The sequence below is a fragment of the Myxine glutinosa genome, chromosome 10 (assembly GCF_964187855.1).
Source record: "Myxine glutinosa chromosome 10, kmMyxGlut1.1, whole genome shotgun sequence".
Classification (NCBI taxonomy): domain Eukaryota; kingdom Metazoa; phylum Chordata; class Myxini; order Myxiniformes; family Myxinidae; genus Myxine; species Myxine glutinosa.
The window spans coordinates 48,505,360-48,577,448 of NC_136270.1; positions in this window are offsets into that span (position 1 = coordinate 48,505,360).

Below are 72,089 nucleotides of genomic sequence, written 5' to 3' on the forward strand. Positions count from 1 at the left end.
GTAAAACCACAATTCGCAAATGTCTTCGTGTTGCAAAACCAACTTCCACACTTGTGCTGGCATTGAAAACCACTTTCCGCACAAGTGCTAATGTTGAAATCCACTTTTCACAATTGGATTAATGTTGCAAAAACCACATTCCGCGTTCGTGCTCGTGTTGAAAACCACTTATTGCACTTGTGTTGGTGTTGCAAAACCACTTTTGTAGTTGTGTTAGTGTTGCAAAACCACTTTTCGCACTTGTTTTAGTGTTGCAAAACCACTTTTTGCACTTGTGTTAGTGTTGCAAAACCACTTTTCGCACTTGTGTTAGTGTTGCAAAACCATTTTCCACACTTGTGCTGGTGTTGGAAACCACTTTCCACACTTGAGCTATTGTTGCAGAACCACTTTTCGCACTGGTGCTGGCATTGAAAACCACTTTTTGCACTTGTGTTAGTGTTGCAAAACCACTGTCCACACTTGTGCTGGCATTGAAAACCACTTTTCACACATGTGCTGGCATTGCAAAAACCACTTTCCACACTCGTACTGGCATTGAAAACCACTTATTGCACTTGTTTTGGTGTTGCAAAACCACTTTCGTAGTTGTGTTAGTGTTGCAAAACCACTTTCATAGTTGTATTAGAGTTGCAAAACCACTTTTCGCACTTGTGTTAGTGTTGCAAAACCACTTTTCACACTTGTGTTAGTGTTGCAAAACCACTTTTCGCACATGTGTTAGTGTTGCAAAACCATTTTCCGCACTTGTGCTGGTGTTGAAAACCACTTTCCGCACTTGAGCTGGTGTTGCAGAACCACGTTTCGCACTTGAGCTGGCATTTAAAACCACTTTTCACACATGTGCTGGCATTGAAAACCACTATTTTGCACTTGTGTGAGTGTTGCAAAAACAACTTTCCGTGCTCGTCCTGGCATTGAAAACCATTTATCGCACTTGTGTTAGTGTTGAAAACCACAATCGCATTTGTCTTAGTGTTGCAAAACCAACTTCCACACTTGTGCTGGCATTGAAAACCACTTTCCGCACACGTGCTAATGTTGAAAACCACTTTTCGCAATTGGGTTAGTTTTGCAAAAACCACATTCCGCGCTCGTGCTCGTGTTGAAAACCACTTAACGCACGTGTGTTATTGTTGCAAAAACCACTTTCCACACTCTTACTGGCATTGAAACCCACTTATTGCACTTGTGTTGGTGTTGCAAAACCACTTTCATAGTTGTGTTAGTGTTGCAAAACCACTTTTCGCACTTGTGTTAGTGTTGCAAAACCATTTTCCGCACTTGTGTGGTGTTGAAAACCACTTTCCACACTTGAGTACTGTTGCAGAACTACTTTCCGCACTTGTGCTGGCATTGAAAACCACTTTCTGCACTTGAGCTATTGTTGCAGAACCACTTTTCGCACTGGTGCTGGCATTGAAAACCACTATTTTGCACTTGTGTTAGTGTTGCAAAACCACTGTCCACACTTGTGCTGGCATTGAAAACCACTTTTCACACGTGCTCATATTGCAAAACAACTTTGGGCATTTGTGCTGGCGTTGAAAACCACTCTTTACATTTCTGCTAGTGTTGAAAAGCACTTTTCGCGCTCCTGTTAGTGTTCAAAACCACTTTTTGCACTTGTGTGAGTGTTGCAAAAACCTCTTTCCGTGCTCGTACTGGCGTTGAAAACCATTTATCGCACTTGTGTTAGTGTTGTAAAACCACAATTCGCAAATGTCTTAGTGTTGCAAAACCAACTTCCACACTTGTGCTGGCATTGAAAACCACTTTCCGCACAAGTGCTAATGTTGAAATCCACTTTTCACAATTGGATTATTGTTGAAAAAACCACATTCCGCGTTCGTTCTCGTGTTGAAAACCACTTATCGCACTTGTGTTAGTGTTGCAAAACCACTTTTCGCACTCGTGTTATTGTTGCAAAAACCACTTTCCACACTCGTACTGGCATTGAAAACCACTTATTGCACTTGTGTTGGTGTTGCAAAACCACTTTTGTAGTTGTGTTAGTGTTGCAAAACCACTTTTCGCACTTGTTTTAGTGTTGCAAAACCACTTTTTGCACTTGTGTTAGTGTTGCAAAACGACTTTTCGCACTTGTGTTAGTGTTGCAAAACCATTTTCCACACTTGTGCTGGTGTTGGAAACCACTTTCCATACTTGAGCTATTGTTGCAGAACCACTTTTTGCACTGGTGCTGGCATTGAAAACCACTTTTTGCACTTGTGTTAGTGTTGCAAAACCACTGTCCACACTTGTGCTGGCATTGAAAACCACTTTTCACACATGTGCTGGCATTGCAAAAAACACTTTCCACACTCGTACTGGCATTGAAAACCACTTATTGCACTTGTTTTGGTGTTGCAAAACCACTTTCGTAGTTGTGTTAGTGTTGCAAAACCACTTTCATAGTTGTATTAGAGTTGCAAAACCACTTTTCGCACTTGTGTTAGTGTTGCAAAACCATTTTCCGCACTTGTGCTGGTGTTGAAAACCACTTTCCGCACTTGAGCTGGTGTTGCAGAACCACGTTTCGCACTTGTGCTGGCATTTAAAACCACTTTTCACACATGTGCTGGCATTGCAAAACCACTTTCCGCACTTGTGCTGGCGTTGAAAACAACTTTTTGCACTTCTGCTCGTGTTGAAAACCACTTTCCGCACTTCTGTTAGTGTTCAAAACCTCTTTCCGCACTTTCGTTAGTGTTGAAAACCACTTTTTGCAATTGTGTTCGTGTTGAAAACCACTTATCACACTTGTGGTAGTGTTGCAAAATCACTTTTCGCACTTGCGCTAGTGGTGAAAACCACAATTCGCATTTGTCTTGGTGTTGCAAAACCAACTTCCACACTTGTGCTGGCATTGAAAACCACTTTCCGCACATGTGCTAATGTTGAAAACCACTTTTCGCAATTGGGTTAGTTTTGCAAAAACCACATTCCGCGCTCGTGCTCGTGTTGAAAACCACTTAAAGCACGTGTGTTATTGTTGCAAAACCACTTTTCGCACTCGTGTTATTGTTGCAAAAACCACTTTCCACACTCTTACTGGCATTGAAACCCACTTATTGCACTTGTGTTGGTGTTGCAAAACCACTTTCATAGTTGTGTTAGTGTTGCAAAACCACTTTTCGCACTTGTGTTAGTGTTGCAAAACCATTTTCCGCACTTGTGTGGTGTTGAAAACCACTTTCCACACTTGAGCTACTGTTGCAGAACCACTTTTCGCACTTGTGCTGGCAATGAAAACCACTTTTTGCCCTTGTATTAGTGTTGCAAAACCACTGTCCACACTTGTGCTGGCATTGAAAACCACTTTTCACACATGTGCTCATATTGCAAAACAACTTTGGGCACTTGTGCTGGCGTTGAAAACCACTTTCTGCACTTGAGCTATTGTTGCAGAACCACTTTTCGCACTTGTGCTGGCAATGAAAACCACTTTTTGCCCTTGTATTAGTGTTGCAAAACCACTGTCCACACTTGTGCTGGCATTGAAAACCACTTTTCACACATGTGCTCAGATTGCAAAACAACTTTGGGCACTTGTGCTGGCGTTGAAAACCACTTTTTCCACTTCTGCTGGTGTTGAAAACCACTTTTCGCGCTCCTGTTAGTGTTCAAAACCGCTTTTTGCACTTGTGTTAGTGTTGCAAAAACCACTTTCCGCGCTCGCACTGGCGTTGAAAACCATTTATCGCACTTGTGTTAGTGTTGCAAAACCACTTTCACACTTGGGTTAGTGTTGCAAAACCACTTTCGCACTTGTGTTCGTGTTGCAAAACCAATTTCCACACGTGTGCTGGCATTGAAAACCACTTTCCGCACTTGTGCTAGTGTTGAAAACCACTTTCCACACTTGTGTTAGTGTGTCAAACCACTTTCCGCACTCGTGCTACTGTTGTAAACCACTTTTCGCACTTGTATTAGTGTTGCAAAACCACTTTTCGCATTTGAGCTGGTGCTGCAGAACCACGTTTTGCACTTGTGCTGGCATTTAAAACCACTTTCCACACGTGTGCTGGCGTTGAAAACCACTTTCCGCACTTGTGCTAGTGTTGAAAACCACTTTTCGCAAATAGGTAGTGTTGCAAAACCACTTATCGCACTTGTGCTCATGTTGAAAACCACTTTCCACACTTGTGTTAGTGTGTCAAACCACTTTCTGCACTCGTGCTACTGTTGTAAACCACTTTTCGCACTTGTATTAGTGTTGCAAAACCACTTTTCGCACATGAGCTGGTGCTGCAGAACCACGTTTTGCACTTGTGCTGGCATTTAAAACCACTTTCCGCACTTGTGCTGGCGTTGAAAACAACTTTTTGCACATCTGATCATGTTGAAAACCACTTTTCGCGCTCCTGTTAGTGTTCAAAACCACTTTTCGCACTTTGGTTAGTGTTGAAAACCACTTTTTGCAATTGTGTTCGTGTTTAAAACCACTTTTCACACTTGTGTTAGTGTTGCAAAACCACTTTTCTCACTTGGGCTAGTGTTGAAAACCACAATTCGCATTTGTCTTGGTGTTAGCAAAACCAATTTCCACACTTGTGCTGGCATTGAAAACCAATTTCCGCACAGGTGCTTATGTTGAATACCACTTTTCGCAATTGGGTTAGTGTTGCAAAAACCACATTCCGCGCTCGTGCTCGTGTTGAAAACCACTTTTCGCACTCGTGTTATTGTTGCAAAAACCACTTTTCACACTCGTGTTATTGTTGCAAAAACCACTTTCCACACTCGTACTGGCATTGAAAACTACTTATTGCACTTGTGTTAGTGTTGCAAAACAACTTTCATAGTTGTGGTAGTGTTGCAAAACCACTTTCATAGTTGTGTTAGTGTTGCAAAACCACTTTTCGCACTTGTGTTAGTGTTGCAAAACGACTTTTCGCGCTCGCGCTCGTGTTGAAAACCACTTTTCACACTCGTGTTATTGTTGCAAAAACCACTTTCCACACTCGTACTGGCATTGAAAACTACTTATTGCACTTGTGTTAGTGTTGGAAAACAACATTCATAGTTGTGGTAGTGTTGCAAAACCACTTTCAAAGTTGTGTTAGTGTTGCAAAACCACTTTCCACACTTGAGCTGGTGTTGCAGAACTACTTTCCGCACTTGTGCCGGCATTGAAAACCACTTTCTGCACTTGAGCTATTGTTGCAGAACCACTTTTCGCACTGGTGCTGGCATTGAAAACCACTATTTTGCACTTGTGTGAGTGTTGCAAAAACAACTTTCCGTGCTCGTCCTGGCATTGAAAACCATTTATCGCACTTGTGTTAGTGTTGAAAACCACAATCGCATTTGTCTTAGTGTTGCAAAACCAACTTCCACACTTGTGCTGGCATTGAAAACCACTTTCCGCACACGTGCTAATGTTGAAAACCACTTTTCGCAATTGGGTTAGTTTTGCAAAAACCACATTCCGCGCTCGTGCTCGTGTTGAAAACCACTTAACGCACGTGTGTTATTGTTGCAAAAACCACTTTCCACACTCTTACTGGCATTGAAACCCACTTATTGCACTTGTGTTGGTGTTGCAAAACCACTTTCATAGTTGTGTTAGTGTTGCAAAACCACTTTTCGCACTTGTGTTAGTGTTGCAAAACCATTTTCCGCACTTGTGTGGTGTTGAAAACCACTTTCCACACTTGAGTACTGTTGCAGAACTACTTTCCGCACTTGTGCTGGCAATGAAAACCACTTTCTGCACTTGAGCTATTGTTGCAGAACCACTTTTCGCACCTATGCTGGCAATGAAAACCACTTTTTGCCCTTGTATTAGTGTTGCAAAACCACTGTCCACACTTGTGCTGGCATTGAAAACCACTTTTCACACATGTGCTCATATTGCAAAACAACTTTGGGCACTTGTGCTGGCGTTGAAAACCACTTTTTCCACTTCTGCTGGTGTTGAAAACCACTTTTCGCGCTCCTGTTAGTGTTCAAAACCGCTTTTTGCACTTGTGTTAGTGTTGCAAAAACCACTTTCCGCGCTCGCACTGGCGTTGAAAACCATTTATCGCACTTGTGTTAGTGTTGCAAAACCACTTTCACACTTAGGTTAGTGTTGCAAAACCACTTTCGCACTTGTGTTCGTGTTGCAAAACCAATTTCCACACGTGTGCTGGCATTGAAAACCACTTTCCGCACTTGTGCTAGTGTTGAAAACCACTTTCCACACTTGTGTTAGTGTGTCAAACCACTTTCCGCACTCGTGCTACTGTTGTAAACCACTTTTCGCACTTGTATTAGTGTTGCAAAACCACTTTTCGCACTTGAGCTGGTGCTGCAGAACCACGTTTTGCACTTGTGCTGGCATTTAAAACCACTTTCGCACTTGTGCTGGCGTTGAAAACAATTTTTTGCACATCTGATCATGTTGAAAACCACTTTTCGCGCTCCTGTTAGTGTTCAAAACCACTTTTCGCACTTTGGTTAGTGTTGAAAACCACTTTTTGCAATTGTGTTCGTGTTTAAAACCACTTTTCACACTTGTGTTAGTGTTGCAAAACCACTTTTCTCACTTGGGCTAGTGTTGAAAACCACAATTCGCATTTGTCTTGGTGTTAGCAAAACCAATTTCCACAATTGTGCTGGCATTGAAAACCACTTTCCGCACAGGTGCTTATGTTGAATACTACTTTTCGCAATTGGGTTAGTGTTGCAAAAACCACATTCCGCGCTCGTGCTCGTGTTGAAAACCACTTTTCACACTCGTGTTATTGTTGCAAAAACCACTTTTCACACTCGTGTTATTGTTGCAACAACCACTTTCCACACTCGTACTGGCATTGAAAACTACTTAGTGCACTTGTGTTAGTGTTGCAAAACAACTTTCATAGTTGTGGTAGTGTTGCAAAACCACTTTCATAGTTGTGTTAGTGTTGCAAAACCACTTTTCGCACTTGTGTTAGTGTTGCAAAACGACTTTTCGCGCTCGTGCTCGTGTTGAAAACCACTTTTCACACTCGTGTTATTGTTGCAAAAACCACTTTCCACACTCGTACTGGCATTGAAAACCACTTATTGCACTTGTGTTAGTGTTGCAAAACCACTTTCATAGTTGTGTTAGTGTTGCAAAACCACTTTCATAGTTGTGTTAGTGTTGCAAAACCACTTTTCGCACTTGTGTTAGTGTTGCAAAACCACTTTTCGCACTTGTGTTAGTGTTGCAAAACCAATTTTCGCACTCGTGTTATTGTTGCAAAAACCACTTTCCACACTCGTGCTGGCATTGAAAACCACTTATTGCACTTGTGTTAGTGTTGCAAAACCACTTTCATAGTTGTGTTACTGTTGCAAAACCACTTTTCGCACTTGTGTTAGTGTTGAAAAACCACTTTTCGCACTTGTGTTAGTGTTGCAAAACCACTTTCCGCACTTGTGCTGGTGTTGAAAACCACTTTCCACACTTGATCTGGTGTTGCAGAACTACTTTCCGCACTTGTGCCGGCATTGAAAACCACTTTCTGCACTTGAGCTATTGTTGCAGAACCACTTTTCGCGCTGGTGCTGGCATTGAAAACCACTATTTTGCTCTTGTGTTAGTGTTGCAAAACCACTGTCCACACTTGTGCTGGCATTGAAAACCACTTTTCACACGTGCTCATATTGCAAAACAACTTTGGGCATTTGTGCTGGCGTTGAAAACCACTCTTTACATTTCTGCTAGTGTTGAAAAGCACTTTTCGCGCTCCTGTTAGTGTTCAAAACCACTTTTTGCACTTGTGTGAGTGTTGCAAAAACCTCTTTCTGTGCTCGTACTGGCGTTGAAAACCATTTATCGCACTTGTGTTAGTGTTGTAAAACCACAATTCGCAAATGTCTTAGTGTTGCAAAACCAACTTCCACACTTGTGCTGGCATTGAAAACCACTTTCCGCACAAGTGCTAATGTTGAAATCCACTTTTCACAATTGGATTAGTGTTGCAAAAACCACATTCCGCGTTCGTGCTCGTGTTGAAAACCACTTATCGCACTTGTGTTAGTGTTGCAAAACCACTTTTCGCACTCGTGTTATTGTTGCAAAAACCACTTTCCACACTCGTACTGGCATTGAAAACCACTTATTGCACTTGCGTTGGTGTTGCAAAACCACTTTTGTAGTTGTGTTAGTGTTGCAAAACCACTTTTCGCACTTGTTTTAGTGTTGCAAAACCACTTTTTGCACTTGTGTTAGTGTTGCAAAACCACTTTTCGCACTTGTGTTAGTGTTGCAAAACCATTTTCCACACTTGTGCTGGTGTAGGAAACCACTTTCCACACTTGAGCTATTGTTGCAGAACCACTTTTCGCACTGGTGCTGGCATTGAAAACCACTTTTTGCACTTGTGTTAGTGTTGCAAAACCACTGTCAACACTTGTGCTGGCATTGAAAACCACTTTTCACACATGTGCTGGCATTGCAAAAACCACTTTCCACACTCGTACTGGCATTGAAAACCACTTATTGCACTTGTTTTGGTGTTGCAAAACCACTTTCGTAGTTGTGTTAGTGTTGCAAAACCACTTTCATAGTTGTATTAGAGTTGCAAAACCACTTTTCGCACTTGTGTTAGTGTTGCAAAACCACTTTTCACACTTGTGTTAGTGTTGCAAAACCACTTTTCGCACATGTGTTAGTGTTGCAAAACCATTTTCCGCACTTGTGCTGGTGTTGAAAACCACTTTCCGCACTTGAGCTGGTGTTGCAGAACCACGTTTCGCACTTGTGCTGGCAATGAAAACCACTTTTTGCCCTTGTATTAGTGTTGCAAAACCACTGTCCACACTTGTGCTGGCATTGAAAACCACTTTTCACACATGTGCTCATATTGCAAAACAACTTTGGGCACTTGTGCTGGCGTTGAAAACCACTTTTTCCACTTCTGCTGGTGTTGAAAACCACTTTTCGCGCTCCTGTTAGTGTTCAAAACCGCTTTTTGCACTTGTGTTAGTGTTGCAAAAACCACTTTCCGCGCTCGCACTGGCGTTGAAAACCATTTATCGCACTTGTGTTAGTGTTGCAAAACCACTTTCACACTTAGGTTAGTGTTGCAAAACCACTTTCGCACTTGTGTTCGTGTTGCAAAACCAATTTCCACACGTGTGCTGGCATTGAAAACCACTTTCCGCACTTGTGCTAGTGTTGAAAACCACTTTCCACACTTGTGTTAGTGTGTCAAACCACTTTCCGCACTCGTGCTACTGTTGTAAACCACTTTTCGCACTTGTATTAGTGTTGCAAAACCACTTTTCGCACTTGAGCTGGTGCTGCAGAACCACGTTTTGCACTTGTGCTGGCATTTAAAACCACTTTCGCACTTGTGCTGGCGTTGAAAACAATTTTTTGCACATCTGATCATGTTGAAAACCACTTTTCGCGCTCCTGTTAGTGTTCAAAACCACTTTTCGCACTTTGGTTAGTGTTGAAAACCACTTTTTGCAATTGTGTTCGTGTTTAAAACCACTTTTCACACTTGTGTTAGTGTTGCAAAACCACTTTTCTCACTTGGGCTAGTGTTGAAAACCACAATTCGCATTTGTCTTGGTGTTAGCAAAACCAATTTCCACAATTGTGCTGGCATTGAAAACCACTTTCCGCACAGGTGCTTATGTTGAATACTACTTTTCGCAATTGGGTTAGTGTTGCAAAAACCACATTCCGCGCTCGTGCTCGTGTTGAAAACCACTTTTCACACTCGTGTTATTGTTGCAAAAACCACTTTTCACACTCGTGTTATTGTTGCAACAACCACTTTCCACACTCGTACTGGCATTGAAAACTACTTAGTGCACTTGTGTTAGTGTTGCAAAACAACTTTCATAGTTGTGGTAGTGTTGCAAAACCACTTTCATAGTTGTGTTAGTGTTGCAAAACCACTTTTCGCACTTGTGTTAGTGTTGCAAAACGACTTTTCGCGCTCGTGCTCGTGTTGAAAACCACTTTTCACACTCGTGTTATTGTTGCAAAAACCACTTTCCACACTCGTACTGGCATTGAAAACCACTTATTGCACTTGTGTTAGTGTTGCAAAACCACTTTCATAGTTGTGTTAGTGTTGCAAAACCACTTTCATAGTTGTGTTAGTGTTGCAAAACCACTTTTCGCACTTGTGTTAGTGTTGCAAAACCACTTTTCGCACTTGTGTTAGTGTTGCAAAACCAATTTTCGCACTCGTGTTATTGTTGCAAAAACCACTTTCCACACTCGTGCTGGCATTGAAAACCACTTATTGCACTTGTGTTAGTGTTGCAAAACCACTTTCATAGTTGTGTTACTGTTGCAAAACCACTTTTCGCACTTGTGTTAGTGTTGAAAAACCACTTTTCGCACTTGTGTTAGTGTTGCAAAACCACTTTCCGCACTTGTGCTGGTGTTGAAAACCACTTTCCACACTTGATCTGGTGTTGCAGAACTACTTTCCGCACTTGTGCCGGCATTGAAAACCACTTTCTGCACTTGAGCTATTGTTGCAGAACCACTTTTCGCGCTGGTGCTGGCATTGAAAACCACTATTTTGCTCTTGTGTTAGTGTTGCAAAACCACTTTTCGCACTCGTGTTATTGTTGCAAAAACCACTTTCCACACTCGTACTGGCATTGAAAACCACTTATTGCACTTGCGTTGGTGTTGCAAAACCACTTTTGTAGTTGTGTTAGTGTTGCAAAACCACTTTTCGCACTTGTTTTAGTGTTGCAAAACCACTTTTTGCACTTGTGTTAGTGTTGCAAAACCACTTTTCGCACTTGTGTTAGTGTTGCAAAACCATTTTCCACACTTGTGCTGGTGTAGGAAACCACTTTCCACACTTGAGCTATTGTTGCAGAACCACTTTTCGCACTGGTGCTGGCATTGAAAACCACTTTTTGCACTTGTGTTAGTGTTGCAAAACCACTGTCAACACTTGTGCTGGCATTGAAAACCACTTTTCACACATGTGCTGGCATTGCAAAAACCACTTTCCACACTCGTACTGGCATTGAAAACCACTTATTGCACTTGTTTTGGTGTTGCAAAACCACTTTCGTAGTTGTGTTAGTGTTGCAAAACCACTTTCATAGTTGTATTAGAGTTGCAAAACCACTTTTCGCACTTGTGTTAGTGTTGCAAAACCACTTTTCACACTTGTGTTAGTGTTGCAAAACCACTTTTCGCACATGTGTTAGTGTTGCAAAACCATTTTCCGCACTTGTGCTGGTGTTGAAAACCACTTTCCGCACTTGAGCTGGTGTTGCAGAACCACGTTTCGCACTTGTGCTGGCAATGAAAACCACTTTTTGCCCTTGTATTAGTGTTGCAAAACCACTGTCCACACTTGTGCTGGCATTGAAAACCACTTTTCACACATGTGCTCATATTGCAAAACAACTTTGGGCACTTGTGCTGGCGTTGAAAACCACTTTTTCCACTTCTGCTGGTGTTGAAAACCACTTTTCGCGCTCCTGTTAGTGTTCAAAACCGCTTTTTGCACTTGTGTTAGTGTTGCAAAAACCACTTTCCGCGCTCGCACTGGCGTTGAAAACCATTTATCGCACTTGTGTTAGTGTTGCAAAACCACTTTCACACTTAGGTTAGTGTTGCAAAACCACTTTCGCACTTGTGTTCGTGTTGCAAAACCAATTTCCACACGTGTGCTGGCATTGAAAACCACTTTCCGCACTTGTGCTAGTGTTGAAAACCACTTTCCACACTTGTGTTAGTGTGTCAAACCACTTTCCGCACTCGTGCTACTGTTGTAAACCACTTTTCGCACTTGTATTAGTGTTGCAAAACCACTTTTCGCACTTGAGCTGGTGCTGCAGAACCACGTTTTGCACTTGTGCTGGCATTTAAAACCACTTTCGCACTTGTGCTGGCGTTGAAAACAATTTTTTGCACATCTGATCATGTTGAAAACCACTTTTCGCGCTCCTGTTAGTGTTCAAAACCACTTTTCGCACTTTGGTTAGTGTTGAAAACCACTTTTTGCAATTGTGTTCGTGTTTAAAACCACTTTTCACACTTGTGTTAGTGTTGCAAAACCACTTTTCTCACTTGGGCTAGTGTTGAAAACCACAATTCGCATTTGTCTTGGTGTTAGCAAAACCAATTTCCACAATTGTGCTGGCATTGAAAACCACTTTCCGCACAGGTGCTTATGTTGAATACTACTTTTCGCAATTGGGTTAGTGTTGCAAAAACCACATTCCGCGCTCGTGCTCGTGTTGAAAACCACTTTTCACACTCGTGTTATTGTTGCAAAAACCACTTTTCACACTCGTGTTATTGTTGCAACAACCACTTTCCACACTCGTACTGGCATTGAAAACTACTTAGTGCACTTGTGTTAGTGTTGCAAAACAACTTTCATAGTTGTGGTAGTGTTGCAAAACCACTTTCATAGTTGTGTTAGTGTTGCAAAACCACTTTTCGCACTTGTGTTAGTGTTGCAAAACGACTTTTCGCGCTCGTGCTCGTGTTGAAAACCACTTTTCACACTCGTGTTATTGTTGCAAAAACCACTTTCCACACTCGTACTGGCATTGAAAACCACTTATTGCACTTGTGTTAGTGTTGCAAAACCACTTTCATAGTTGTGTTAGTGTTGCAAAACCACTTTCATAGTTGTGTTAGTGTTGCAAAACCACTTTTCGCACTTGTGTTAGTGTTGCAAAACCACTTTTCGCACTTGTGTTAGTGTTGCAAAACCAATTTTCGCACTCGTGTTATTGTTGCAAAAACCACTTTCCACACTCGTGCTGGCATTGAAAACCACTTATTGCACTTGTGTTAGTGTTGCAAAACCACTTTCATAGTTGTGTTACTGTTGCAAAACCACTTTTCGCACTTGTGTTAGTGTTGAAAAACCACTTTTCGCACTTGTGTTAGTGTTGCAAAACCACTTTCCGCACTTGTGCTGGTGTTGAAAACCACTTTCCACACTTGATCTGGTGTTGCAGAACTACTTTCCGCACTTGTGCCGGCATTGAAAACCACTTTCTGCACTTGAGCTATTGTTGCAGAACCACTTTTCGCGCTGGTGCTGGCATTGAAAACCACTATTTTGCTCTTGTGTTAGTGTTGCAAAACCACTGTCCACACTTGTGCTGGCATTGAAAACCACTTTTCACACGTGCTCATATTGCAAAACAACTTTGGGCATTTGTGCTGGCGTTGAAAACCACTCTTTACATTTCTGCTAGTGTTGAAAAGCACTTTTCGCGCTCCTGTTAGTGTTCAAAACCACTTTTTGCACTTGTGTGAGTGTTGCAAAAACCTCTTTCCGTGCTCGTACTGGCGTTGAAAACCATTTATCGCACTTGTGTTAGTGTTGTAAAACCACAATTCGCAAATGTCTTAGTGTTGCAAAACCAACTTCCACACTTGTGCTGGCATTGAAAACCACTTTCCGCACAAGTGCTAATGTTGAAATCCACTTTTCACAATTGGATTAGTGTTGCAAAAACCACATTCCGCGTTCGTGCTCGTGTTGAAAACCACTTATCGCACTTGTGTTAGTGTTGCAAAACCACTTTTCGCACTCGTGTTATTGTTGCAAAAACCACTTTCCACACTCGTACTGGCATTGAAAACCACTTATTGCACTTGCGTTGGTGTTGCAAAACCACTTTTGTAGTTGTGTTAGTGTTGCAAAACCACTTTTCGCACTTGTTTTAGTGTTGCAAAACCACTTTTTGCACTTGTGTTAGTGTTGCAAAACCACTTTTCGCACTTGTGTTAGTGTTGCAAAACCATTTTCCACACTTGTGCTGGTGTAGGAAACCACTTTCCACACTTGAGCTATTGTTGCAGAACCACTTTTCGCACCGGTGCTGGCATTGAAAACCACTTTTTGCACTTGTGTTAGTGTTGCAAAACCACTGTCAACACTTGTGCTGGCATTGAAAACCACTTTTCACACATGTGCTGGCATTGCAAAAACCACTTTCCACACTCGTACTGGCATTGAAAACCACTTATTGCACTTGTTTTGGTGTTGCAAAACCACTTTCGTAGTTGTGTTAGTGTTGCAAAACCACTTTCATAGTTGTATTAGAGTTGCAAAACCACTTTTCGCACTTGTGTTAGTGTTGCAAAACCACTTTTCACACTTGTGTTAGTGTTGCAAAACCACTTTTCGCACATGTGTTAGTGTTGCAAAACCATTTTCCGCACTTGTGCTGGTGTTGAAAACCACTTTCCGCACTTGAGCTGGTGTTGCAGAACCACGTTTCGCACTTGTGCTGGCATTTAAAACCACTTTTCACACATGTGCTGGCATTGCAAAACCACTTTCCGCACTTGTGCTGGCGTTGAAAACAACTTTTTGCACTTCTGCTCGTGTTGAAAACCACTTTCCGCACTCCTGTTAGTGTTCAAAACCTCTTTTCGCACTTTCGTTAGTGTTGAAAACCACTTTTTGCAATTGTGTTCGTGTTGAAAACCACTTATCACACTTGTGGTAGTGTTGCAAAATCACTTTTCGCACTTGCGCTAGTGTTGAAAACCACAATTCGCATTTGTCTTGGTGTTGCAAAACCAACTTCCACACTTGTGCTGGCATTGAAAACCACTTTCCGCACACGTGCTAATGTTGAAAACCACTTTTCGCAATTGGGTTAGTTTTGCAAAAACCACAATCCGCGCTCGTGCTCGTGTTGAAAACCACTTAACGCACGTGTGTTATTGTTGCAAAACCACTTTTCGCACTCGTGTTATTGTTGCAAAAACCACTTTGCACACTCTTACTGGCATTGAAACCCACTTATTGCACTTGTGTTGGTGTTGCAAAACCACTTTCATAGTTGTGTTAGTGTTGCAAAACCACTTTTCGCACTTGTGTTAGTGTTGCAAAACCATTTTCCGCACTTGTGTGGTGTTGAAAACCACTTTCCACACTTGAGCTACTGTTGCAGAACTACTTTCCGCACTTGTGCTGGCATTGAAAACCACTTTCTGCACTTGAGCTATTGTTGCAGAACCACTTTTCGCACTTGTGCTGGCAATGAAAACCACTTTTTGCCCTTGTATTAGTGTTGCAAAACCACTGTCCACACTTGTGCAGGCATTGGAAACCACTTTTCACACATGTGCTCATATTGCAAAACAACTTTGGGCACTTGTGCTGGCGTTGAAAACCACTTTTTCCACTTCTGCTGGTGTTGAAAACCACTTTTCGCGCTCCTGTTAGTGTTCAAAACCGCTTTTTGCACTTGTGTTAGTGTTGCAAAAACCACTTTCCGCGCTCGCACTGGCGTTGAAAACCATTTTTCGCACTTGGGTTAGTGTTGCAAAACCACTTTCGCACTTGTGTTAGTGTTGCAAAACCACTTTCATAGTTGTGTTAGTGTTGCAAAACCACTTTTCGCACTTGTGTTAGTGTTGCAAAACCACTTTCCGCACTTGTGCTGGTGTTGAAAACCACTTTCCACACTTGAGCTGGTGTTGCAGAACTACTTTCCGCACTTGTGCCGGCATTGAAAACCACTTTCTGCACTTGAGCTATTGTTGCAGAACCACTTTTCGCACTGGTGCTGGCATTGAAAACCACTATTTTGCACTTGTGTTAGTGTTGCAAAACCACTGTCCACACTTGTGCTGGCATTGAAAACCACTTTTCACACGTGCTCATATTGCAAAACAACTTTGGGCATTTGTGCTGGCGTTGAAAACCACTCTTTACATTTCTGCTAGTGTTGAAAAGCACTTTTCGCGCTCCTGTTGGTGTTCAAAACCACTTTTTGCACTTGTGTGAGTGTTGCAAAAACCTCTTTCTGTGCTCGTACTGGCGTTGAAAACCATTTATCGCACTTGTGTTAGTGTTGTAAAACCACAATTCGCAAATGTCTTCGTGTTGCAAAACCAACTTCCACACTTGTGCTGGCATTGAAAACCACTTTCCGCACAAGTGCTAATGTTGAAATCCACTTTTCACAATTGGATTAATGTTGCAAAAACCACATTCCGCGTTCGTGCTCGTGTTGAAAACCACTTATTGCACTTGTGTTGGTGTTGCAAAACCACTTTTGTAGTTGTGTTAGTGTTGCAAAACCACTTTTCGCACTTGTTTTAGTGTTGCAAAACCACTTTTTGCACTTGTGTTAGTGTTGCAAAACCACTTTTCGCACTTGTGTTAGTGTTGCAAAACCATTTTCCACACTTGTGCTGGTGTTGGAAACCACTTTCCACACTTGAGCTATTGTTGCAGAACCACTTTTCGCACTGGTGCTGGCATTGAAAACCACTTTTTGCACTTGTGTTAGTGTTGCAAAACCACTGTCCACACTTGTGCTGGCATTGAAAACCACTTTTCACACATGTGCTGGCATTGCAAAAACCACTTTCCACACACGTACTGGCATTGAAAACCACTTATTGCACTTGTTTTGGTGTTGCAAAACCACTTTCGTAGTTGTGTTAGTGTTGCAAAACCACTTTCATAGTTGTATTAGAGTTGCAAAACCACTTTTCGCACTTGTGTTAGTGTTGCAAAACCACTTTTCACACTTGTGTTAGTGTTGCAAAACCACTTTTCGCACATGTGTTAGTGTTGCAAAACCATTTTCCGCACTTGTGCTGGTGTTGAAAACCACTTTCCGCACTTGAGCTGGTGTTGCAGAACCACGTTTCGCACTTGAGCTGGCATTTAAAACCACTTTTCACACATGTGCTGGCATTGCAAAACCACTTTCCGCACTTGTGCTGGCGTTGAAAACAACTTTTTGCACTTCTGCTCGTGTTGAAAACCACTTTCCGCACTCCTGTTAGTGTTCAAAACCTCTTTTCGCACTTTCGTTAGTGTTGAAAACCACTTTTTGCAATTGTGTTCGTGTTGAAAACCACTTATCACACTTGTGGTAGTGTTGCAAAATCACTTTTCGCACTTGTGCTAGTGTTGAAAACCACTTTCATAGTTGTGTTAGTGTTGCAAAACCACTTTTCGCACTTGTGTTAGTGTTGCAAAACCACTTTTTGCACTTGTGTTAGTGTTGCAAAACCACTTTTTGCAATTGGGTTAGTTTTGCAAAAACCACATTCCGCTCTCGTGCTCGTGTTGAAAACCACTTACCGCACGTGTGTTATTGTTGCAAAACCACTTTTCGCACTCGTGTTATTGTTGCAAAAACCACTTTCCACACTCTTACTGGCATTGAAACCCACTTATTGCACTTGTGTTGGTGTTGCAAAACCACTTTCATAGTTGTGTTAGTGTTGCAAAACCACTTTTCGCACTTGTGTTAGTGTTGCAAAACCATTTTCCGCACTTGTGTGGTGTTGAAAACCACTTTCCACACTTGAGCTACTGTTGCAGAACTACTTTCCGCACTTGTGCTGGCATTGAAAACCACTTTCTGCACTTGTATTAGTGTTGCAAAACCACTGTCCACACTTGTCCTGGCATTGAAAACCACTTTTCACACATGTGCTCATATTGCAAAACAACTTTGGGCACTTGTGCTGGCGTTGAAAACCACTTTTTCCACTTCTGCTGGTGTTGAAAACCACTTTTCGCGCTCCTGTTAGTGTTCAAAACCGCTTTTTGCACTTGTGTTAGTGTTGCAAAAACCACTTTCCGTGCTCGCACTGGCGTTGAAAACCATTTATCGCACTTGTGTTAGTGTTGCAAAACCACTTTCACACTTGGGTTAGTGTTGCAAAACCACTTTCGCACTTGTGTTCGTGTTGCAAAACCAATTTCCACACGTGTGCTGGCATTGAAAACCACTTTCCGCACTTGTGCTAGTGTTGAAAACCACTTTCCACACTTGTGTTAGTGTGTCAAACCACTTTCCGCACTCGTGCTACTGTTGTAAACCACTTTTCGCACTTGTATTAGTGTTGCAAAACCACTTTTCGCACTTGAGCTGGTGCTGCAGAACCACGTTTTGCACTTGTGCTGGCATTTAAAACCACTTTCCACACGTGTGCTGGCGTTGAAAACCACTTTCCGCACTTGTGCTAGTGTTGAAAACCACTTTTCACAAATAGGTAGTGTTGCAAAACCACTTATCGCACTTGTGCTCATGTTGAAAACCACTTTCCACACTTGTGTTAGTGTGTCAAACCACTTTCCGCACTCGTGCTACTGTTGTAAACCACTTTTCGCACTTGTATTAGTGTTGCAAAACCACTTTTCGCACTTGAGCTGGTGCTGCAGAACCACGTTTTGCACTTATGCTGGCATTTAAAACCACTTTCCGAACTTGTGCTGGCGTTGAAAACAACTTTTTGCACATCTGATCATGTTGAAAACCACTTTTCGCGCTCCTGTTAGTGTTCAAAACCACTTTTCGCACTTTGGTTAGTGTTGAAAACCACTTTTTGCAATTGTGTTCGTGTTTAAAACCACTTTTCACACTTGTGTTAGTGTTGCAAAACCACTTTTCTCACTTGGGCTAGTGTTGAAAACCACAATTCGCATTTGTCTTGGTGTTAGCAAAACCAATTTCCACACTTGTGCTGGCATTGAAAACCACTTTCCGCACAGGTGCTTATGTTGAATACCACTTTTCGCAATTGGGTTAGTGTTGCAAAAAACACATTCCGCGCTCGTGCTCGTGTTGAAAACCACTTTTCACACTCGTGTTATTGTTGCAAAAACCACTTTTCACACTCGTGTTATTGTTGCAAAAACCACTTTCCACACTCGTACTGGCATTGAAAACTACTTATTGCACTTGTGTTAGTGTTGCAAAACAACTTTCGTAGTTGTGGTAGTGTTGCAAAACCACTTTCATAGTTGTGTTAGTGTTGCAAAACCACTTTTCGCACTTGTGTTAGTGTTGCAAAACCACTTTTCGCGCTCGTGCTCGTGTTGAAAACCACTTTTCACACTCGTGTTATTGTTGCAAAAAACACTTTCCACACTCGTACTGGCATTGAAAACCACTTATTGCACTTGTGTTAGTGTTGCAAAACCACATTCATAGTTGTGTTAGTGTTGCAAAACCACTTTCATAGTTGTGTTAGTGTTGCAAAACCACTTTTCGCACTTGTGTTAGTGTTGCAAAACCACTTTTCGCACTTGTGTTAGTGTTGCAAAACCAATTTTCGCACTCGTGTTATTGTTGCAAAAACCACTTTCCACACTCGTGCTGGCATTGAAAACCACTTATTGCACTTGTGTTAGTGTTGCAAAACCACTTTCATAGTTGTGTTAGTGTTGCAAAACCGCTTTTCGCACTTGTGTTAGTGTTGCAAAACCACTTTTCGCACTTGTGTTAGTGTTGCAAAACCACTTTCCGCACTTGTGCGGTGTTGAAAACCACTTTCCACACTTGAGCTGGTGTTGCAGAACTACTTTCCGCACTTGTGCCGGCATTGAAAACCACTTTCTGCACTTGAGCTATTGTTGCAGAACCACTTTTCGCACTGGTGCTGGCATTGAAAACCACTATTTTGCACTTGTGTTAGTGTTGCAAAACCACTGTCCACACTTGTGCTGGCATTGAAAACCACTTTTCACACGTGCTCATATTGCAAAACAACTTTGGGCATTTGTGCTGGCGTTGAAAACCACTCTTTACATTTCTGCTAGTGTTGAAAAGCACTTTTCGCGCTCCTGTTAGTGTTCAAAACCACTTTTTGCACTTGTGTGAGTGTTGCAAAAACCTCTTTCCGTGCTCGTACTGGCGTTGAAAACAATTTATCGCACTTGTGTTAGTGTTGTAAAACCACAATTCGCAAATGTCTTAGTGTTGCAAAACCAACTTCCACACTTGTGCTGGCATTGAAAACCACTTTCCGCACAAGTGCTAATGTTGAAATCCACTTTTCACAATTGGATTAGTGTTGCAAAAACCACATTCCGCGTTCGTTCTCGTGTTGAAAACCACTTATCGCACTTGTGTTAGTGTTGCAAAACCACTTTTCGCACTCGTGTTATTGTTGCAAAAACCACTTTCCACACTCGTACTGGCATTGAAAACCACTTATTGCACTTGTGTTGGTGTTGCAAAACCACTTTTGTAGTTGTGTTAGTGTTGCAAAACCACTTTTCGCACTTGTTTTAGTGTCGCAAAACCACTTTTTGCACTTGTGTTAGTGTTGCAAAACGACTTTTCGCACTTGTGTTAGTGTTGCAAAACCATTTTCCACACTTGTGCTGGTGTTGGAAACCACTTTCCATACTTGAGCTATTGTTGCAGAACCACTTTTTGCACTGGTGCTGGCATTGAAAACCACTTTTTGCACTTGTGTTAGTGTTGCAAAACCACTGTCCACACTTGTGCTGGCATTGAAAACCACTTTTCACACATGTGCTGGCATTGCAAAAAACACTTTCCACACTCGTACTGGCATTGAAAACCACTTATTGCACTTGTTTTGGTGTTGCAAAACCACTTTCGTAGTTGTGTTAGTGTTGCAAAACCACTTTCATAGTTGTATTAGAGTTGCAAAACCACTTTTCGCACTTGTGTTAGTGTTGCAAAACCATTTTCCGCACTTGTGCTGGTGTTGAAAACCACTTTCCGCACTTGAGCTGGTGTTGCAGAACCACGTTTCGCACTTGTGCTGGCATTTAAAACCACTTTTCACACATGTGCTGGCATTGCAAAACCACTTTCCGCACTTGTGCTGGCGTTGAAAACAACTTTTTGCACTTCTGCTCGTGTTGAAAACCACTTTCCGCACTTCTGTTAGTGTTCAAAACCTCTTTCCGCACTTTCGTTAGTGTTGAAAACCACTTTTTGCAATTGTGTTCGTGTTGAAAACCACTTATCACACTTGTGGTAGTGTTGCAAAATCACTTTTCGCACTTGCGCTAGTGGTGAAAACCACAATTCGCATTTGTCTTGGTGTTGCAAAACCAACTTCCACACTTGTGCTGGCATTGAAAACCACTTTCCGCACACGTGCTAATGTTGAAAACCACTTTTCGCAATTGGGTTAGTTTTGCAAAAACCACATTCCGCGCTCGTGCTCGTGTTGAAAACCACTTAAAGCACGTGTGTTATTGTTGCAAAACCACTTTTCGCACTCGTGTTATTGTTGCAAAAACCACTTTCCACACTCTTACTGGCATTGAAACCCACTTATTGCACTTGTGTTGGTGTTGCAAAACCACTTTCATAGTTGTGTTAGTGTTGCGAAACCACTTTTCGCACTTGTGTTAGTGTTGCAAAACCATTTTCCGCACTTGTGTGGTGTTGAAAACCACTTTCCACACTTGAGCTACTGTTGCAGAACCACTTTTCGCACTTGTGCTGGCAATGAAAACCACTTTTTGCCCTTGTATTAGTGTTGCAAAACCACTGTCCACACTTGTGCTGGCATTGAAAACCACTTTTCACACATGTGCTCATATTGCAAAACAACTTTGGGCACTTGTGCTGGCGTTGAAAACCACTTTCTGCACTTGAGCTATTGTTGCAGAACCACTTTTCGCACTTGTGCTGGCAATGAAAACCACTTTTTGCCCTTGTATTAGTGTTGCAAAACCACTGTCCACACTTGTGCTGGCATTGAAAACCACTTTTCACACATGTGCTCAGATTGCAAAACAACTTTGGGCACTTGTGCTGGCGTTGAAAACCACTTTTTCCACTTCTGCTGGTGTTGAAAACCACTTTTCGCGCTCCTGTTAGTGTTCAAAACCGCTTTTTGCACTTGTGTTAGTGTTGCAAAAACCACTTTCCGCGCTCGCACTGGCGTTGAAAACCATTTATCGCACTTGTGTTAGTGTTGCAAAACCACTTTCACACTTGGGTTAGTGTTGCAAAACCACTTTCGCACTTGTGTTCGTGTTGCAAAACCAATTTCCACACGTGTGCTGGCATTGAAAACCACTTTCCGCACTTGTGCTAGTGTTGAAAACCACTTTCCACACTTGTGTTAGTGTGTCAAACCACTTTCCGCACTCGTGCTACTGTTGTAAACCACTTTTCGCACTTGTATTAGTGTTGCAAAACCACTTTTCGCATTTGAGCTGGTGCTGCAGAACCACGTTTTGCACTTGTGCTGGCATTTAAAACCACTTTCCACACGTGTGCTGGCGTTGAAAACCACTTTCCGCACTTGTGCTAGTGTTGAAAACCACTTTTCGCAAATAGGTAGTGTTGCAAAACCACTTATCGCACTTGTGCTCATGTTGAAAACCACTTTCCACACTTGTGTTAGTGTGTCAAACCACTTTCTGCACTCGTGCTACTGTTGTAAACCACTTTTCGCACTTGTATTAGTGTTGCAAAACCACTTTTCGCACATGAGCTGGTGCTGCAGAACCACGTTTTGCACTTGTGCTGGCATTTAAAACCACTTTCGGCACTTGTGCTGGCGTTGAAAACAACTTTTTGCACATCTGATCATGTTGAAAACCACTTTTCGCGCTCCTGTTAGTGTTCAAAACCACTTTTCGCACTTTGGTTAGTGTTGAAAACCACTTTTTGCAATTGTGTTCGTGTTTAAAACCACTTTTCACACTTGTGTTAGTGTTGCAAAACCACTTTTCTCACTTGGGCTAGTGTTGAAAACCACAATTCGCATTTGTCTTGGTGTTAGCAAAACCAATTTCCACACTTGTGCTGGCATTGAAAACCAATTTCCGCACAGGTGCTTATGTTGAATACCACTTTTCGCAATTGGGTTAGTGTTGCAAAAACCACATTCCGCGCTCGTGCTCGTGTTGAAAACCACTTTTCGCACTCGTGTTATTGTTGCAAAAACCACTTTTCACACTCGTGTTATTGTTGCAAAAACCACTTTCCACACTCGTACTGGCATTGAAAACTACTTATTGCACTTGTGTTAGTGTTGCAAAACAACTTTCATAGTTGTGGTAGTGTTGCAAAACCACTTTCATAGTTGTGTTAGTGTTGCAAAACCACTTTTCGCACTTGTGTTAGTGTTGCAAAACGACTTTTCGCGCTCGCGCTCGTGTTGAAAACCACTTTTCACACTCGTGTTATTGTTGCAAAAACCACTTTCCACACTCGTAGTGGCATTGAAAACTACTTATTGCACTTGTGTTAGTGTTGGAAAACAACTTTCATAGTTGTGGTAGTGTTGCAAAACCACTTTCAAAGTTGTGTTAGTGTTGCAAAACCACTTTCCACACTTGAGCTGGTGTTGCAGAACTACTTTCCGCACTTGTGCCGGCATTGAAAACCACTTTCTGCACTTGAGCTATTGTTGCAGAACCACTTTTCGCACTGGTGCTGGCATTGAAAACCACTTTCTGCACTTGTATTAGTGTTGCAAAACCACTGTCCACACTTGTCCTGGCATTGAAAACCACTTTTCACACATGTGCTCATATTGCAAAACAACTTTGGGCACTTGTGCTGGCGTTGAAAACCACTTTTTCCACTTCTGCTGGTGTTGAAAACCACTTTTCGCGCTCCTGTTAGTGTTCAAAACCGCTTTTTGCACTTGTGTTAGTGTTGCAAAAACCACTTTCCGTGCTCGCACTGGCGTTGAAAACCATTTATCGCACTTGTGTTAGTGTTGCAAAACCACTTTCACACTTGGGTTAGTGTTGCAAAACCACTTTCGCACTTGTGTTCGTGTTGCAAAACCAATTTCCACACGTGTGCTGGCATTGAAAACCACTTTCCGCACTTGTGCTAGTGTTGAAAACCACTTTCCACACTTGTGTTAGTGTGTCAAACCACTTTCCGCACTCGTGCTACTGTTGTAAACCACTTTTCGCACTTGTATTAGTGTTGCAAAACCACTTTTCGCACTTGAGCTGGTGCTGCAGAACCACGTTTTGCACTTGTGCTGGCATTTAAAACCACTTTCCACACGTGTGCTGGCGTTGAAAACCACTTTCCGCACTTGTGCTAGTGTTGAAAACCACTTTTCACAAATAGGTAGTGTTGCAAAACCACTTATCGCACTTGTGCTCATGTTGAAAACCACTTTCCACACTTGTGTTAGTGTGTCAAACCACTTTCCGCACTCGTGCTACTGTTGTAAACCACTTTTCGCACTTGTATTAGTGTTGCAAAACCACTTTTCGCACTTGAGCTGGTGCTGCAGAACCACGTTTTGCACTTATGCTGGCATTTAAAACCACTTTCCGAACTTGTGCTGGCGTTGAAAACAACTTTTTGCACATCTGATCATGTTGAAAACCACTTTTCGCGCTCCTGTTAGTGTTCAAAACCACTTTTCGCACTTTGGTTAGTGTTGAAAACCACTTTTTGCAATTGTGTTCGTGTTTAAAACCACTTTTCACACTTGTGTTAGTGTTGCAAAACCACTTTTCTCACTTGGGCTAGTGTTGAAAACCACAATTCGCATTTGTCTTGGTGTTAGCAAAACCAATTTCCACACTTGTGCTGGCATTGAAAACCACTTTCCGCACAGGTGCTTATGTTGAATACCACTTTTCGCAATTGGGTTAGTGTTGCAAAAAACACATTCCGCGCTCGTGCTCGTGTTGAAAACCACTTTTCACACTCGTGTTATTGTTGCAAAAACCACTTTTCACACTCGTGTTATTGTTGCAAAAACCACTTTCCACACTCGTACTGGCATTGAAAACTACTTATTGCACTTGTGTTAGTGTTGCAAAACAACTTTCGTAGTTGTGGTAGTGTTGCAAAACCACTTTCATAGTTGTGTTAGTGTTGCAAAACCACTTTTCGCACTTGTGTTAGTGTTGCAAAACCACTTTTCGCGCTCGTGCTCGTGTTGAAAACCACTTTTCACACTCGTGTTATTGTTGCAAAAAACACTTTCCACACTCGTACTGGCATTGAAAACCACTTATTGCACTTGTGTTAGTGTTGCAAAACCACATTCATAGTTGTGTTAGTGTTGCAAAACCACTTTCATAGTTGTGTTAGTGTTGCAAAACCACTTTTCGCACTTGTGTTAGTGTTGCAAAACCACTTTTCGCACTTGTGTTAGTGTTGCAAAACCAATTTTCGCACTCGTGTTATTGTTGCAAAAACCACTTTCCACACTCGTGCTGGCATTGAAAACCACTTATTGCACTTGTGTTAGTGTTGCAAAACCACTTTCATAGTTGTGTTAGTGTTGCAAAACCGCTTTTCGCACTTGTGTTAGTGTTGCAAAACCACTTTTCGCACTTGTGTTAGTGTTGCAAAACCACTTTCCGCACTTGTGCGGTGTTGAAAACCACTTTCCACACTTGAGCTGGTGTTGCAGAACTACTTTCCGCACTTGTGCCGGCATTGAAAACCACTTTCTGCACTTGAGCTATTGTTGCAGAACCACTTTTCGCACTGGTGCTGGCATTGAAAACCACTATTTTGCACTTGTGTTAGTGTTGCAAAACCACTGTCCACACTTGTGCTGGCATTGAAAACCACTTTTCACACGTGCTCATATTGCAAAACAACTTTGGGCATTTGTGCTGGCGTTGAAAACCACTCTTTACATTTCTGCTAGTGTTGAAAAGCACTTTTCGCGCTCCTGTTAGTGTTCAAAACCACTTTTTGCACTTGTGTGAGTGTTGCAAAAACCTCTTTCCGTGCTCGTACTGGCGTTGAAAACAATTTATCGCACTTGTGTTAGTGTTGTAAAACCACAATTCGCAAATGTCTTAGTGTTGCAAAACCAACTTCCACACTTGTGCTGGCATTGAAAACCACTTTCCGCACAAGTGCTAATGTTGAAATCCACTTTTCACAATTGGATTAGTGTTGCAAAAACCACATTCCGCGTTCGTTCTCGTGTTGAAAACCACTTATCGCACTTGTGTTAGTGTTGCAAAACCACTTTTCGCACTCGTGTTATTGTTGCAAAAACCACTTTCCACACTCGTACTGGCATTGAAAACCACTTATTGCACTTGTGTTGGTGTTGCAAAACCACTTTTGTAGTTGTGTTAGTGTTGCAAAACCACTTTTCGCACTTGTTTTAGTGTCGCAAAACCACTTTTTGCACTTGTGTTAGTGTTGCAAAACGACTTTTCGCACTTGTGTTAGTGTTGCAAAACCATTTTCCACACTTGTGCTGGTGTTGGAAACCACTTTCCATACTTGAGCTATTGTTGCAGAACCACTTTTTGCACTGGTGCTGGCATTGAAAACCACTTTTTGCACTTGTGTTAGTGTTGCAAAACCACTGTCCACACTTGTGCTGGCATTGAAAACCACTTTTCACACATGTGCTGGCATTGCAAAAAACACTTTCCACACTCGTACTGGCATTGAAAACCACTTATTGCACTTGTTTTGGTGTTGCAAAACCACTTTCGTAGTTGTGTTAGTGTTGCAAAACCACTTTCATAGTTGTATTAGAGTTGCAAAACCACTTTTCGCACTTGTGTTAGTGTTGCAAAACCATTTTCCGCACTTGTGCTGGTGTTGAAAACCACTTTCCGCACTTGAGCTGGTGTTGCAGAACCACGTTTCGCACTTGTGCTGGCATTTAAAACCACTTTTCACACATGTGCTGGCATTGCAAAACCACTTTCCGCACTTGTGCTGGCGTTGAAAACAACTTTTTGCACTTCTGCTCGTGTTGAAAACCACTTTCCGCACTTCTGTTAGTGTTCAAAACCTCTTTCCGCACTTTCGTTAGTGTTGAAAACCACTTTTTGCAATTGTGTTCGTGTTGAAAACCACTTATCACACTTGTGGTAGTGTTGCAAAATCACTTTTCGCACTTGCGCTAGTGGTGAAAACCACAATTCGCATTTGTCTTGGTGTTGCAAAACCAACTTCCACACTTGTGCTGGCATTGAAAACCACTTTCCGCACACGTGCTAATGTTGAAAACCACTTTTCGCAATTGGGTTAGTTTTGCAAAAACCACATTCCGCGCTCGTGCTCGTGTTGAAAACCACTTAAAGCACGTGTGTTATTGTTGCAAAACCACTTTTCGCACTCGTGTTATTGTTGCAAAAACCACTTTCCACACTCTTACTGGCATTGAAACCCACTTATTGCACTTGTGTTGGTGTTGCAAAACCACTTTCATAGTTGTGTTAGTGTTGCAAAACCACTTTTCGCACTTGTGTTAGTGTTGCAAAACCATTTTCCGCACTTGTGTGGTGTTGAAAACCACTTTCCACACTTGAGCTACTGTTGCAGAACCACTTTTCGCACTTGTGCTGGCAATGAAAACCACTTTTTGCCCTTGTATTAGTGTTGCAAAACCACTGTCCACACTTGTGCTGGCATTGAAAACCACTTTTCACACATGTGCTCATATTGCAAAACAACTTTGGGCACTTGTGCTGGCGTTGAAAACCACTTTCTGCACTTGAGCTATTGTTGCAGAACCACTTTTCGCACTTGTGCTGGCAATGAAAACCACTTTTTGCCCTTGTATTAGTGTTGCAAAACCACTGTCCACACTTGTGCTGGCATTGAAAACCACTTTTCACACATGTGCTCAGATTGCAAAACAACTTTGGGCACTTGTGCTGGCGTTGAAAACCACTTTTTCCACTTCTGCTGGTGTTGAAAACCACTTTTCGCGCTCCTGTTAGTGTTCAAAACCGCTTTTTGCACTTGTGTTAGTGTTGCAAAAACCACTTTCCGCGCTCGCACTGGCGTTGAAAACCATTTATCGCACTTGTGTTAGTGTTGCAAAACCACTTTCACACTTGGGTTAGTGTTGCAAAACCACTTTCGCACTTGTGTTCGTGTTGCAAAACCAATTTCCACACGTGTGCTGGCATTGAAAACCACTTTCCGCACTTGTGCTAGTGTTGAAAACCACTTTCCACACTTGTGTTAGTGTGTCAAACCACTTTCCGCACTCGTGCTACTGTTGTAAACCACTTTTCGCACTTGTATTAGTGTTGCAAAACCACTTTTCGCATTTGAGCTGGTGCTGCAGAACCACGTTTTGCACTTGTGCTGGCATTTAAAACCACTTTCCACACGTGTGCTGGCGTTGAAAACCACTTTCCGCACTTGTGCTAGTGTTGAAAACCACTTTTCGCAAATAGGTAGTGTTGCAAAACCACTTATCGCACTTGTGCTCATGTTGAAAACCACTTTCCACACTTGTGTTAGTGTGTCAAACCACTTTCTGCACTCGTGCTACTGTTGTAAACCACTTTTCGCACTTGTATTAGTGTTGCAAAACCACTTTTCGCACATGAGCTGGTGCTGCAGAACCACGTTTTGCACTTGTGCTGGCATTTAAAACCACTTTCCGCACTTGTGCTGGCGTTGAAAACAACTTTTTGCACATCTGATCATGTTGAAAACCACTTTTCGCGCTCCTGTTAGTGTTCAAAACCACTTTTCGCACTTTGGTTAGTGTTGAAAACCACTTTTTGCAATTGTGTTCGTGTTTAAAACCACTTTTCACACTTGTGTTAGTGTTGCAAAACCACTTTTCTCACTTGGGCTAGTGTTGAAAACCACAATTCGCATTTGTCTTGGTGTTAGCAAAACCAATTTCCACACTTGTGCTGGCATTGAAAACCAATTTCCGCACAGGTGCTTATGTTGAATACCACTTTTCGCAATTGGGTTAGTGTTGCAAAAACCACATTCCGCGCTCGTGCTCGTGTTGAAAACCACTTTTCGCACTCGTGTTATTGTTGCAAAAACCACTTTTCACACTCGTGTTATTGTTGCAAAAACCACTTTCCACACTCGTACTGGCATTGAAAACTACTTATTGCACTTGTGTTAGTGTTGCAAAACAACTTTCATAGTTGTGGTAGTGTTGCAAAACCACTTTCATAGTTGTGTTAGTGTTGCAAAACCACTTTTCGCACTTGTGTTAGTGTTGCAAAACGACTTTTCGCGCTCGCGCTCGTGTTGAAAACCACTTTTCACACTCGTGTTATTGTTGCAAAAACCACTTTCCACACTCGTAGTGGCATTGAAAACTACTTATTGCACTTGTGTTAGTGTTGGAAAACAACTTTCATAGTTGTGGTAGTGTTGCAAAACCACTTTCAAAGTTGTGTTAGTGTTGCAAAACCACTTTCCACACTTGAGCTGGTGTTGCAGAACTACTTTCCGCACTGGTGCTGGCATTGAAAACCACTATTTTGCACTTGTGTGAGTGTTGCAAAAACAACTTTCCGTGCTCGTCCTGGCATTGAAAACCATTTATCGCACTTGTGTTAGTGTTGAAAACCACAATCGCATTTGTCTTAGTGTTGCAAAACCAACTTCCACACTTGTGCTGGCATTGAAAACCACTTTCCGCACACGTGCTAATGTTGAAAACCACTTTTCGCAATTGGGTTAGTTTTGCAAAAACCACATTCCGCGCTCGTGCTCGTGTTGAAAACCACTTAACGCACGTGTGTTATTGTTGCAAAAACCACTTTCCACACTCTTACTGGCATTGAAACCCACTTATTGCACTTGTGTTGGTGTTGCAAAACCACTTTCATAGTTGTGTTAGTGTTGCAAAACCACTTTTCGCACTTGTGTTAGTGTTGCAAAACCATTTTCCGCACTTGTGTGGTGTTGAAAACCACTTTCCACACTTGAGTACTGTTGCAGAACTACTTTCCGCACTTGTGCTGGCATTGAAAACCACTTTCTGCACTTGAGCTATTGTTGCAGAACCACTTTTCACACCTGTGCTGGCAATGAAAACCACTTTTTGCCCTTGTATTAGTGTTGCAAAACCACTGTCCACACTTGTGCTGGCATTGAAAACCACTTTTCACACATGTGCTCATATTGCAAAACAACTTTGGGCACTTGTGCTGGCGTTGAAAACCACTTTTTCCACTTCTGCTGGTGTTGAAAACCACTTTTCGCGCTCCTGTTAGTGTTCAAAACCGCTTTTTGCACTTGTGTTAGTGTTGCAAAAACCACTTTCCGCGCTCGCACTGGCGTTGAAAACCATTTATCGCACTTGTGTTAGTGTTGCAAAACCACTTTCACACTTAGGTTAGTGTTGCAAAACCACTTTCGCACTTGTGTTCGTGTTGCAAAACCAATTTCCACACGTGTGCTGGCATTGAAAACCACTTTCCGCACTTGTGCTAGTGTTGAAAACCACTTTCCACACTTGTGTTAGTGTGTCAAACCACTTTTCGCACTTGTATTAGTGTTGCAAAACCACTTTTCGCACTTGAGCTGGTGCTGCAGAACCACGTTTTGCACTTGTGCTGGCATTTAAAACCACTTTCCGCACTTGTGCTGGCGTTGAAAACAATTTTTTGCACATCTGATCATGTTGAAAACCACTTTTCGCGCTCCTGTTAGTGTTCAAAACCACTTTTCGCACTTTGGTTAGTGTTGAAAACCACTTTTTGCAATTGTGTTCGTGTTTAAAACCACTTTTCACACTTGTGTTAGTGTTGCAAAACCACTTTTCTCACTTGGGCTAGTGTTGAAAACCACAATTCGCATTTGTCTTGGTGTTAGCAAAACCAATTTCCACAATTGTGCTGGCATTGAAAACCACTTTCCGCACAGGTGCTTAAGTTGAATACCACTTTTCGCAATTGGGTTAGTGTTGCAAAAACCACATTCCGCGCTCGTGCTCGTGTTGAAAACCACTTTTCACACTCGTGTTATTGTTGCAAAAACCACTTTTCACACTCGTGTTATTGTTGCAACAACCACTTTCCACACTCGTACTGGCATTGAAAACTACTTAGTGCACTTGTGTTAGTGTTGCAAAACAACTTTCATAGTTGTGGTAGTGTTGCAAAACCACTTTCATAGTTGTGTTAGTGTTGCAAAACCACTTTTCGCACTTGTGTTAGTGTTGCAAAACGACTTTTCGCGCTCGTGCTCGTGTTGAAAACCACTTTTCACACTCGTGTTATTGTTGCAAAAACCACTTTCCACACTCGTACTGGCATTGAAAACCACTTATTGCACTTGTGTTAGTGTTGCAAAACCACTTTCATAGTTGTGTTAGTGTTGCAAAACCACTTTCATAGTTGTGTTAGTGTTGCAAAACCACTTTTCGCACTTGTGTTAGTGTTGCAAAACCACTTTTCGCACTTGTGTTAGTGTTGCAAAACCAATTTTCGCACTCGTGTTATTGTTGCAAAAACCACTTTCCACACTCGTGCTGGCATTGAAAACCACTTATTGCACTTGTGTTAGTGTTGCAAAACCACTTTCATAGTTGTGTTACTGTTGCAAAACCACTTTTCGCACTTGTGTTAGTGTTGAAAAACCACTTTTCGCACTTGTGTTAGTGTTGCAAAACCACTTTCCGCACTTGTGCTGGTGTTGAAAACCACTTTCCACACTTGATCTGGTGTTGCAGAACTACTTTCCGCACTTGTGCCGGCATTGAAAACCACTTTCTGCACTTGAGCTATTGTTGCAGAACCACTTTTCGCGCTGGTGCTGGCATTGAAAACCACTATTTTGCTCTTGTGTTAGTGTTGCAAAACCACTGTCCACACTTGTGCTGGCATTGAAAACCACTTTTCACACGTGCTCATATTGCAAAACAACTTTGGGCATTTGTGCTAGCGTTGAAAACCACTCTTTACATTTCTGCTAGTGTTGAAAAGCACTTTTCGCGCTCCTGTTAGTGTTCAAAACCACTTTTTGCACTTGTGTGAGTGTTGCAAAAACCTCTTTCCGTGCTCGTACTGGCGTTGAAAACCATTTATCGCACTTGTGTTAGTGTTGTAAAACCACAATTCGCAAATGTCTTAGTGTTGCAAAACCAACTTCCACACTTGTGCTGGCATTGAAAACCACTTTCCGCACAAGTGCTAATGTTGAAATCCACTTTTCACAATTGGATTAGTGTTGCAAAAACCACATTCCGCGTTCGTGCTCGTGTTGAAAACCACTTATCGCACTTGTGTTAGTGTTGCAAAACCACTTTTCGCACTCGTGTTATTGTTGCAAAAACCACTTTCCACACTCGTACTGGCATTGAAAACCACTTATTGCACTTGCGTTGGTGTTGCAAAACCACTTTTGTAGTTGTGTTAGTGTTGCAAAACCACTTTTCGCACTTGTTTTAGTGTTGCAAAACCACTTTTTGCACTTGTGTTAGTGTTGCAAAACCACTTTTCGCACTTGTGTTAGTGTTGCAAAACCATTTTCCACACTTGTGCTGGTGTAGGAAACCACTTTCCACACTTGAGCTATTGTTGCAGAACCACTTTTCGCACTGGTGCTGGCATTGAAAACCACTTTTTGCACTTGTGTTAGTGTTGCAAAACCACTGTCAACACTTGTGCTGGCATTGAAAACCACTTTTCACACATGTGCTGGCATTGCAAAAACCACTTTCCACACTCGTACTGGCATTGAAAACCACTTATTGCACTTGTTTTGGTGTTGCAAAACCACTTTCGTAGTTGTGTTAGTGTTGCAAAACCACTTTCATAGTTGTATTAGAGTTGCAAAACCACTTTTCGCACTTGTGTTAGTGTTGCAAAACCACTTTTCACACTTGTGTTAGTGTTGCAAAACCACTTTTCGCACATGTGTTAGTGTTGCAAAACCATTTTCCGCACTTGTGCTGGTGTTGAAAACCACTTTCCGCACTTGAGCTGGTGTTGCAGAACCACGTTTCGCACTTGTGCTGGCATTTAAAACCACTTTTCACACATGTGCTGGCATTGCAAAACCACTTTCCGCACTTGTGCTGGCGTTGAAAACAACTTTTTGCACTTCTGCTCGTGTTGAAAACCACTTTCCGCACTCCTGTTAGTGTTCAAAACCTCTTTTCGCACTTTCGTTAGTGTTGAAAACCACTTTTTGCAATTGTGTTCGTGTTGAAAACCACTTATCACACTTGTGGTAGTGTTGCAAAATCACTTTTCGCACTTGCGCTAGTGTTGAAAACCACAATTCGCATTTGTCTTGGTGTTGCAAAACCAACTTCCACACTTGTGCTGGCATTGAAAACCACTTTCCGCACACGTGCTAATGTTGAAAACCACTTTTCGCAATTGGGTTAGTTTTGCAAAAACCACAATCCGCGCTCGTGCTCGTGTTGAAAACCACTTAACGCACGTGTGTTATTGTTGCAAAACCACTTTTCGCACTCGTGTTATTGTTGCAAAAACCACTTTGCACACTCTTACTGGCATTGAAACCCACTTATTGCACTTGTGTTGGTGTTGCAAAACCACTTTCATAGTTGTGTTAGTGTTGCAAAACCACTTTTCGCACTTGTGTTAGTGTTGCAAAACCATTTTCCGCACTTGTGTGGTGTTGAAAACCACTTTCCACACTTGAGCTACTGTTGCAGAACTACTTTCCGCACTTGTGCTGGCATTGAAAACCACTTTCTGCACTTGAGCTATTGTTGCAGAACCACTTTTCGCACTTGTGCTGGCAATGAAAACCACTTTTTGCCCTTGTATTAGTGTTGCAAAACCACTGTCCAGACTTGTGCAGGCATTGGAAACCACTTTTCACACATGTGCTCATATTGCAAAACAACTTTGGGCACTTGTGCTGGCGTTGAAAACCACTTTTTCCACTTCTGCTGGTGTTGAAAACCACTTTTCGCGCTCCTGTTAGTGTTCAAAACCGCTTTTTGCACTTGTGTTAGTGTTGCAAAAACCACTTTCCGCGCTCGCACTGGCGTTGAAAACCATTTTTCGCACTTGGGTTAGTGTTGCAAAACCACTTTCGCACTTGTGTTAGTGTTGCAAAACCACTTTCATAGTTGTGTTAGTGTTGCAAAACCACTTTTCGCACTTGTGTTAGTGTTGCAAAACCACTTTCCGCACTTGTGCTGGTGTTGAAAACCACTTTCCACACTTGAGCTGGTGTTGCAGAACTACTTTCCGCACTTGTGCCGGCATTGAAAACCACTTTCTGCACTTGAGCTATTGTTGCAGAACCACTTTTCGCACTGGTGCTGGCATTGAAAACCACTATTTTGCACTTGTGTTAGTGTTGCAAAACCACTGTCCACACTTGTGCTGGCATTGAAAACCACTTTTCACACGTGCTCATATTGCAAAACAACTTTGGGCATTTGTGCTGGCGTTGAAAACCACTCTTTACATTTCTGCTAGTGTTGAAAAGCACTTTTCGCGCTCCTGTTGGTGTTCAAAACCACTTTTTGCACTTGTGTGAGTGTTGCAAAAACCTCTTTCTGTGCTCGTACTGGCGTTGAAAACCATTTATCGCACTTGTGTTAGTGTTGTAAAACCACAATTCGCAAATGTCTTCGTGTTGCAAAACCAACTTCTACACTTGTGCTGGCATTGAAAACCACTTTCCGCACAAGTGCTAATGTTGAAATCCACTTTTCACAATTGGATTAATGTTGCAAAAACCACATTCCGCGTTCGTGCTCGTGTTGAAAACCACTTATTGCACTTGTGTTGGTGTTGCAAAACCACTTTTGTAGTTGTGTTAGTGTTGCAAAACCACTTTTCGCACTTGTTTTAGTGTTGCAAAACCACTTTTTGCACTTGTGTTAGTGTTGCAAAACCACTTTTCGCACTTGTGTTAGTGTTGCAAAACCATTTTCCACACTTGTGCTGGTGTTGGAAACCACTTTCCACACTTGAGCTATTGTTGCAGAACCACTTTTCGCACTGGTGCTGGCATTGAAAACCACTTTTTGCACTTGTGTTAGTGTTGCAAAACCACTGTCCACACTTGTGCTGGCATTGAAAACCACTTTTCACACATGTGCTGGCATTGCAAAAACCACTTTCCACACTCGTACTGGCATTGAAAACCACTTATTGCACTTGTTTTGGTGTTGCAAAACCACTTTCGTAGTTGTGTTAGTGTTGCAAAACCACTTTCATAGTTGTATTAGAGTTGCAAAACCACTTTTCGCACTTGTGTTAGTGTTGCAAAACCACTTTTCACACTTGTGTTAGTGTTGCAAAACCACTTTTCGCACATGTGTTAGTGTTGCAAAACCATTTTCCGCACTTGTGCTGGTGTTGAAAACCACTTTCCGCACTTGAGCTGGTGTTGCAGAACCACGTTTCGCACTTGAGCTGGCATTTAAAACCACTTTTCACACATGTGCTGGCATTGCAAAACCACTTTCCGCACTTGTGCTGGCGTTGAAAACAACTTTTTGCACTTCTGCTCGTGTTGAAAACCACTTTCCGCACTCCTGTTAGTGTTCAAAACCTCTTTTCGCACTTTCGTTAGTGTTGAAAACCACTTTTTGCAATTGTGTTCGTGTTGAAAACCACTTATCACACTTGTGGTAGTGTTGCAAAATCACTTTTTGCACTTGTGCTAGTGTTGAAAACCACTTTCATAGTTGTGTTAGTGTTGCAAAACCACTTTTCGCACTTGTGTTAGTGTTGCAAAACCACTTTTTGCACTTGTGTTAGTGTTGCAAAACCACTTTTTGCAATTGGGTTAGTTTTGCAAAAACCACATTCCACTCTCGTGCTCGTGTTGAAAACCACTTACCGCACGTGTGTTATTGTTGCAAAACCACTTTTCGCACTCGTGTTATTGTTGCAAAAACCACTTTCCACACTCTTACTGGCATTGAAACCCACTTATTGCACTTGTGTTGGTGTTGCAAAACCACTTTCATAGTTGTGTTAGTGTTGCAAAACCACTTTTCGCACTTGTGTTAGTGTTGCAAAACCATTTTCCGCACTTGTGTGGTGTTGAAAACCACTTTCCACACTTGAGCTACTGTTGCAGAACTACTTTCCGCACTTGTGCTGGCATTGAAAACCACTTTCTGCACTTGTATTAGTGTTGCAAAACCACTGTCCACACTTGTCCTGGCATTGAAAACCACTTTTCACACATGTGCTCATATTGCAAAACAACTTTGGGCACTTGTGCTGGCGTTGAAAACCACTTTTTCCACTTCTGCTGGTGTTGAAAACCACTTTTCGCGCTCCTGTTAGTGTTCAAAACCGCTTTTTGCACTTGTGTTAGTGTTGCAAAAACCACTTTCCGTGCTCGCACTGGCGTTGAAAACCATTTATCGCACTTGTGTTAGTGTTGCAAAACCACTTTCACACTTGGGTTAGTGTTGCAAAACCACTTTCGCACTTGTGTTCGTGTTGCAAAACCAATTTCCACACGTGTGCTGGCATTGAAAACCACTTTCCGCACTTGTGCTAGTGTTGAAAACCACTTTCCACACTTGTGTTAGTGTGTCAAACCACTTTCCGCACTCGTGCTACTGTTGTAAACCACTTTTCGCACTTGTATTAGTGTTGCAAAACCACTTTTCGCACTTGAGCTGGTGCTGCAGAACCACGTTTTGCATTTGTGCTGGCATTTAAAACCACTTTCCACACGTGTGCTGGCGTTGAAAACCACTTTCCGCACTTTTGCTAGTGTTGAAAACCACTTTTCACAAATAGGTAGTGTTGCAAAACCACTTATCGCACTTGTGCTCATGTTGAAAACCACTTTCCACACTTGTGTTAGTGTGTCAAACCACTTTCCGCACTCGTGCTACTGTTGTAAACCACTTTTCGCACTTGTATTAGTGTTGCAAAACCACTTTTCGCACTTGAGCTGGTGCTGCAGAACCACGTTTTGCACTTATGCTGGCATTTAAAACCACTTTCCGAACTTGTGCTGGCGTTGAAAACAACTTTTTGCACATCTGATCATGTTGAAAACCACTTTTCGCGCTCCTGTTAGTGTTCAAAACCACTTTTCGCACTTTGGTTAGTGTTGAAAACCACTTTTTGCAATTGTGTTCGTGTTTAAAACCACTTTTCACACTTGTGTTAGTGTTGCAAAACCACTTTTCTCACTTGGGCTAGTGTTGAAAACCACAATTCGCATTTGTCTTGGTGTTAGCAAAACCAATTTCCACACTTGTGCTGGCATTGAAAACCACTTTCCGCACAGGTGCTTATGTTGAATACCACTTTTCGCAATTGGGTTAGTGTTGCAAAAAACACATTCCGCGCTCGTGCTCGTGTTGAAAACCACTTTTCACACTCGTGTTATTGTTGCAAAAACCACTTTTCACACTCGTGTTATTGTTGCAAAAACCACTTTCCACACTCGTACTGGCATTGAAAACTACTTATTGCACTTGTGTTAGTGTTGCAAAACAACTTTCGTAGTTGTGGTAGTGTTGCAAAACCACTTTCATAGTTGTGTTAGTGTTGCAAAACCACTTTTCGCACTTGTGTTAGTGTTGCAAAACCACTTTTCGCGCTCGTGCTCGTGTTGAAAACCACTTTTCGCACTCGTGTTATTGTTGCAAAAACCACTTTCCACACTCTTACTGGCATTGAAACCCACTTATTGCACTTGTGTTGGTGTTGCAAAACCACTTTCATAGTTGTGTTAGTGTTGCAAAACCACTTTTCGCACTTGTGTTAGTGTTGCAAAACCATTTTCCGCACTTGTGTGGTGTTGAAAACCACTTTCCACACTTGAGCTACTGTTGCAGAACTACTTTCCGCACTTGTGCTGGCATTGAAAACCACTTTCTGCACTTGTATTAGTGTTGCAAAACCACTGTCCACACTTGTCCTGGCATTGAAAACCACTTTTCACACATGTGCTCATATTGCAAAACAACTTTGGGCACTTGTGCTGGCGTTGAAAACCACTTTTTCCACTTCTGCTGGTGTTGAAAACCACTTTTCGCGCTCCTGTTAGTGTTCAAAACCGCTTTTTGCACTTGTGTTAGTGTTGCAAAAACCACTTTCCGTGCTCGCACTGGCGTTGAAAACCATTTATCGCACTTGTGTTAGTGTTGCAAAACCACTTTCACACTTGGGTTAGTGTTGCAAAACCACTTTCGCACTTGTGTTCGTGTTGCAAAACCAATTTCCACACGTGTGCTGGCATTGAAAACCACTTTCCGCACTTGTGCTAGTGTTGAAAACCACTTTCCACACTTGTGTTAGTGTGTCAAACCACTTTCCGCACTCGTGCTACTGTTGTAAACCACTTTTCGCACTTGTATTAGTGTTGCAAAACCACTTTTCGCACTTGAGCTGGTGCTGCAGAACCACGTTTTGCACTTGTGCTGGCATTTAAAACCACTTTCCACACGTGTGCTGGCGTTGAAAACCACTTTCCGCACTTTTGCTAGTGTTGAAAACCACTTTTCACAAATAGGTAGTGTTGCAAAACCACTTATCGCACTTGTGCTCATGTTGAAAACCACTTTCCACACTTGTGTTAGTGTGTCAAACCACTTTCCGCACTCGTGCTACTGTTGTAAACCACTTTTCGCACTTGTATTAGTGTTGCAAAACCACTTTTCGCACTTGAGCTGGTGCTGCAGAACCACGTTTTGCACTTATGCTGGCATTTAAAACCACTTTCCGAACTTGTGCTGGCGTTGAAAACAACTTTTTGCACATCTGATCATGTTGAAAACCACTTTTCGCGCTCCTGTTAGTGTTCAAAACCACTTTTCGCACTTTGGTTAGTGTTGAAAACCACAATTCGCATTTGTCTTGGTGTTAGCAAAACCAATTTCCACACTTGTGCTGGCATTGAAAACCACTTTCCGCACAGGTGCTTATGTTGAATACCACTTTTCGCAATTGGGTTAGTGTTGCAAAAAACACATTCCGCGCTCGTGCTCGTGTTGAAAACCACTTTTCACACTCGTGTTATTGTTGCAAAAACCACTTTTCACACTCGTGTTATTGTTGCAAAAACCACTTTCCACACTCGTACTGGCATTGAAAACTACTTATTGCACTTGTGTTAGTGTTGCAAAACAACTTTCGTAGTTGTGGTAGTGTTGCAAAACCACTTTCATAGTTGTGTTAGTGTTGCAAAACCACTTTTCGCACTTGTGTTAGTGTTGCAAAACCACTTTTCGCGCTCGTGCTCGTGTTGAAAACCACTTTTCACACTCTTGTTATTGTTGCAAAAAACACTTTCCACACTCGTACTGGCATTGAAAACCACTTATTGCACTTGTGTTAGTGTTGCAAAACCACATTCATAGTTGTGTTAGTGTTGCAAAACCACTTTCATAGTTGTGTTAGTGTTGCAAAACCACTTTTCGCACTTGTGTTAGTGTTGCAAAACCACTTTTCGCGCTCGTGCTCGTGTTGAAAACCACTTTTCACAATCGTGTTATTGTTGCAAAAAACACTTTCCACACTCGTACTGGCATTGAAAACCACTTATTGCACTTGTGTTAGTGTTGCAAAACCACATTCATAGTTGTGTTAGTGTTGCAAAACCACTTTCATAGTTGTGTTAGTGTTGCAAAACCACTTTTCGCACTTGTGTTAGTGTTGCAAAACCACTTTTCGCACTTGTGTTAGTGTTGCAAAACCAATTTTCGCACTCGTGTTATTGTTGCAAAACCACTTTCCGCACTTGTGCGGTGTTGAAAACCACTTTCCACACTTGAGCTGGTGTTGCAGAACTACTTTCCGCACTTGTGCCGGCATTGAAAACCACTTTCTGCACTTGAGCTATTGTTGCAGAACCACTTTTCGCACTGGTGCTGGCATTGAAAACCACTATTTTGCACTTGTGTTAGTGTTGCAAAACCACTGTCCACACTTGTGCTGGCATTGAAAACCACTTTTCACACGTGCTCATATTGCAAAACAACTTTGGGCATTTGTGCTGGCGTTGAAAACCACTCTTTACATTTCTGCTAGTGTTGAAAAGCACTTTTCGCGCTCCTGTTAGTGTTCAAAACCACTTTTTGCACTTGTGTGAGTGTTGCAAAAACCTCTTTCCGTGCTCGTACTGGCGTTGAAAACCATTTATCGCACTTGTGTTAGTGTTGTAAAACCACAATTCGCAAATGTCTTAGTGTTGCAAAACCAACTTCCACACTTGTGCTGGCATTGAAAACCACTTTCCGCACAAGTGCTAATGTTGAAATCCACTTTTCACAATTGGATTAGTGTTGCAAAAACCACATTCCGCGTTCGTTCTCGTGTTGAAAACCACTTATCGCACTTGTGTTAGTGTTGCAAAACCACTTTTCGCACTCGTGTTATTGTTGCAAAAACCACTTTCCACACTCGTACTGGCATTGAAAACCACTTATTGCACTTGTGTTGGTGTTGCAAAACCACTTTTGTAGTTGTGTTAGTGTTGCAAAACCACTTTTCGCACTTGTTTTAGTGTTGCAAAACCACTTTTTGCACTTGTGTTAGTGTTGCAAAACGACTTTTCGCACTTGTGTTAGTGTTGCAAAACCATTTTCCACACTTGTGCTGGTGTTGGAAACCACTTTCCATACTTGAGCTATTGTTGCAGAACCACTTTTTGCACCGGTGCTGGCATTGAAAACCACTTTTTGCACTTGTGTTAGTGTTGCAAAACCACTGTCCACACTTGTGCTGGCATTGAAAACCACTTTTCACACATGTGCTGGCATTGCAAAAAACACTTTCCACACTCGTACTGGCATTGAAAACCACTTATTGCACTTGTTTTGGTGTTGCAAAACCACTTTCGTAGTTGTGTTAGTGTTGCAAAACCACTTTCATAGTTGTATTAGAGTTGCAAAACCACTTTTCGCACTTGTGTTAGTGTTGCAAAACCATTTTCCGCACTTGTGCTGGTGTTGAAAACCACTTTCCGCACTTGAGCTGGTGTTGCAGAACCACGTTTCGCACTTGTGCTGGCATTTAAAACCACTTTTCACACATGTGCTGGCATTGCAAAACCACTTTCCGCACTTGTGCTGGCGTTGAAAACAACTTTTTGCACTTCTGCTCGTGTTGAAAACCACTTTCCGCACTTCTGTTAGTGTTCAAAACCTCTTTCCGCACTTTCGTTAGTGTTGAAAACCACTTTTTGCAATTGTGTTCGTGTTGAAAACCACTTATCACACTTGTGGTAGTGTTGCAAAATCACTTTTCGCACTTGCGCTAGTGGTGAAAACCACAATTCGCATTTGTCTTGGTGTTGCAAAACCAACTTCCACACTTGTGCTGGCATTGAAAACCACTTTCCGCACACGTGCTAATGTTGAAAACCACTTTTCGCAATTGGGTTAGTTTTGCAAAAACCACATTCCGCGCTCGTGCTCGTGTTGAAAACCACTTAAAGCACGTGTGTTATTGTTGCAAAACCACTTTTCGCACTCGTGTTATTGTTGCAAAAACCACTTTCCACACTCTTACTGGCATTGAAACCCACTTATTGCACTTGTGTTGGTGTTGCAAAACCACTTTCATAGTTGTGTTAGTGTTGCAAAACCACTTTTCGCACTTGTGTTAGTGTTGCAAAACCATTTTCCGCACTTGTGCGGTGTTGAAAACCACTTTCCACACTTGAGCTGGTGTTGCAGAACTACTTTCCGCACTTGTGCCGGCATTGAAAACCACTTTCTGCACTTGAGCTATTGTTGCAGAACCACTTTTCGCACTGGTGCTGGCATTGAAAACCACTATTTTGCACTTGTGTTAGTGTTGCAAAACCACTGTCCACACTTGTGCTGGCATTGAAAACCACTTTTCACACATGTGCTCATATTGCAAAACAACTTTGGGCACTTGTGCTGGCGTTGAAAACCACTTTCTGCACTTGAGCTATTGTTGCAGAACCACTTTTCGCACTTGTGCTGGCAATGAAAACCACTTTTTGCCCTTGTATTAGTGTTGCAAAACCACTGTCCACACTTGTGCTGGCATTGAAAACCACTTTTCACACATGTGCTCAGATTGCAAAACAACTTTGGGCACTTGTGCTGGCGTTGAAAACCACTTTTTCCACTTCTGCTGGTGTTGAAAACCACTTTTCGCGCTCCTGTTAGTGTTCAAAACCGCTTTTTGCACTTGTGTTAGTGTTGCAAAAACCACTTTCCGCGCTCGCACTGGCGTTGAAAACCATTTATCGCACTTGTGTTAGTGTTGCAAAACCACTTTCACACTTGGGTTAGTGTTGCAAAACCACTTTCGCACTTGTGTTCGTGTTGCAAAACCAATTTCCACACGTGTGCTGGCATTGAAAACCACTTTCCGCACTTGTGCTAGTGTTGAAAACCACTTTCCACACTTGTGTTAGTGTGTCAAACCACTTTCCGCACTCGTGCTACTGTTGTAAACCACTTTTCGCACTTGTATTAGTGTTGCAAACCACTTTTCGCATTTGAGCTGGTGCTGCAGAACCACGTTTTGCACTTGTGCTGGCATTTAAAACCACTTTCCACACGTGTGCTGGCGTTGAAAACCACTTTCCGCACTTGTGCTAGTGTTGAAAACCACTTTTCGCAAATAGGTAGTGTTGCAAAACCACTTATCGCACTTGTGCTCATGTTGAAAACCACTTTCCACACTTGTGTTAGTGTGTCAAACCACTTTCTGCACTCGTGCTACTGTTGTAAACCACTTTTCGCACTTGTATTAGTGTTGCAAAACCACTTTTCGCACATGAGCTGGTGCTGCAGAACCACGTTTTGCACTTGTGCTGGCATTTAAAACCACTTTCCGCACTTGTGCTGGCGTTGAAAACAACTTTTTGCACATCTGATCATGTTGAAAACCACTTTTCGCGCTCCTGTTAGTGTTCAAAACCACTTTTCGCACTTTGGTTAGTGTTGAAAACCACTTTTTGCAATTGTGTTCGTGTTTAAAACCACTTTTCACACTTGTGTTAGTGTTGCAAAACCACTTTTCTCACTTGGGCTAGTGTTGAAAACCACAATTCGCATTTGTCTTGGTGTTAGCAAAACCAATTTCCACACTTGTGCTGGCATTGAAAACCAATTTCCGCACAGGTGCTTATGTTGAATACCACTTTTCGCAATTGGGTTAGTGTTGCAAAAACCACATTCCGCGCTCGTGCTCGTGTTGAAAACCACTTTTCGCACTCGTGTTATTGTTGCAAAAACCACTTTTCACACTCGTGTTATTGTTGCAAAAACCACTTTCCACACTCGTACTGGCATTGAAAACTACTTATTGCACTTGTGTTAGTGTTGCAAAACAACTTTCATAGTTGTGGTAGTGTTGCAAAACCACTTTCATAGTTGTGTTACTGTTGCAAAACCACTTTTCGCACTTGTGTTAGTGTTGAAAAACCACTTTTCGCACTTGTGTTAGTGTTGCAAAACCACTTTCCGCACTTGTGCTGGTGTTGAAAACCACTTTCCACACTTGATCTGGTGTTGCAGAACTACTTTCCGCTCTTGTGCCGGCATTGAAAACCACTTTCTGCACTTGAGCTATTGTTGCAGAACCACTTTTCGCGCTGGTGCTGGCATTGAAAACCACTATTTTGCTCTTGTGTTAGTGTTGCAAAACCACTGTCCACACTTGTGCTGGCATTGAAAACCACTTTTCACACGTGCTCATATTGCAAAACAACTTTGGGCATTTGTGCTGGCGTTGAAAACCACTCTTTACATTTCTGCTAGTGTTGAAAAGCACTTTTCGCGCTCCTGTTAGTGTTCAAAACCACTTTTTGCACTTGTGTGAGTGTTGCAAAAACCTCTTTCCGTGCTCGTACTGGCGTTGAAAACCATTTATCGCACTTGTGTTAGTGTTGTAAAACCACAATTCGCAAATGTCTTAGTGTTGCAAAACCAACTTCCACACTTGTGCTGGCATTGAAAACCACTTTCCGCACAAGTGCTAATGTTGAAATCCACTTTTCACAATTGGATTAGTGTTGCAAAAACCACATTCCGCGTTCGTGCTCGTGTTGAAAACCACTTATCGCACTTGTGTTAGTGTTGCAAAACCACTTTTCGCACTCGTGTTATTGTTGCAAAAACCACTTTCCACACTCGTACTGGCATTGAAAACCACTTATTGCACTTGCGTTGGTGTTGCAAAACCACTTTTGTAGTTGTGTTAGTGTTGCAAAACCACTTTTCGCACTTGTTTTAGTGTTGCAAAACCACTTTTTGCACTTGTGTTAGTGTTGCAAAACCACTTTTCGCACTTGTGTTAGTGTTGCAAAACCATTTTCCACACTTGTGCTGGTGTAGGAAACCACTTTCCACACATGAGCTATTGTTGCAGAACCACTTTTCGCACTGGTGCTGGCATTGAAAACCACTTTTTGCACTTGTGTTAGTGTTGCAAAACCACTGTCAACACTTGTGCTGGCATTGAAAACCACTTTTCACACATGTGCTGGCATTGCAAAAACCACTTTCCACACTCGTACTGGCATTGAAAACCACTTATTGCACTTGTTTTGGTGTTGCAAAACCACTTTCGTAGTTGTGTTAGTGTTGCAAAACCACTTTCATAGTTGTATTAGAGTTGCAAAACCACTTTTCGCACTTGTGTTAGTGTTGCAAAACCACTTTTCACACTTGTGTTAGTGTTGCAAAACCACTTTTCGCACATGTGTTAGTGTTGCAAAACCATTTTCCGCACTTGTGCTGGTGTTGAAAACCACTTTCCGCACTTGAGCTGGTGTTGCAGAACCACGTTTCGCACTTGTGCTGGCATTTAAAACCACTTTTCACACATGTGCTGGCATTGCAAAACCACTTTCCGCACTTGTGCTGGCGTTGAAAACAACTTTTTGCACTTCTGCTCGTGTTGAAAACCACTTTCCGCACTCCTGTTAGTGTTCAAAACCTCTTTTCGCACTTTCGTTAGTGTTGAAAACCACTTTTTGCAATTGTGTTCGTGTTGAAAACCACTTATCACACTTGTGGTAGTGTTGCAAAATCACTTTTCGCACTTGCGCTAGTGTTGAAAACCACAATTCGCATTTGTCTTGGTGTTGCAAAACCAACTTCCACACTTGTGCTGGCATTGAAAACCACTTTCCGCACACGTGCTAATGTTGAAAACCACTTTTCGCAATTGGGTTAGTTTTGCAAAAACCACAATCCGCGCTCGTGCTCGTGTTGAAAACCACTTAACGCACGTGTGTTATTGTTGCAAAACCACTTTTCGCACTCGTGTTATTGTTGCAAAAACCACTTTGCACACTCTTACTGGCATTGAAACCCACTTATTGCACTTGTGTTGGTGTTGCAAAACCACTTTCATAGTTGTGTTAGTGTTGCAAAACCACTTTTCGCACTTGTGTTAGTGTTGCAAAACCATTTTCCGCACTTGTGTGGTGTTGAAAACCACTTTCCACACTTGAGCTACTGTTGCAGAACTACTTTCCGCACTTGTGCTGGCATTGAAAACCACTTTCTGCACTTGAGCTATTGTTGCAGAACCACTTTTCGCACTTGTGCTGGCAATGAAAACCACTTTTTGCCCTTGTATTAGTGTTGCAAAACCACTGTCCACACTTGTGCAGGCATTGGAAACCACTTTTCACACATGTGCTCATATTGCAAAACAACTTTGGACACTTGTGCTGGCGTTGAAAACCACTTTTTCCACTTCTGCTGGTGTTGAAAACCACTTTTCGCGCTCCTGTTAGTGTTCAAAACCGCTTTTTGCACTTGTGTTAGTGTTGCAAAAACCACTTTCCGCGCTCGCACTGGCGTTGAAAACCATTTTTCGCACTTGGGTTAGTGTTGCAAAACCACTTTCGCACTTGTGTTCGTGTTGCAAAACCAATTTCCACACGTGTGCTGGCATTGAAAACCACTTTCCGCACTTGTGCTAGTGTTGAAAACCACTTTCCACACTTGTGTTAGTGTGTCAAACCACTTTCCGCACTCGTGCTACTGTTGTCAACCACTTTTCGCACTTGTATTAGTGTTGCAAAACCACTTTTCGCACTTGAGCTGGTGCTGCAGAACCACGTTTTGCACTTGTGCTGGCATTTAAAACCACTTTCCACACGTGTGCTGGCGTTGAAAACCACTTTCCGCACTTGTGCTAGTGTTGAAAACCACTTTTCGCAAATAGGTAGTGTTGCAAAACCACTTATCGCACTTGTGCTCATGTTGAAAACCACTTTCCACACTTGTGTTAGTGTGTCAAACCACTTTCCGCACTCGTGCTACTGTTGAAAACCATTTATCGCACTTGTGTTAGTGTTGCAAAACCACTTTCACACTTGGGTTAGTGTTGCAAAACCACTTTCGCACTTGTGTTCGTGTTGCAAAACCAATTTCCACACGTGTGCTGGCATTGAAAACCACTTTCCGCACTTGTGCTAGTGTTGAAAACCACTTTCCACACTTGTGTTAGTGTGTCAAACCACTTTCCGCACTCGTGCTACTGTTGTAAACCACTTTTCGCACTTGTATTAGTGTTGCAAAACCACTTTTCGCACTTGAGCTGGTGCTGCAGAACCACGTTTTGCACTTGTGCTGGCATTTAAAACCACTTTCCGCACTTGTGCTGGCGTTGAAAACAATTTTTTGCACATCTGATCATGTTGAAAACCACTTTTCGCGCTCCTGTTAGTGTTCAAAACCAATTTTCGCACTTTGGTTAGTGTTGAAAACCACTTTTTGCAATTGTGTTCGTGTTTAAAACCACTTTTCACACTTGTGTTAGTGTTGCAAAACCACTTTTCTCACTTGGGCTAGTGTTGAAAACCACAATTCGCATTTGTCTTGGTGTTAGCAAAACCAATTTCCACACTTGTGCTGGCATTGAAAACCACTTTCCGCACAGGTGCTTATGTTGAATACCACTTTTCGCAATTGGGTTAGTGTTGCAAAAACCACATTCCGCGCTCGTGCTCGTGTTGAAAACCACTTTTCACACTCGTGTTATTGTTGCAAAAACCACTTTTCACACTCGTGTTATTGTTGCAAAAACCACTTTCCACACTCGTACTGGCATTGAAAACTACTTATTGCACTTGTGTTAGTGTTGCAAAACAACTTTCATAGTTGTGGTAGTGTTGCAAAACCACTTTCATAGTTGTGTTAGTGTTGCAAAACCACTTTTCGCACTTGTGTTAGTGTTGCAAAACGACTTTTCGCGCTCGTGCTCGTGTTGAAAACCCCTTTTCACACTCGTGTTATTGTTGCAAAAACCACTTTCCACACTCGTACTGGCATTGAAAACCACTTATTGCACTTGTGTTAGTGTTGCAAAACCACTTTCATAGTTGTGTTAGTGTTGCAAAACCACTTTCATAGTTGTGTTAGTGTTGCAAAACCACTTTTCGCACTTGTGTTAGTGTTGCAAAACCACTTTTCGCACTTGTGTTAGTGTTGCAAAACCAATTTTCGCACTCGTGTTATTGTTGCAAAAACCACTTTCCACACTCGTGCTGGCATTGAAAACCACTTATTGCACTTGTGTTAGTGTTGCAAAACCACTTTCATAGTTGTGTTACTGTTGCAAAACCACTTTTCGCACTTGTGTTAGTGTTGAAAAACCACTTTTCGCACTTGTGTTAGTGTTGCAAAACCACTTTCCGCACTTGTGCTGGTGTTGAAAACCACTTTCCACACTTGATCTGGTGTTGCAGAACTACTTTCCGCACTTGTGCCGGCATTGAAAACCACTTTCTGCACTTGAGCTATTGTTGCAGAACCACTTTTCGCGCTGGTGCTGGCATTGAAAACCACTATTTTGCTCTTGTGTTAGTGTTGCAAAACCACTGTCCACACTTGTGCTGGCATTGAAAACCACTTTTCACACGTGCTCATATTGCAAAACAACTTTGGGCATTTGTGCTGGCGTTGAAAACCACTCTTTACATTTCTGCTAGTGTTGAAAAGCACTTTTCGCGCTCCTGTTAGTGTTCAAAACCACTTTTTGCACTTGTGTGAGTGTTGCAAAAACCTCTTTCCGTGCTCGTACTGGCGTTGAAACCATTTATCGCACTTGTGTTAGTGTTGTAAAACCACAATTCGCAAATGTCTTAGTGTTGCAAAACCAACTTCCACACTTGTGCTGGCATTGAAAACCACTTTCCGCACAAGTGCTAATGTTGAAATCCACTTTTCACAATTGGATTAGTGTTGCAAAAACCACATTCCGCGTTCGTGCTCGTGTTGAAAACCACTTATCGCACTTGTGTTAGTGTTGCAAAACCACTTTTCGCACTCGTGTTATTGTTGCAAAAACCACTTTCCACACTCGTACTGGCATTGAAAACCACTTATTGCACTTGTGTTGGTGTTGCAAAACCACTGTTGTAGTTGTGTTAGTGTTGCAAAACCACTTTTCGCACTTGTTTTAGTGTTGCAAAACCACTTTTTGCAATTGTGTTAGTGTTGCAAAACCACTTTTCGCACTTGTGTATGTGTTGCAAAACCATTTTCCACACTTGTGCTGGTGTTGGAAACCACTTTCCACACTTGAGCTATTGCTGCAGAACCACTTTTCGCACTGGTGCTGGCATTGAAAACCACTTTTTGCACTTGTGTTAGTGTTGCAAAACCACTGTCCACACTTGTGCTGGCATTGAAAACCGCTTTTCACACATGTGCTGGCATTGCAAAAACCACTTTCCACACTCGTACTGGCATTGAAAACCACTTATTGCACTTGTTTTGGTGTTGCAAAACCACTTTCGTAGTTGTGTTAGTGTTGCAAAACCACTTTCATAGTTGTATTAGAGTTGCAAAACCACTTTTCGCACATGTGTTAGTGTTGCAAAACCATTTTCCGCACTTGTGCTGGTGTTGAAACCACTTTCCGCACTTGAGCTGGTGTTGCAGAACCACGTTTCGCACTTGTGCTGGCATTTAAAACCACTTTTCACACATGTGCTGGCATTGCAAAACCACTTTCCGCACTTGTGCTGGCGTTGAAAACAACTTTTTGCACTTCTGCTCGTGTTGAAAACCACTTTCCGCACTCCTGTTAGTGTTCAAAACCTCTTTTCGCACTTTCGTTAGTGTTGAAAACCACTTTTTGCAATTGTGTTCGTGTTGAAAACCACTTATCACACTTGTGGTAGTGTTGCAAAATCACTTTTCGCACTTGCGCTAGTGTTGAAAACCACAATTCACATTTGTCTTGGTGTTGCAAAACCAACTTCCACACTTGTGCTGGCATTGAAAACCACTTTCCGCACACGTGCTAATGTTGAAAACCACTTTTCGCAATTGGGTTAGTTTAAAAAAAACCACAATCCGCGCTCGTGCTCGTGTTGAAAACCACTTAACGCACGTGTGTTATTGTTGCAAAACCACTTTTCGCACTCGTGTTATTGTTGCAAAAACCACTTTGCACACTCTTACTGGCATTGAAACCCACTTATTGCACTTGTGTTGGTGTTGCAAAACCACTTTCATAGTTGTGTTAGTGTTGCAAAACCACTTTTCGCACTTGTGTTAGTGTTGCAAAACCATTTTCCGCACTTGTGTGGTGTTGAAAACCACTTTCCACACTTGAGCTACTGTTGCAGAACTACTTTCCGCACTTGTGCTGGCATTGAAAACCACTTTCTGCACTTGAGCTATTGTTGCAGAACCACTTTTCGCACTTGTGCTGGCAATGAAAACCACTTTTTGCCCTTGTATTAGTGTTGCAAAACCACTGTCCACACTTGTGCAGGCATTGGAAACCACTTTTCACACATGTGCTCATATTGCAAAACAACTTTGGGCACTTGTGCTGGCGTTGAAAACCACTTTTTCCACTTCTGCTGGTGTTGAAAACCACTTTTCGCGCTCCTGTTCGTGTTGAAAACCACTTATCGCACTTGTGTTAGTGTTGCAAAACCACTTTTCGCACTCGTGTTATTGTTGCAAAAACCACTTTCCACACTCGTACTGGCATTGAAAACCACTTATTGCACTTGTGTTGGTTTTGCAAAACCACTTTTGTAGTTGTGTTAGTGTTGCAAAACCACTTTTCGCACTTGTTTTAGTGTTGCAAAACCACTTTTTGCACTTGTGTTAGTGTTGCAAAACCACTTTTCGCACTTGTGTTAGTGTTGCAAAACCATTTTCCACACTTGTGCTGGTGTTGGAAACCACTTTCCACACTTGAGCTATTGTTGCAGAACCACTTTTCGCACTGGTGCTGGCATTGAAAACCACTTTTTGCACTTGTGTTAGTGTTGCAAAACCACTGTCCACACTTGTGCTGGCATTGAAAACCACTTTTCACACATGTGCTGGCATTGAAAAAACCACTTTCCACACTCGTACTGGCATTTAAAACCACTTTCCGCACTTGTGCTGGCGTTGAAAACAACTTTTTGCACATCTGATCATGTTGAAAACCACTTTTCACGCTCCTGTTTGTGTTCAAAACCACTTTTCGCACTTTGGTTAGTGTTGAAAACCACTTTTTGCAATTGTGTTCATGTTTAAAACCACTTTTCTCACTTGGGCTCGTGTTGAAAACCACAATTCGCATTTGTCTTGGTGTTAGCAAAACCAATTTCCACACTTGTGCTGGCTTTGAAAACCACTTTCCGCACAGGTGCTTATGTTGAATACCACTTTTCGCAATTGGGTTAGTGTTGCAAAAACCACATTCCGCGCTTGTGGTCGTGTTGAAAACCACTTTTCACACTCGTGTTATTGTTGCAAAAACCACTTTTCACACTCGTGTTATTGTTGCAAAAACCACTTTCCACACTCGTACTGGCATTGAAAACTACTTATTGCACTTGTGTTAGTGTTGCAAAACAACTTTCATAGTTGTGGTAGTGTTGCAAAACCACTTTCATCGTTGTGTTAGTGTTGCAAAACCACTTTTCGCACTTGTGTTAGTGTTGCAACACCACTTTTCGCGCTCGTGCTCGTGTTGAAAACCACTTTTCACACTCGTGTTATTGTTGCAAAAACCACTTTCCACACTCGTACTGGCATTGAAAACTACTTATTGCACTTGTGTTAGTGTTGGAAAACAACTTTCATAGTTGTGGTAGTGTTGCAAAACCACTTTCATAGTTGTGTTAGTGTTGCAAAACCACTTTCCACACTTGAGCTGGTGTTGCAGAACTACTTTCCGCACTTGTGCCGGCATTGAAAACCACTTTCTGCACTTGAGCTATTGTTGCAGAACCACTTTTCGCACTGGTGCTGGCATTGAAAACCACTTATTGCACTTGTGTTAGTGTTGCCAAACCACTTTCATAGTTGTGTTAGTGTTGCAAAACCACTTTTCGCACTTGTGTTAGTGTTGCAAAACCACTTTTCGCACTTGTGTTAGTGTTGCAAAACCACTTTCCGCACTTGTGCTGGTGTTGAAAACCACTTTCCACACTTGATCTGGTGTTGCAGAACTACTTTCCGCACTTGTGCCGGCATTGAAAACCACTTTCTGCACTTGAGCTATTGTTGCAGAACCACTTTTCGCACTGGTGCTGGCATTGAAAACCACTATTTTGCACTTGTGTTAGTGTTGCAAAACCACTGTCCACACTTGTGCTGGCATTGAAAACCACTTTTCACACGTGCTCATATTGCAAAACAACTTTGGGCATTTGTGCTGGCGTTGAAAACCACTCTTTACATTTCTGCTAGTGTTGAAAAGCACTTTTCGCGCTCCTGTTAGTGTTCAAAACCACTTTTTGCACTTGTGTGAGTGTTGCAAAAACCTCTTTCCGTGCTCGTACTGGCGTTGAAAACCATTTATCGCACTTGTGTTAGTGTTGTAAAACCACAATTCGCAAATGTCTTAGTGTTGCAAAACCAACTTCCACACTTGTGCTGGCATTGAAAACCACTTTCCGCACAAGTGCTAATGTTGAAATCCACTTTTCACAATTGGATTAGTGTTGCAAAAACCACATTCCGCATTCGTGCTCGTGTTGAAAACCACTTATCGCACTTGTGTTAGTGTTGCAAAACCACTTTTCGCACTCGTGTTATTGTTGCAAAAACCACTTTCCACACTCGTACTGGCATTGAAAACCACTTATTGCACTTGTGTTGGTTTTGCAAAACCACTTTTGTAGTTGTGTTAGTGTTGCAAAACCACTTTTCGCACTTGTTTTAGTGTTGCAAAACCACTTTTTGCACTTGTGTTAGTGTTGCAAAACCACTTTTCGCACTTGTGTTAGTGTTGCAAAACCATTTTCCACACTTGTGCTGGTGTTGGAAACCACTTTCCACACTTGAGCTATTGTTGCAGAACCACTTTTCGCACTGGTGCTGGCATTGAAAACCACTTTTTGCACTTGTGTTAGTGTTGCAAAACCACTGTCCACACTTGTGCTGGCATTGAAAACCACTTTTCACACATGTGCTGGCATTGAAAAAACCACTTTCCACACTCGTACTGGCATTTAAAACCACTTTCCGCACTTGTGCTGGCGTTGAAAACAACTTTTTGCACATCTGATCATGTTGAAAACCACTTTTCACGCTCCTGTTTGTGTTCAAAACCACTTTTCGCACTTTGGTTAGTGTTGAAAACCACTTTTTGCAATTGTGTTCATGTTTAAAACCACTTTTCTCACTTGGGCTGGTGTTGAAAACCACAATTCGCATTTGTCTTGGTGTTAGCAAAACCAATTTCCACACTTGTGCTGGCATTGAAAACCACTTTCCGCACAGGTGCTTATGTTGAATACCACTTTTCGCAATTGGGTTAGTGTTGCAAAAACCACATTCCGCGCTTGTGGTCGTGTTGAAAACCACTTTTCACACTCGTGTTATTGTTGCAAAAACCACTTTTCACACTCGTGTTATTGTTGCAAAAACCACTTTCCACACTCGTACTGGCATTGAAAACTACTTATTGCACTTGTGTTAGTGTTGCAAAACAACTTTCATAGTTGTGGTAGTGTTGCAAAACCACTTTCATCGTTGTGTTAGTGTTGCAAAACCACTTTTCGCACTTGTGTTAGTGTTGCAAAACCACTTTTCGCGCTCGTGCTCGTGTTGAAAACCACTTTTCACACTCGTGTTATTGTTGCAAAAACCACTTTCCACACTCGTACTGGCATTGAAAACTACTTATTGCACTTGTGTTAGTGTTGGAAAACAACTTTCATAGTTGTGGTAGTGTTGCAAAACCACTTTCATAGTTGTGTTAGTGTTGCAAAACCACTTTCCACACTTGAGCTGGTGTTGCAGAACTACTTTCCGCACTTGTGCCGGCATTGAAAACCACTTTCTGCACTTGAGCTATTGTTGCAGAACCACTTTTCGCACTGGTGCTGGCATTGAAAACCACTATTTTGCACTTGTGTTAGTGTTGCAAAACCACTGTCCACACTTGTGCTGGCATTGAAAACCAATTTTCACACATGTGCTCATATTGCAAAACAACTTTGGGCATTTGTGCTGGCATTGAAAACCACTCTTTACACTTCTGCTAGTGTTGAAAACCACTTTTCGCGCTCCTGTTGGTGTTCAAAACCACTTTTTGCACTTGTGTGAGTGTTGCAAAAACCACTTTCCGTGCTCGTCCTGGCATTGAAAACCATTTATCGCACTTGTGTTAGTGTTGAAAACCACAATCGCATTTGTCTTAGTGTTGCAAAACCAACTTCCACACTTGTGATGGCATTGAAAACCACTTTCTGCACACGTGCTAATGTTGAAAACCACTTTTCGCAATTGGGTTAGTGTTGCAAAAACCACATTCCGCGCTCGTGCTCGTGTTGAAAACCACTTTTCGCACTCGTATTATTGTTGCAAAAACTACATTCCACACTCGCACTGGCATTGAAAACCACTTATTGCACTTGTGTTAATGTTGCAAAACCACTTTCATAGTTGTGTTCGTGTTGCAAAACCACTTTCATAGTTGTGTTAGTGTTGCAAAACCACTTGTCACACTTGTGTTAGTGTTGCAAAACCACTTTTCGCACTTGTGTTAGTGTTGCAAAACCACTTTTCACACTTGTGTTAGTGTTGCAAAACCATTTTCCACACTTGTGCTGGTGTTGGAAACCACTTTCCACACTTGAGCTAGTGTTGCAGAACTACTTTCCACACGTGTGCTGGCATTGAAAACCACTTTCCGCACTTGTGCTAGTGTTGAAAACCACTTTCCACACTTGTGTTAGTGTGTCAAACCACTTTCCGCACTCGTGCTACTGTTGTCAACCACTTTTCGCACTTGTATTAGTGTTGCAAAACCACTTTTCGCACTTGAGCTGGTGCTGCAGAACCACGTTTTGCACTTGTGCTGGCATTTAAAACCACTTTCCACACGTGTGCTGGCGTTGAAAACCACTTTCCGCACTTGTGCTAGTGTTGAAAACCACTTTTCGCAAATAGGTAGTGTTGCAAAACCACTTATCGCACTTGTGCTCATGTTGAAAACCACTTTTCGCACTCGTATTATTGTTGCAAAAACTACATTCCACACTCGCACTGGCATTGAAAACCACTTATTGCACTTGTGTTAATGTTGCAAAACCACTTTCATAGTTGTGTTCGTGTTGCAAAACCACTTTCATAGTTGTGTTAGTGTTGCAAAACCACTTGTCACACTTGTGTTAGTGTTGCAAAACCACTTTTCGCACTTGTGTTAGTGTTGCAAAACCACTTTTCACACTTGTGTTAGTGTTGCAAAACCATTTTCCACACTTGTGCTGGTGTTGGAAACCACTTTCCACACTTGAGCTAGTGTTGCAGAACTACTTTCCACACGTGTGCTGGCATTGAAAACCACTTTCCGCACTTGTGCTAGTGTTGCAAAACCACTTGTCACACTTGTATTAGTGTTGCAAAACCACTTTTCGCACTTGAGCTGGTGCTGCAGAACCACGTTTTGCACTTGTGCTGGCATTTAAAACCACTTTCCGCACTTGTGCTGGCGTTGAAAACAACTTTTTGCACATCTGATCATGTTGAAAACCACTTTTCGCGCTCCTGTTAGTGTTCAAAACCACTTTTCGCACTTTGGTTAGTGTTGAAAACCACTTTTTGCAATTGTGTTCGTGTTTAAAACCACTTTTCACACTTGTGTTAGTGTTGCAAAACCACTTTTCTCACTTGGGCTAGTGTTGAAAACCACAATTCGCATTTGTCTTGGTGTTAGCAAAACCAATTTCCACACTTGTGCTGGCATTGAAAACTACTTATTGCACTTGTGTTAGTGTTGCAAAACAACTTTCATAGTTGTGGTAGTGTTGCAAAACCACTTTCATAGTTGTGTTAGTGTTGCAAAACCACTTTTCGCACAGGTGCTTATGTTGAATACCACTTTTCGCAATTGGGTTAGTGTTGCAAAAACCACATTCCGCGCTCGTGCTCGTGTTGAAAACCACTTTTCACACTCGTGTTATTGTTGCAAAAACCACTTTTCACACTCGTGTTATTGTTGCAAAAACCACTTTCCACACTCGTACTGGCATTGAAAACTACTTATTGCACTTGTGTTAGTGTTGGAAAACAACTTTCATAGTTGTGGTAGTGTTGCAAAACCACTTTCATAGTTGTGTTAGTGTTGCAAAACCACTTTCCACACTTGAGCTGGTGTTGCAGAACTACTTTCCGCACTTGTGCCGGCATTGAAAACCACTTTCTGCACTTGAGCTATTGTTGCAGAACCACTTTTCGCACTGGTGCTGGCATTGAAAACCACTTATTGCACTTGTGTTAGTGTTGCCAAACCACTTTCATAGTTGTGTTAGTGTTGCAAAACCACTTTTCGCACTTGTGTTAGTGTTGCAAAACCACTTTTCGCACTTGTGTTAGTGTTGCAAAACCACTTTCCGCACTTGTGCTGGTGTTGAAAACCACTTTCCACACTTGATCTGGTGTTGCAGAACTACTTTCCGCACTTGTGCCGGCATTGAAAACCACTTTCTGCACTTGAGCTATTGTTGCAGAACCACTTTTCGCACTGGTGCTGGCATTGAAAACCACTATTTTGCACTTGTGTTAGTGTGGCAAAACCACTGTCCACACTTGTGCTGGCATTGAAAACCACTTTTCACACGTGCTCATATTGCAAAACAACTTTGGGCATTTGTGCTGGCGTTGAAAACCACTCTTTACATTTCTGCTAGTGTTGAAAAGCACTTTTCGCGCTCCTGTTAGTGTTCAAAACCACTTTTTGCACTTGTGTGAGTGTTGCAAAAACCTCTTTCCGTGCTCGTACTGGCGTTGAAAACCATTTATCGCACTTGTGTTAGTGTTGTAAAACCACAATTCGCAAATGTCTTAGTGTTGCAAAACCAACTTCCACACTTGTGCTGGCATTGAAAACCACTTTCCGCACAAGTGCTAATGTTGAAATCCACTTTTCACAATTGGATTAGTGTTGCAAAAACCACATTCCGCATTCGTGCTCGTGTTGAAAACCACTTATCGCACTTGTGTTAGTGTTGCAAAACCACTTTTCGCACTCGTGTTATTGTTGCAAAAACCACTTTCCACACTCGTACTGGCATTGAAAACCACTTATTGCACTTGTGTTGGTTTTGCAAAACCACTTTTGTAGTTGTGTTAGTGTTGCAAAACCACTTTTCGCACTTGTTTTAGTGTTGCAAAACCACTTTTTGCACTTGTGTTAGTGTTGCAAAACCACTTTTCGCACTTGTGTTAGTGTTGCAAAACCATTTTCCACACTTGTGCTGGTGTTGGAAACCACTTTCCACACTTGAGCTATTGTTGCAGAACCACTTTTCGCACTGGTGCTGGCATTGAAAACCACTTTTTGCACTTGTGTTAGTGTTGCAAAACCACTGTCCACACTTGTGCTGGCATTGAAAACCACTTTTCACACATGTGCTGGCATTGAAAAAACCACTTTCCACACTCGTACTGGCATTTAAAACCACTTTCCGCACTTGTGCTGGCGTTGAAAACAACTTTTTGCACATCTGATCATGTTGAAAACCACTTTTCACGCTCCTGTTTGTGTTCAAAACCACTTTTCGCACTTTGGTTAGTGTTGAAAACCACTTTTTGCAATTGTGTTCATGTTTAAAACCACTTTTCTCACTTGGGCTGGTGTTGAAAACCACAATTCGCATTTGTCTTGGTGTTAGCAAAACCAATTTCCACACTTGTGCTGGCATTGAAAACCACTTTCCGCACAGGTGCTTATGTTGAATACCACTTTTCGCAATTGGGTTAGTGTTGCAAAAACCACATTCCGCGCTTGTGGTCGTGTTGAAAACCACTTTTCACACTCGTGTTATTGTTGCAAAAACCACTTTTCACACTCGTGTTATTGTTGCAAAAACCACTTTCCACACTCGTACTGGCATTGAAAACTACTTATTGCACTTGTGTTAGTGTTGCAAAACAACTTTCATAGTTGTGGTAGTGTTGCAAAACCACTTTCATCGTTGTGTTAGTGTTGCAAAACCACTTTTCGCACTTGTGTTAGTGTTGCAAAACCACTTTTCGCGCTCGTGCTCGTGTTGAAAACCACTTTTCACACTCGTGTTATTGTTGCAAAAACCACTTTCCACACTCGTACTGGCATTGAAAACTACTTATTGCACCTGTGTTAGTGTTGGAAAACAACTTTCATAGTTGTGGTAGTGTTGCAAAACCACTTTCATAGTTGTGTTAGTGTTGCAAAACCACTTTCCACACTTGAGCTGGTGTTGCAGAACTACTTTCCGCACTTGTGCCGGCATTGAAAACCACTTTCTGCACTTGAGCTATTGTTGCAGAACCACTTTTCGCACTGGTGCTGGCATTGAAAACCACTATTTTGCACTTGTGTTAGTGTTGCAAAACCACTGTCCACACTTGTGCTGGCATTGAAAACCAATTTTCACACATGTGCTCATATTGCAAAACAACTTTGGGCATTTGTGCTGGCATTGAAAACCACTCTTTACACTTCTGCTAGTGTTGAAAACCACTTTTCGCGCTCCTGTTGGTGTTCAAAACCACTTTTTGCACTTGTGTGAGTGTTGCAAAAACCACTTTCCGTGCTCGTCCTGGCATTGAAAACCATTTATCGCACTTGTGTTAGTGTTGAAAACCACAATCGCATTTGTCTTAGTGTTGCAAAACCAACTTCCACACTTGTGATGGCATTGAAAACCACTTTCTGCACACGTGCTAATGTTGAAAACCACTTGTCACACTTGTATTAGTGTTGCAAAACCACTTTTCGCACTTGAGCTGGTGCTGCAGAACCACGTTTTGCACTTGTGCTGGCATTTAAAACCACTTTCCGCACTTGTGCTGGCGTTGAAAACAACTTTTTACACATCTGATCATGTTGAAAACCACTTTTCGCGCTCCTGTTAGTGTTCAAAACCACTTTTCGCACTTTGGTTAGTGTTGAAAACCACTTTTTGCAATTGTGTTCGTGTTTAAAACCACTTTTCACACTTGTGTTAGTGTTGCAAAACCACTTTTCTCACTTGGGCTAGTGTTGAAAACCACAATTCGCATTTGTCTTGGTGTTAGCAAAACCAATTTCCACACTTGTGCTGGCATTGAAAACTACTTATTGCACTTGTGTTAGTGTTGCAAAACAACTTTCATAGTTGTGGTAGTGTTGCAAAACCACTTTCATAGTTGTGTTAGTGTTGCAAAACCACTTTTCGCACAGGTGCTTATGTTGAATACCACTTTTCGCAATTGGGTTAGTGTTGCAAAAACCACATTCCGCGCTCGTGCTCGTGTTGAAAACCACTTTTCACACTCGTGTTATTGTTGCAAAAACCACTTTTCACACTCGTGTTATTGTTGCAAAAACCACTTTCCACACTCGTACTGGCATTGAAAACTACTTATTGCACTTGTGTTAGTGTTGGAAAACAACTTTCATAGTTGTGGTAGTGTTGCAAAACCACTTTCATAGTTGTGTTAGTGTTGCAAAACCACTTTCCACACTTGAGCTGGTGTTGCAGAACTACTTTCCGCACTTGTGCCGGCATTGAAAACCACTTTCTGCACTTGAGCTATTGTTGCAGAACCACTTTTCGCACTGGTGCTGGCATTGAAAACCACTTATTGCACTTGTGTTAGTGTTGCCAAACCACTTTCATAGTTGTGTTAGTGTTGCAAAACCACTTTTCGCACTTGTGTTAGTGTTGCAAAACCACTTTTCGCACTTGTGTTAGTGTTGCAAAACCACTTTCCGCACTTGTGCTGGTGTTGAAAACCACTTTCCACACTTGATCTGGTGTTGCAGAACTACTTTCCGCACTTGTGCCGGCATTGAAAACCACTTTCTGCACTTGAGCTATTGTTGCAGAACCACTTTTCGCACTGGTGCTGGCATTGAAAACCACTATTTTGCACTTGTGTTAGTGTGGCAAAACCACTGTCCACACTTGTGCTGGCATTGAAAACCACTTTTCACACGTGCTCATATTGCAAAACAACTTTGGGCATTTGTGCTGGCGTTGAAAACCACTCTTTACATTTCTGCTAGTGTTGAAAAGCACTTTTCGCGCTCCTGTTAGTGTTCAAAACCACTTTTTGCACTTGTGTGAGTGTTGCAAAAACCTCTTTCCGTGCTCGTACTGGCGTTGAAAACCATTTATCGCACTTGTGTTAGTGTTGTAAAACCACAATTCGCAAATGTCTTAGTGTTGCAAAACCAACTTCCACACTTGTGCTGGCATTGAAAACCACTTTCCGCACAAGTGCTAATGTTGAAATCCACTTTTCACAATTGGATTAGTGTTGCAAAAACCACATTCCGCATTCGTGCTCGTGTTGAAAACCACTTATCGCACTTGTGTTAGTGTTGCAAAACCACTTTTCGCACTCGTGTTATTGTTGCAAAAACCACTTTCCACACTCGTACTGGCATTGAAAACCACTTATTGCACTTGTGTTGGTTTTGCAAAACCACTTTTGTAGTTGTGTTAGTGTTGCAAAACCACTTTTCGCACTTGTTTTAGTGTTGCAAAACCACTTTTTGCACTTGTGTTAGTGTTGCAAAACCACTTTTCGCACTTGTGTTAGTGTTGCAAAACCATTTTCCACACTTGTGCTGGTGTTGGAAACCACTTTCCACACTTGAGCTATTGTTGCAGAACCACTTTTCGCACTGGTGCTGGCATTGAAAACCACTTTTTGCACTTGTGTTAGTGTTGCAAAACCACTGTCCACACTTGTGCTGGCATTGAAAACCACTTTTCACACATGTGCTGGCATTGAAAAAACCACTTTCCACACTCGTACTGGCATTTAAAACCACTTTCCGCACTTGTGCTGGCGTTGAAAACAACTTTTTGCACATCTGATCATGTTGAAAACCACTTTTCACGCTCCTGTTTGTGTTCAAAACCACTTTTCGCACTTTGGTTAGTGTTGAAAACCACTTTTTGCAATTGTGTTCATGTTTAAAACCACTTTTCTCACTTGGGCTGGTGTTGAAAACCACAATTCGCATTTGTCTTGGTGTTAGCAAAACCAATTTCCACACTTGTGCTGGCATTGAAAACCACTTTCCGCACAGGTGCTTATGTTGAATACCACTTTTCGCAATTGGGTTAGTGTTGCAAAAACCACATTCCGCGCTTGTGGTCGTGTTGAAAACCACTTTTCACACTCGTGTTATTGTTGCAAAAACCACTTTTCACACTCGTGTTATTGTTGCAAAAACCACTTTCCACACTCGTACTGGCATTGAAAACTACTTATTGCACTTGTGTTAGTGTTGCAAAACAACTTTCATAGTTGTGGTAGTGTTGCAAAACCACTTTCATCGTTGTGTTAGTGTTGCAAAACCACTTTTCGCACTTGTGTTAGTGTTGCAAAACCACTTTTCGCGCTCGTGCTCGTGTTGAAAACCACTTTTCACACTCGTGTTATTGTTGCAAAAACCACTTTCCACACTCGTACTGGCATTGAAAACTACTTATTGCACCTGTGTTAGTGTTGGAAAACAACTTTCATAGTTGTGGTAGTGTTGCAAAACCACTTTCATAGTTGTGTTAGTGTTGCAAAACCACTTTCCACACTTGAGCTGGTGTTGCAGAACTACTTTCCGCACTTGTGCCGGCATTGAAAACCACTTTCTGCACTTGAGCTATTGTTGCAGAACCACTTTTCGCACTGGTGCTGGCATTGAAAACCACTATTTTGCACTTGTGTTAGTGTTGCAAAACCACTGTCCACACTTGTGCTGGCATTGAAAACCAATTTTCACACATGTGCTCATATTGCAAAACAACTTTGGGCATTTGTGCTGGCATTGAAAACCACTCTTTACACTTCTGCTAGTGTTGAAAACCACTTTTCGCGCTCCTGTTGGTGTTCAAAACCACTTTTTGCACTTGTGTGAGTGTTGCAAAAACCACTTTCCGTGCTCGTCCTGGCATTGAAAACCATTTATCGCACTTGTGTTAGTGTTGAAAACCACAATCGCATTTGTCTTAGTGTTGCAAAACCAACTTCCACACTTGTGATGGCATTGAAAACCACTTTCTGCACACGTGCTAATGTTGAAAACCACTTTTCGCAATTGGGTTAGTGTTGCAAAAACCACATTCCGCGCTCGTGCTCGTGTTGAAAACCACTTTTCGCACTCGTATTATTGTTGCAAAAACTACATTCCACACTCGCACTGGCATTGAAAACCACTTATTGCACTTGTGTTAATGTTGCAAAACCACTTTCATAGTTGTGTTCGTGTTGCAAAACCACTTTCATAGTTGTGTTAGTGTTGCAAAACCACTTGTCACACTTGTGTTAGTGTTGCAAAACCACTTTTCGCACTTGTGTTAGTGTTGCAAAACCACTTTTCACACTTGTGTTAGTGTTGCAAAACCATTTTCCACACTTGTGCTGGTGTTGGAAACCACTTTCCACACTTGAGCTAGTGTTGCAGAACTACTTTCCACACGTGTGCTGGCATTGAAAACCACTTTCCGCACTTGTGCTAGTGTTGAAAACCACTTTCCACAATTGTGTTAGTGTGTCAAACCACTTTCCGCACTCGTGCTACTGTTGTCAACCACTTTCCACACTTGTGCTGGCATTGAAAACCACTTTCCGCACAGGTGCTTATGTTGAATACCACTTTTCGCAATTGGGTTAGTGTTGCAAAAACCACATTCCGCGCTTGTGGTCGTGTTGAAAACCACTTTTCACACTCGTGTTATTGTTGCAAAAACCACTTTTCACACTCGTGTTATTGTTGCAAAAACCACTTTCCACACTCGTACTGGCATTGAAAACTACTTATTGCACTTGTGTTAGTGTTGCAAAACAACTTTCATAGTTGTGGTAGTGTTGCAAAACCACTTTCATCGTTGTGTTAGTGTTGCAAAACCACTTTTCGCACTTGTGTTAGTGTTGCAAAACCACTTTTCGCGCTCGTGCTCGTGTTGAAAACCACTTTTCACACTCGTGTTATTGTTGCAAAAACCACTTTCCACACTCGTACTGGCATTGAAAACTACTTATTGCACCTGTGTTAGTGTTGGAAAACAACTTTCATAGTTGTGGTAGTGTTGCAAAACCACTTTCATAGTTGTGTTAGTGTTGCAAAACCACTTTCCACACTTGAGCTGGTGTTGCAGAACTACTTTCCGCACTTGTGCCGGCATTGAAAACCACTTTCTGCACTTGAGCTATTGTTGCAGAACCACTTTTCGCACTGGTGCTGGCATTGAAAACCACTATTTTGCACTTGTGTTAGTGTTGCAAAACCACTGTCCACACTTGTGCTGGCATTGAAAACCAATTTTCACACATGTGCTCATATTGCAAAACAACTTTGGGCATTTGTGCTGGCATTGAAAACCACTCTTTACACTTCTGCTAGTGTTGAAAACCACTTTTCGCGCTCCTGTTGGTGTTCAAAACCACTTTTTGCACTTGTGTGAGTGTTGCAAAAACCACTTTCCGTGCTCGTCCTGGCATTGAAAACCATTTATCGCACTTGTGTTAGTGTTGAAAACCACAATCGCATTTGTCTTAGTGTTGCAAAACCAACTTCCACACTTGTGATGGCATTGAAAACCACTTTCTGCACACGTGCTAATGTTGAAAACCACTTTTCGCAATTGGGTTAGTGTTGCAAAAACCACATTCCGCGCTCGTGCTCGTGTTGAAAACCACTTTTCGCACTCGTATTATTGTTGCAAAAACTACATTCCACACTCGCACTGGCATTGAAAACCACTTATTGCACTTGTGTTAATGTTGCAAAACCACTTTCATAGTTGTGTTCGTGTTGCAAAACCACTTTCATAGTTGTGTTAGTGTTGCAAAACCACTTGTCACACTTGTGTTAGTGTTGCAAAACCACTTTTCGCACTTGTGTTAGTGTTGCAAAACCACTTTTCACACTTGTGTTAGTGTTGCAAAACCATTTTCCACACTTGTGCTGGTGTTGGAAACCACTTTCCACACTTGAGCTAGTGTTGCAGAACTACTTTCCACACGTGTGCTGGCATTGAAAACCACTTTCCGCACTTGTGCTAGTGTTGAAAACCACTTTCCACACTTGTGTTAGTGTGTCAAACCACTTTCCGCACTCGTGCTACTGTTGTCAACCACTTTTCGCACTTGTATTAGTGTTGCAAAACCACTTTTCGCACTTGAGCTGGTGCTGCAGAACCACGTTTTGCACTTGTGCTGGCATTTAAAACCACTTTCCACACGTGTGCTGGCGTTGAAAACCACTTTCCGCACTTGTGCTAGTGTTGAAAACCACTTTTCGCAAATAGGTAGTGTTGCAAAACCACTTATCGCACTTGTGCTCATGTTGAAAACCACTTTCCACACATGTGTTAGTGTGTCAAACCACTTTCCGCACTCGTGCTACTGTTGTAAACCACTTTTCGCACTTGTATTAGTGTTGCAAAACCACTTTTCGCACTTGAGCTGGTGCTGCAGAACCACGTTTTGCACTTGTGCTGGCATTTAAAACCACTTTCCGCACTTGTGCTGGCGTTGAAAACAACTTTTTGCACATCTGATCATGTTGAAAACCACTTTTCGCGCTCCTGTTAGTGTTCAAAACCACTTTTCGCACTTTGGTTAGTGTTGAAAACCACTTTTTGCAATTGTGTTCGTGTTTAAAACCACTTTTCACACTTGTGTTAGTGTTGCAAAACCACTTTTCTCACTTGGGCTAGTGTTGAAAACCACAATTCGCATTTGTCTTGGTGTTAGCAAAACCAATTTCCACACTTGTGCTGGCATTGAAAACTACTTATTGCACTTGTGTTAGTGTTGCAAAACAACTTTCATAGTTGTGGTAGTGTTGCAAAACCACTTTCATAGTTGTGTTAGTGTTGCAAAACCACTTTTCGCACAGGTGCTTATGTTGAATACCACTTTTCGCAATTGGGTTAGTGTTGCAAAAACCACATTCCGCGCTCGTGCTCGTGTTGAAAACCACTTTTCACACTCGTGTTATTGTTGCAAAAACCACTTTTCACACTCGTGTTATTGTTGCAAAAACCACTTTCCACACTCGTACTGGCATTGAAAACTACTTATTGCACTTGTGTTAGTGTTGGAAAACAACTTTCATAGTTGTGGTAGTGTTGCAAAACCACTTTCATAGTTGTGTTAGTGTTGCAAAACCACTTTCCACACTTGAGCTGGTGTTGCAGAACTACTTTCCGCACTTGTGCCGGCATTGAAAACCACTTTCTGCACTTGAGCTATTGTTGCAGAACCACTTTTCGCACTGGTGCTGGCATTGAAAACCACTTATTGCACTTGTGTTAGTGTTGCCAAACCACTTTCATAGTTGTGTTAGTGTTGCAAAACCACTTTTCGCACTTGTGTTAGTGTTGCAAAACCACTTTTCGCACTTGTGTTAGTGTTGCAAAACCACTTTCCGCACTTGTGCTGGTGTTGAAAACCACTTTCCACACTTGATCTGGTGTTGCAGAACTACTTTCCGCACTTGTGCCGGCATTGAAAACCACTTTCTGCACTTGAGCTATTGTTGCAGAACCACTTTTCGCACTGGTGCTGGCATTGAAAACCACTATTTTGCACTTGTGTTAGTGTTGCAAAACCACTGTCCACACTTGTGCTGGCATTGAAAACCACTTTTCACACGTGCTCATATTGCAAAACAACTTTGGGCATTTGTGCTGGCGTTGAAAACCACTCTTTACATTTCTGCTAGTGTTGAAAAGCACTTTTCGCGCTCCTGTTAGTGTTCAAAACCACTTTTTGCACTTGTGTGAGTGTTGCAAAAACCTCTTTCCGTGCTCGTACTGGCGTTGAAAACCATTTATCGCACTTGTGTTAGTGTTGTAAAACCACAATTCGCAAATGTCTTAGTGTTGCAAAACCAACTTCCACACTTGTGCTGGCATTGAAAACCACTTTCCGCACAAGTGCTAATGTTGAAATCCACTTTTCACAATTGGATTAGTGTTGCAAAAACCACATTCCGCATTCGTGCTCGTGTTGAAAACCACTTATCGCACTTGTGTTAGTGTTGCAAAACCACTTTTCGCACTCGTGTTATTGTTGCAAAAACCACTTTCCACACTCGTACTGGCATTGAAAACCACTTATTGCACTTGTGTTGGTTTTGCAAAACCACTTTTGTAGTTGTGTTAGTGTTGCAAAACCACTTTTCGCACTTGTTTTAGTGTTGCAAAACCACTTTTTGCACTTGTGTTAGTGTTGCAAAACCACTTTTCGCACTTGTGTTAGTGTTGCAAAACCATTTTCCACACTTGTGCTGGTGTTGGAAACCACTTTCCACACTTGAGCTATTGTTGCAGAACCACTTTTCGCACTGGTGCTGGCATTGAAAACCACTTTTTGCACTTGTGTTAGTGTTGCAAAACCACTGTCCACACTTGTGCTGGCATTGAAAACCACTTTTCACACATGTGCTGGCATTGAAAAAACCACTTTCCACACTCGTACTGGCATTTAAAACCACTTTCCGCACTTGTGCTGGCGTTGAAAACAACTTTTTGCACATCTGATCATGTTGAAAACCACTTTTCACGCTCCTGTTTGTGTTCAAAACCACTTTTCGCACTTTGGTTAGTGTTGAAAACCACTTTTTGCAATTGTGTTCATGTTTAAAACCACTTTTCTCACTTGGGCTGGTGTTGAAAACCACAATTCGCATTTGTCTTGGTGTTAGCAAAACCAATTTCCACACTTGTGCTGGCATTGAAAACCACTTTCCGCACAGGTGCTTATGTTGAATACCACTTTTCGCAATTGGGTTAGTGTTGCAAAAACCACATTCCGCGCTTGTGGTCGTGTTGAAAACCACTTTTCACACTCGTGTTATTGTTGCAAAAACCACTTTTCACACTCGTGTTATTGTTGCAAAAACCACTTTCCACACTTGTACTGGCATTGAAAACTACTTATTGCACTTGTGTTAGTGTTGCAAAACAACTTTCATAGTTGTGGTAGTGTTGCAAAACCACTTTCATCGTTGTGTTAGTGTTGCAAAACCACTTTTCGCACTTGTGTTAGTGTTGCAAAACCACTTTTCGCGCTCGTGCTCGTGTTGAAAACCACTTTTCACACTCGTGTTATTGTTGCAAAAACCACTTTCCACACTCGTACTGGCATTGAAAACTACTTATTGCACTTGTGTTAGTGTTGGAAAACAACTTTCATAGTTGTGGTAGTGTTGCAAAACCACTTTCATAGTTGTGTTAGTGTTGCAAAACCACTTTCCACACTTGAGCTGGTGTTGCAGAACTACTTTCCGCACTTGTGCCGGCATTGAAAACCACTTTCTGCACTTGAGCTATTGTTGCAGAACCACTTTTCGCACTGGTGCTGGCATTGAAAACCACTATTTTGCACTTGTGTTAGTGTTGCAAAACCACTGTCCACACTTGTGCTGGCATTGAAAACCAATTTTCACACATGTGCTCATATTGCAAAACAACTTTGGGCATTTGTGCTGGCATTGAAAACCACTCTTTACACTTCTGCTAGTGTTGAAAACCACTTTTCGCGCTCCTGTTGGTGTTCAAAACCACTTTTTGCACTTGTGTGAGTGTTGCAAAAACCACTTTCCGTGCTCGTCCTGGCATTGAAAACCATTTATCGCACTTGTGTTAGTGTTGAAAACCACAATCGCATTTGTCTTAGTGTTGCAAAACCAACTTCCACACTTGTGATGGCATTGAAAACCACTTTCTGCACACGTGCTAATGTTGAAAACCACTTTTCGCAATTGGGTTAGTGTTGCAAAAACCACATTCCGCGCTCGTGCTCGTGTTGAAAACCACTTTTCGCACTCGTATTATTGTTGCAAAAACTACATTCCACACTCGCACTGGCATTGAAAACCACTTATTGCACTTGTGTTAATGTTGCAAAACCACTTTCATAGTTGTGTTCGTGTTGCAAAACCACTTTCATAGTTGTGTTAGTGTTGCAAAACCACTTGTCACACTTGTGTTAGTGTTGCAAAACCACTTTTCGCACTTGTGTTAGTGTTGCAAAACCACTTTTCACACTTGTGTTAGTGTTGCAAAACCATTTTCCACACTTGTGCTGGTGTTGGAAACCACTTTCCACACTTGAGCTAGTGTTGCAGAACTACTTTCCGCACTTGTGCTGGCATTGAAAACCACTTTTCACACATGTGCTGGCATTGCAAAACCACTTTCCGCACTTGTGCTGGCGTTGAAAACAACTTTTTGCACTTCTGCTCGTGTTGAAAACCACTTTCCGCACTCCTGTTAGTGTTCAAAACCTCTTTTCGCACTTTCGTTAGTGTTGAAAACCACTTTTTGCAATTGTGTTCGTGTTGAAAACCACTTATCACACTTGTGGTAGTGTTGCAAAATCACTTTTCGCACTTGCGCTTGTGTTGAAAACCACAATTCGCATTTGTCTTGGTGTTGCAAAACCAACTTCCACACTTGTGCTGGCATTGAAAACCACTTTCCGCACACGTGCTAATGTTGAAAACCACTTTTCGCAATTGGGTTAGTTTTGCAAAAACCACAATCCGCGCTCGTGCTCGTGTTGAAACCCACTTAACGCACGTGTGTTATTGTTGCAAAACCACTTTTCGCACTCGTGTTATTGTTGCAAAAACCACTTTCCACACTCTTACTGGCATTGAAACCCACTTATTGCACTTGTGTTGGTGTTGCAAAACCACTTTCATAGTTGTGTTAGTGTTGCAAAACCACTTTTCGCACTTGTGTTAGTGTTGCAAAACCATTTTCCGCACTTGTGCTGGTGTTGAAAACCACTTTCCACACTTGAGCTACTGTTGCAGAACTACTTTCCGCACTTGTGATGGCATTGAAAACCACTTTCTGCACTTGAGCTATTGTTGCAGAACCACTTTTCGCACTTGTGCTGGCAATGAAAACCACTTTTTGCCCTTGTATTAGTGTTGCAAAACCACTGTCCACACTTGTGCTGGCATTGAAAACCACTTTTCACACATGTGCTCATATTGCAAAACAACTTTGGGCACTTGTGCTGGCGTTGAAAACCACTTTTTCCACTTCTGCTGGTGTTGAAAACCACTTTTCGCGCTCCTGTTAGTGTTCAAAACCGCTTTTTGCACTTGTGTTAGTGTTGCAAAAACCACTTTCCGCGCTCGCACTGGCGTTGAAAACCATTTATCGCACTTGTGTTAGTGTTGCAAAACCATTTCACACTTGGGTTAGTGTTGCAAAACCACTTTCGCACTTGTATTCGTGTTGCAAAACCCATTTCCACACGTGTGCTGGCATTGAAAACCACTTTCCGCACTTGTGCTAGTGTTGAAAACCACTTTCCACACTTGTGTTAGTGTGTCAAACCACTTTCCGCACTCGTGCTACTGTTGTAAACCACTTTTCGCACTTGTATTAGTGTTGCAAAACCACTTTTCGCACTTGAGCTGGTGCTGCAGAACCACGTTTTGCACTTGTGCTGGCATTTAAAACCACTTTCCACACGTGTGCTGGCGTTGAAAACCACTTTCCGCACTTGTGCTAGTGTTGAAAACCACTTTTCGCAAATAGGTAGTGTTGCAAAACCACTTATCGCGCTTGTGCTCATGTTGAAAACCACTTTCCACACTTGTGTTAGTGTGTCAAACCACTTTCCGCCCTCGTGCTACTGTTGTAAACCACTTTTCGCACTTGTATTAGTGTTGCAAAACCACTTTTCGCACTTGTGCTGGTGCTGCAGAACCACGTTTTGCACTTGTGCTGGCATTTAAAACCACTTTCCGCACTTGTGCTGGCGTTGAAAACAACTTTTTGCACATCTGATCATGTTGAAAACCACTTTTCACGCTCCTGTTAGTGTTCAAAACCACTTTTCGCACTTTGGTTAGTGTTGAAAACCACTTTTTGCAATTGTGTTCATGTTTAAAACCACTTTTCTCACTTGGGCTGGTGTTGAAAACCACAATTCGCATTTGTCTTGGTGTTAGCAAAACCAATTTCCACACTTGTGCTGGCATTGAAAACCACTTTCCGCACAGGTGCTTATGTTGAATACCACTTTTCGCAATTGGGTTAGTGTTGCAAAAACCACATTCCGCGCTTGTGGTCGTGTTGAAAACCACTTTTCACACTCGTGTTATTGTTGCAAAAACCACTTTTCACACTCGTGTTATTGTTGCAAAAACCACTTTCCACACTCGTACTGGCATTGAAAACTACTTATTGCACTTGTGTTAGTGTTGCAAAACAACTTTCATAGTTGTGGTAGTGTTGCAAAACCACTTTCATCGTTGTGTTAGTGTTGCAAAACCACTTTTCGCACTTGTGTTAGTGTTGCAAAACCACTTTTCGCGCTCGTGCTCGTGTTGAAAACCACTTTTCACACTCGTGTTATTGTTGCAAAAACCACTTTCCACACTCGTACTGGCATTGAAAACTACTTATTGCACTTGTGTTAGTGTTGGAAAACAACTTTCATAGTTGTGGTAGTGTTGCAAAACCACTTTCATAGTTGTGTTAGTGTTGCAAAACCACTTTCCACACTTGAGCTGGTGTTGCAGAACTACTTTCCGCACTTGTGCCGGCATTGAAAACCACTTTCTGCACTTGAGCTATTGTTGCAGAACCACTTTTCGCACTGGTGCTGGCATTGAAAACCACTATTTTGCACTTGTGTTAGTGTTGCAAAACCACTGTCCACACTTGTGCTGGCATTGAAAACCAATTTTCACACATGTGCTCATATTGCAAAACAACTTTGGGCATTTGTGCTGGCATTGAAAACCACTCTTTACACTTCTGCTAGTGTTGAAAACCACTTTTCGCGCTCCTGTTGGTGTTCAAAACCACTTTTTGCACTTGTGTGAGTGTTGCAAAAACCACTTTCCGTGCTCGTCCTGGCATTGAAAACCATTTATCGCACTTGTGTTAGTGTTGAAAACCACAATCGCATTTGTCTTAGTGTTGCAAAACCAACTTCCACACTTGTGATGGCATTGAAAACCACTTTCTGCACACGTGCTAATGTTGAAAACCACTTTTCGCAATTGGGTTAGTGTTGCAAAAACCACATTCCGCGCTCGTGCTCGTGTTGAAAACCACTTTTCGCACTCGTATTATTGTTGCAAAAACTACATTCCACACTCGCACTGGCATTGAAAACCACTTATTGCACTTGTGTTAATGTTGCAAAACCACTTTCATAGTTGTGTTCGTGTTGCAAAACCACTTTCATAGTTGTGTTAGTGTTGCAAAACCACTTGTCACACTTGTGTTAGTGTTGCAAAACCACTTTTCGCACTTGTGTTAGTGTTGCAAAACCACTTTTCACACTTGTGTTAGTGTTGCAAAACCATTTTCCACACTTGTGCTGGTGTTGGAAACCACTTTCCACACTTGAGCTAGTGTTGCAGAACTACTTTCCGCACTTGTGCTGGCATTGAAAACCACTTTTCACACATGTGCTGGCATTGCAAAACCACTTTCCGCACTTGTGCTGGCGTTGAAAACAACTTTTTGCACTTCTGCTCGTGTTGAAAACCACTTTCCGCACTCCTGTTAGTGTTCAAAACCTCTTTTCGCACTTTCGTTAGTGTTGAAAACCACTTTTTGCAATTGTGTTCGTGTTGCAAACCACTTATCACACTTGTGGTAGTGTTGCAAAATCACTTTTCGCACTTGTGCTTGTGTTGAAAACCACAATTCGCATTTGTCTTGGTGTTGCAAAACCAACTTCCACACTTGTGCTGGCATTGAAAACCACTTTCCGCACACGTGCTAATGTTGAAAACCACTTTTCGCAATTGGGTTAGTTTTGCAAAAACCACAATCCGCGCTCGTGCTCGTGTTGAAAACCACTTAACGCACGTGTGTTATTGTTGCAAAACCACTTTTCGCACTCGTGTTATTGTTGCAAAAACCACTTTCCACACTCTTACTGGCATTGAAACCCACTTATTGCACTTGTGTTGGTGTTGCAAAACCACTTTCATAGTTGTGTTAGTGTTGCAAAACCACTTTTCGCACTTGTGTTGGTGTTGCAAAACCATTTTCCGCACTTGTGCTGGTGTTGAAAACCACTTTCCACACTTGAGCTACTGTTGCAGAACTACTTTCCGCACTTGTGATGGCATTGAAAACCACTTTCTGCACTTGAGCTATTGTTGCAGAACCACTTTTCGCACTTGTGCTGGCAATGAAAACCACTTTTTGCCCTTGTATTAGTGTTGCAAAACCACTGTCCACACTTGTGCTGGCATTGAAAACCACTTTTCACACATGTCCTCATATTGCAAAACAACTTTGGGCACTTGTGCTGGCGTTGAAAACCACTTTTTCCACTTCTGCTGGTGTTGAAAACCACTTTTCGCGCTCCTGTTAGTGTTCAAAACCGCTTTTTGCACTTGTGTTAGTGTTGCAAAAACCACTTTCCGCGCTCGCACTGGCGTTGAAAACCATTTATCGCACTTGTGTTAGCGTTGCAAAACCATTTCACACTTGGGTTAGTGTTGCAAAACCACTTTCGCACTTGTATTCGTGTTGCAAAACCCATTTCCACACGTGTGCTGGCATTGAAAACCACTTTCCGCACTTGTGCTAGTGTTGAAAACCACTTTCCACACTTGTGTTAGTGTGTCAAACCACTTTCCGCACTCGTGCTACTGTTGTAAACCACTTTTCGCACTTGTATTAGTGTTGCAAAACCACTTTTCGCACTTGAGCTGGTGCTGCAGAACCACGTTTTGCACTTGTGCTGGCATTTAAAACCACTTTCCACACGTGTGCTGGCGTTGAAAACCACTTTCCGCACTTGTGCTAGTGTTGAAAACCACTTTTCGCAAATAGGTAGTGTTGCAAAACCACTTATCGCACTTGTGCTCATGTTGAAAACCACTTTCCACACTTGTGTTAGTGTGTCAAACCACTTTCCGCCCTCGTGCTACTGTTGTAAACCACTTTTCGCACTTGTATTAGTGTTGCAAAACCACTTTTCGCACTTGTGCTGGTGCTGCAGAACCACGTTTTGCACTTGTGCTGGCATTTAAAACCACTTTCCGCACTTGTGCTGGCGTTGAAAACAACTTTTTGCACATCTGATCATGTTGAAAACCACTTTTCACGCTCCTGTTAGTGTTCAAAACCACTTTTCGCACTTTGGTTAGTGTTGAAAACCACTTTTTGCAATTGTGTTCATGTTTAAAACCACTTTTCTCACTTGGGCTGGTGTTGAAAACCACAATTCGCATTTGTCTTGGTGTTAGCAAAACCAATTTCCACACTTGTGCTGGCATTGAAAACCACTTTCCACACAGGTGCTTATGTTGAATACCACTTTTCGC